Source organism: Leopardus geoffroyi, chromosome A2, assembly GCF_018350155.1.
Source record: "Leopardus geoffroyi isolate Oge1 chromosome A2, O.geoffroyi_Oge1_pat1.0, whole genome shotgun sequence".
NCBI lineage: Eukaryota > Metazoa > Chordata > Mammalia > Carnivora > Felidae > Leopardus > Leopardus geoffroyi.
The window spans coordinates 97,725,574-97,797,662 of record NC_059331.1 but is presented as its reverse complement, the minus strand read 5'-3'; the positions used below and the strand labels follow the sequence as shown (position 1 = coordinate 97,797,662).

General features: G+C 37.7%; 1 long non-coding RNA gene across 1 annotated transcript; it reads left to right on the top strand.

The window, feature by feature from the left end:
- Positions 1-52,712: 52,712 nt before the first annotated feature.
- On the top strand, positions 52,713-55,268 carry LOC123607644. The gene is made up of 2 exons (XR_006716830.1): positions 52,713-52,905; positions 54,996-55,268. It is a non-coding gene; the product is annotated as an uncharacterized LOC123607644 (long non-coding RNA).
- Positions 55,269-72,089: the final 16,821 nt, after the last annotated feature.

The window sequence follows — 72,089 nt, the reverse complement described above, 5'->3', positions numbered from 1 at the left end:
CTTTAAAATATACAGTGTTGGGGCACCTGGGTGGCTCAGTCAGTTAAGTGTCTGACTCTTGATCTCAGCTCAGGTCATGATCTCGCAGTTTGTGAGTTTGAGCCCCACTTTGGGCTCTGTGCTGATGGAGTGGAGCCTGCCTGGGATTCTCTCTCTCTTCCTCTCTCTCTGCCCCTCTCCCACTCTTTCTCTCAAAATAAATAAATAAAGTTTAAAAATAAAATAAAATAAAATAAAATAAAATAAAATAAAATAAAATAATATAGTGTTATGTAACAGTGGAGGTTACATAAGTGACATTATATGACGACTTTCATACTTTTTATTGCTTTTTAAAGTGAACATTAAGTTACTGAGATCTGTCCATGCTGCTATATATAAATCTAATTAATTACTTCTGACTGTCATATTGTAGTCCATTGAAGGTATATACCATATTTTACTTGTTCACTCCTTCAGTGAGGGTTTCCTAAGAAGCTCACCTTTACTATCTTAAACAATCTTGCAATAGTTTTTTTGTTTTTTCACACTTATTTCCTTGTAGACATGTGGGGGAGGGGGGAGTTTCTCTGAAATACATATCAAGAAATATAGCAGCTAAGTCACAAGGCATTGTGGTTAGTGGAATTATTGGCCCACTGGCCCCAATTCTTTGCTCCTCCCTGTATCCACACTCATTTTCTTACAACTTAACAGATACTCCCACTTAAAGTGGAGTGTACCTACTACTATATGCTTGTTTTGGCCAAGAGACTGTGGGCAGAAGTAACAATGTGCCAGTTCTAGTTCAAACCTAGGCATGAAGGCTCCTTCAAAGCTTCCACTTGCCTTTTTGTGCCTCTGCCACAGCTAGCCTCTGCTAGCCTGATGGTCCAAGAAGGATGAAAGAAATCTGGGAGAGAACTCAGCTCAACCCATATTGAGAATCCAGACTAGAGAACTTTCAGCTTCAAACAGACCCCCCACCCTGCCCAGTCTTGGTAAGTTGACTCCCAATGGCAGACTCACAAGAGCCCAGTGGAGATCATCAGAGCAGCTCCAGCAGACACTCCATCACATGAAGAATAAGTGCCTGCTCTTGTAGGTCCCCAGGTTTTGAAGTGGATTACAATGTAGCAATGGTTGATCAATGGAGATTAGTATATCTGGATTGCTTCCCAGAATGTTTGTGCCAGTTTATTCTTCCAACTTCAGATAAGGATCCTTGCTTCCCCATACCCTGGTCTAAAGCATTGCCTATGTTTTCAAACTCTCCAGGGTTTTTTTTTTTTTTTTAACATAATGGTCATGGAAGAGTAAATCACCACATTTTGAATTTCTGTTAAGAGTTAGGAAATTTCTTCATATATATGTATGTAAATATACATATACATACACACACATATACACACACACACACACACATATATATATATACACATGTATACACACACATTTTACACACACACACACGCATTAACCACCTGGATTTCCCCTTCTTTCATGTGCATATTTATGTCTTTTATCTCTTTATTTCTATTGGACTGACTGTCTTTTACTAGCAGATTTGAAGAAATCTCTCACATATTTTAAAAATGAAATCTTGTAAGTTTCAGACATTGAGAATATCTTCTGTTAGCCTGTCACCTCACCTGCTGCTAACTTTAACCAGGATGTCCATGTAACATTTAATTAATATTAATGTAATCCAACTTATCAATTCTCAACCTCCATATGCTTCTTTTTTCCAAATCTTTTTTGAAAGCACTGACTCTCTAAACCAAGACGTCAAAGGCTTTATTCTACTAGCTGTTACCTAGATTTTCTTCTTTTAGCTTTCAATTTTCACACTTAATGCATTTAGTTTACTTTTAAATATATTGTGTAGCTTTTCTTTGGTGTTTATAAATACAGTTTCTCTAAAAGTAATGCCAATAAGAAAATATTATTGATTTTTTAAACCAATACACTAGATGCAAACAAAAAACCCAGAACATTCGTCTTCAAGACTGTCACCTTGGGGGTGCCCGCATGTCTATAAATGCTCAGAACACCTTCAGAGCTGTTCCTTTGGAATTTCCTTTACTGGTTATGGGACTTCTTTCAGATTAGGCATAATTCTGGTAAATGGGACCTGGAGTTTTCAAACATCTGCAAATTACTCAAGACGAAGTGGCTGATCAAGCTCAAGAAAGAATACCATTTTTTTTATTTCTTTTTTTTTTAATATATGAAATTTATTGTCAAATTGGTTTCCATACAACACCCAGTGCTCATCCCAAAAGGTGCCCTCCTCAATACCCATCACCCACCCTCCCCTCCCTCCCACCCAAGAATACCATTTTTAATTAGAAAGAGAAGGCAACTGATGTGCCCATAGAGTTAAGAGGGTTTTCTTGGTTTTTGTTACTTCCTCTCAATTTCTTGCTATAGAAGCGGTATATCACAGCATTGAAAAATATGGACTTGCAAGTCAGACTGGCTATTTCAAATACTAGCTCCAGTGGCCTGGATTAATTCTATAGCTCCCAATTTCTGCATTGATTAAATAGAGATGAAAAAAAAAAAAAAACGGTGAATACTAACTTGCCAACAGAGTTATTTTCGAGATGACATGAGTTAGTAGGGCTTGGCATGGAATAAGCATCTAAAAAGCAGCTGCTGGCATCATCATGATCATCATTAGCTTTATCATCCCATATAACTGAATAGTTACAAGCCTCTGTGAGAAGGCCACTGCCTCAGTCCCACTTGTTTATTTTGTTTCTTAAGACTGTTACTAGCAGTCAGACCCACCTTTCCTTACAGCACAATGAGTGAGCCTGTGGAAATGGCATTTTCTACATACTTTTCTTCTGTTCCACCTTGTATTTTAATTCTTTCATCATACACCCGTCAATCAGAAAACAAAATTACTTGGAGACAGTATAATAACTCCACACATTTTTATTCCATATACTTTTGAGGCAAACAGGTAATTACTTCTCTGTCTCTCAGACTTAAGGGTTTATCCTCAGCTCGCTGCCCCCAGCAATCCCACAAGCAGGTAAACACAGTAAATATTTCTGTGACACTCAGTAACCACTGGGTTCAATTAGTATGTGTTTAAAATGTGCAACAGATGCAGAAGAATCCTATTTTTAATTTTTTTTCAGCCCCTAAAGGAATAAATTATAGCTTATATCTAATATACAGTTCACAGACCCCGGCATGCCACTAGGTAGCATTTTTTAACCTTTAACAAAAAGAAAACATTCCCTCAATTTGGAAATATTGTGTCAGAATTAATTATTTGAATACATATTTTATATTACCAAATTATTGGCAACAATAACTACCCTGTAAGTTTCTAGCTATCACAGATAGAATCCTTTTGCATATTTTCTGCAACTTTAATTTTGAAACTTATCGACTGCCTGCTCTTTCATTATTGGCAGGAACAATTCGGAGCTAAAAGAATTATGACTATTAAATCTGCGGAAACAACTGGACTAGAGGGAAAGGGGATCTCAAAAAATACTCTTTTTTTCCCCCATGGAAAATTTCTCTAAGTTCTATAGACTGAAGATAGAAAAGAGAAGACAGGAGAGCAGAGAGAAAACAGTTTGACAAAACTAAGATTTCCTGACACATTTGGTTAGAATTGGCATTATAATCTGAGGTCGCACTGTCTCAATCGTTCATTCCAATGTTAAACTATTGGAATATGACTGCTGGCCCTCTTATTCCCTTCAGTTCTGTGTTGTAGTAGTCCCCTTGTAGATAAAGGTGATCAAGACAGACCAAGACTCTGGTCAGATTTCTGGAGGGGGTGGTGGAGACAGTCTGAGGTGAGGCAGAGGTTGGAAGGAAGCTAACAACTAAGAAAGTAAAGGCACACTTGGAGCATTTTTAGGTCCCCAGGTAGGGGAGCAGGGCTGAAGGGCAGCAAAGGTGTATGGGTGATAAGAAGGTCGGAGCAGACGATGAGTGCCTCTGGCTTATTACAATCATCATTCTACATAGTAAATGTTAAAGATAACCATTTACCAACAGAGAAGAAAACTAATATTAAAGTTACAGATATTGAGTTCATTTTTATTGCATGCTAGAAATAAGGCAGCAGGTTCAGAATGTAATAACTTATCAACAGGATCTGGTCCCAGCAGTTTTGTGGAGTATTGGCAGTGATAAATGATTCAGGAGTAATGCCATCAAAGTAAATAGCTTCCATTTCCATCACTGACTTTATACATACTCAGGTGGCTCTGTTAAAGAGAATTAAATGCACAGCACCATATGGGAAGAATTATCGTGAGTTTTCTTCATGACAGATAGTAAGATAATGCATTTTAACGTGCAGTTTATGTTCAAAACAGTAAAGGTTGGGGTCACAAAAATTTTCTTTTAGATATCTGTCCTGATTTTAGAGTATGATGTCATATCACCAAGTAAATTAAAAATAGCCACTACCCAGCAATACCTCAAACTACCTCCTTCCTAATACACACATTGGCTTTATCTCTTCCTGATGATTACATCTGTCCCAGAAATAAGCACCAACATTTATGATGCTGTTTATTTGTTGCAAATCATTCAGCTCCTTAATAAAACTCATCCATATTCAATTCAGCCTATGAGTCATCACACTGCATTGCCAGTCAGAATATTAATATTTCAAGATATAATCCAATATACATCAGAAGGCACTATGAGGACAATTCACCAATTTACACTATTTCCTATTAATTCAATACAGGTTCATCCTACTAAGCAAATGATGCCTTATGATGTTTTCTTCACGTATCAGAAACTGTTAAAACCAACTGATCATAAGCATTCAAGTCTCATTAGCTGTATATAAAAATCTTGGTAATTCTGTATTATGAACCAAATCACCAGTTTTTTGAGTATATGGTTACTATACTTAACATTTAAGGTAGAACTATCTATCTGAGACTTTTCAAACCATTTATCTTTGTAGAAAAAAGCAGGAAAGAAAGAAGGAAAAGAGGAGGGAAGGAGGAAAGAAAGGCAGCAGGGTGAGACGGAAGGCAGGACAAGGGTAGGACAAGGGTTGAACTGTCTACTCCCTTTTGTCCCACCAGCCAGAGGTGGAGTTCAAATTTACATCAAGAGCCAAAAGGAGCCTGGGGTGTGGGTGCGATTGCTATTACACAGTTAAATGTGACAAAACTTACCCCTCCCCTCCTTTCTGCCTGCCTACAAAACTCACAGCACAAGACTCAGAGTGGCGTCTGCAGTGTGCTATTCCTAAGATTGGTCCTCTCTGCTCATCTATAGAAGCTTATGATCTGAAGTCCACCTGCAGTATCTGCAATGTGATTGTTCTTCCATTGTTGTCTTAGAGTCACAGTTATATATATGCATTCGTGCTGCATTTCCCTCTCCCTTCGTCCCTTCCTCTCTTCCGTTTCCTCACATATTAATTGAATTATCTATTGTACTTCAGGCAAATCCCTGTCCTCTGAGAGCATACAGTCTATGAGGGGCAGAAACACGGGAACAAATAATTCCAGGATGATGCAACAGTTAAGTGAGCTGAATGCATTTCTTGGTCTCCACATACTTTAGCCTATTTACAAGGCTGCTGTAAGGTCACAGTTCAAACATTTTAGGAACAGCTATTAGTGACATGATACTGATGCCATACAGAATTAAAATAATGAAATTATGTTGCTACCTCAACTCTTTCCTATATTCACAATCTTCAATTGTCACTCTAACTAGTTTATAGTAAAATAAAAAAGGGTAAAGTTACCAAACATTTACCTTTATCACTAATGTACCTTCAACACTAAAGATTTAATTGTGTTGGAAGTGAAATTAGGATCTTTGAGAGTTAGAACCATTTATCAATATTTTAGTGCCTATTATAACATTCATGCTATTAATGAATCATATATATGACAAATATCTCTGATTTATCAGAGAAAAAAAAGATCATTAGGAACTGCAACTATGAAGCTTCCAAGGCCTATGTCCAAATCTAAGCAGGAAAAACAAAATGAGAGAACAGTGTTTCAGAACAGTTTGTAATGGGAAATCTGTACAAAAGTATTTACATAACCGAGAGAAGCCTCTAGAGAAAGGAAGAATTTGCAGGTAAATTAATGCAATGGATTCACAGAAAAAAGGCAGAATTCTGGAAGGCCCAGAGGTGCACTTTACAATGAATAATTCCATCAGAATTATGTGTGCAAATTAGATCAATTAAAGTGGAAGATGCTCAGTCACATACTGGTCTAAGAGTTAAATGTTGTGGGAATACAACTAAAACCAATTCCAACTGAAATTGTGCAGAACATCCCAGGTGGAAAACAAAACAATCCCAGAAGGAAAAAGAGTAAGTAAACGGATTATTTATTTTCTTTTTGTTTTTTAAAGGTTGACACTTTTTTTAAGATATCATGCATATTTGGCCTGATTATTTGTACATTTATGCTCCCCTTGAACAACAATAACAAAAACACACGAGAAAAAGGCACAAACCTTTTCTCATGAACTCAAAAAAGCCAACCAAAAGTTAGTCCAAAGTGATGATGCTAGTTTTATCAAAATTTAGAGAATACCATTTAATCTACTTTGTTAGAATTTTAAGTGCTCACTTAAATCAAATATTTGTTGTTAATAAAAGAATTACAAGAGAGAAATGGGGAAATTGAACATATGTTTTCAAGAAAAAGCAAACATGTGAAAATATAGTACATATTATAGACAAGGTGAATTAATTTGTTATCACTGCATAGCTAAACTGTTAAGTATTGCTCAAGCACCTATGGCAGCAAGGTGATTCTTCTAGTCTCTAGACTCACTCATAAATCTTTGGTCAGTCAGCTGCATGTTGAGTGCACAGCTCTGCTTGTCTACATGGGACTCTCTTGCAAAATCAAGCATCAGTTGGCTAGGAACTGAAGTGCCTCAGCTCTTCTCCACATGGTCCCTCAGAGTAGGCTAGTCCAGGCTTGTTCTTAATGGTGGAAGCCAGGTTTTGAGAAAGTGGAAATACATGAGATCTCTTGAAAATGTAAGTTTGGAATTGCTACACTGTCACTTCTCCTACATTCTATTGGCCCAACAAGTCAGCCGGTCAACTCATATTCAAGGGGTAGGGAAACAGATTCTACTTCTTAGTGGGAGGAGTTTCAAATTCACATCATAAAGGTATGGATGTAGGGAGACCAGTATTTGAACCATCAGTGCAATCAATCTCTCTTGCAAGAGATTAAGTAGCCTTTGGGAAACCAGACTTTATTGTAGACAAATTACTACAGACTAGCAACATCATCACCCTTGCCCTATCAAATAGTAGAAGCTGGGAAAAAAAGAAGAGAAAAGTTTGCAATGAATCACAGAACAACCTGCTATTCATGACTCTGTCCTTAATACTAGCAATAATCGCCAGTGTTTTGGGGTGTTTTCGGCTTTATGTCATATTCCTAGCACTGTAACAAGTAACACTACATAACAATTACTAAACACTTGTTAATATACCAAGTACTAATCTTATTTAAACTTTAAAATGACCCTATGATGTACAACTTATTTGGGGGGAAAGAAAAGAAGAATTTGTCCAAGAAAACATCATTAGTAAGTGACAAGATTGAAATCTAAAGCTCAAACATGTGCTTTTTTTCCTTTTTTAAAAGATAAGAATTACATACGTAGAATTTGCAGCAGACTTCCTTATTATTTGCTTCTCTGGAAGATAGTATTAGCTTTTATACTTGCATTAACCATTTATATTTTCTCTTCTATAAATTGTACCTTCCTTTTGCTAGTTTGTATTGTACTTCATGTCTTTTTCTTATTGATTTGTAGAAATTCTTTGTATACATTTGATGAAAACCCTTTATTATTACATTGCAAATATTTTCTCCTCATGAATGTCCTCATCTTTCTATTCTATTAGTGATATATTTCATCAATGAAAGTCCTAACATTTGATACAGCCAATCTTATCAATTTTTGGTGTCTTGTCACAAGATCTTCTCTGTTTCAAGGATGTAAACATAATCATTTATACATTCTTCTATTATTTTCATTACTTTGGCCTTTGTTTTTAGTTATTTAATTCATCCATAGTTTGATATTACAATTGCCATAAGAACATAATTATTTTTTTAAATGATTATACAATTGTCTGAAAAGTACATATTGAATAATCTGTCTTTTCTCCATTGATATGAAATGCTGCATCTACCACAGCCTAATTTCCCAACTATGCATGGACCAGTCTCTTTAATTTCTATTTAATCTCTATTTATTTCATTTCACTGATGTATTTGTCTTTCTTTAGCCAATTCCATAGTTTTAATTACTATATTTTATGATATGTTTTAATATCACATAGGGAAAATCCATCTTTTATTTTTAAATATTATCTTGGCTACCAATTTACATTAACTCTTGCACATGAATTTTAGAATTAAATTTTCAACTACTGTGAAAAAGTGTACTGGGATTTTATTTGGGATTAATTGAAATTATAAAATTAGTATTGTAAGACTCTATAGTCAGAAATATTAAGCTAATGCATCTACAAATGTATCTTTCCATATACTAAAGCATTTTTTAGGTCCTTCAGTATTTCATATTTTCCCATGGATTTAAAAATATTAATTGGTTTTATTCCTAGCTATTTTGTTGTTTTTGTGCCTATGAAAGATGGCATCTTTTTTTATTGTTATCCTTTATAATGTGTTATGCAAGTCTCTAGAGAAGCTATCAATTTTTGTACATAAATGAGTGTCTTACAATTTGCTATAATTTGCTAACATTAGTCATATGTGATTCTAGTGTTTTATGTGAATCATCAAATATATTTAGTAGCTTTTCATCTTTTCTTATTCTCTGAAACAATTTGTATAAATTGGAAATTCCACATACCTTAAAACTTTGGTAGACATTACTTACAAAGGAATTAGGACTTAGTACCTTTTGAGGGTCAGGGCCCAAACTTACCACTCAGAGATCAAAAGCTGCATGCTCTACTGACTGAGCCAGCCAGGTGCCCCTAATTTTGATTTTAATATATTCAATGTATGATGGCCTAATCAGGTATTCTATTTATGTTGTGCCAGTTTTATAATTTAAATTTTCTTAGTAAATTATGCATTTCATTGCATACTTGTTGGTATAATATCACACATATAACTTTTACCTTTTAAACTTCTTTTGTGTAGTTATATCCTAGAATGTTACTATTATTCTAGTAGTTATTCTTAACTATTAAAAATACATAATTTAATTGGTACTTTACAATCAACATCAACATTTCACCAGCCCTCATACTGTCTTTCTGAAAATGAGACTTAACATGCTTTTATTTCCTTCTTATTTCCCTCATCTCTCCCTCCTACATCACATGCTGATAGTCTTTGGATTTTGTTTTCCCAAATAGTAACTGAAATTTACATTAATATTTCATGTATATTATACATCTCAGTTATTTAAAATTACACATGGAACAAGAAAAAACTGGTTACAAGTATTACAGGTAGTCATCTCAAGGACTGGCAAGAGTACTGATTAACTTTCCTTTTTATATTTTTATACCATAAAAAAACAAACATCAATATTCAATTGTTCTTCATAAATTACAGTGGCTCATATCTTTTCCTCTATCCACATGAGAGAGCCAAATTATATTGGATGAGACAGAGAATCTACTTATTAAATATACTGTTAGGCACACTGATTAAAACTCAACACTTATTTAAAACTAAAAATAAGTTCTATTAGTCTTTACATACCATTGCTTACTACATCTACTTCTTCTGGAGTTGTAGCATATTCTCCAGTAAATCTTTTAGAAAGAGACTTTCAGTTTTAACTTCGTGTGTCTTTGTATGTGTAATAAATTCTGTGACTCTCATCACTCTATCAACTGAATAATCCTTTGGCTGCATGAAGTTCTAGGTTCCATGTGATTTTCCGTCAGCACTCTGAAAACAACTCATAGTTGCTCAAAAAGGAAAGTACACTAATTCATGTATACACCTGATCTGAGATGACACAATAATTATTACCTTTATTATGATAACTTGAATGTATAAAACAGTTACTTAGAGACATTATAATAAATACATTACTTGGATTTTATTCTTTATGATTACATGAAGTAGGTTCTATTAGTCACCCTATTTTACAGGTGAAAAAACTAAAGCTTGGAGAAGTAAGGAAATATCAAAACTCACATAGGGATTAAATAGTAGAGTTGGGAAACACAGAAAGGTAATTGGACTAGTTGACCTCAAAACCTCTACTCCTCGGATGCCTGGCTGGTTTAGTCAGTTAAGGATCCGACTCTTGATTTTGGCTCAGGTCATAATCTCAATAGTTTGTGGGATCAAGCCCCACTGAAAGTGCAGAGCCTGCTTGGGATTCTCTCCCTCCCTCTCTCTCTGCCCTTCCCCTGCTCACTCTCTCTCTCAAAATAAATACATAAACTTAAAAAAATATTTAAAAAACACCTCTACTCCTAATCACTAAAAGAAACTATCTATCTGTAGTTCAATATCATACTTTCCAAACAAGACTATATCTTATGCTAGAATTGAGTAACATTATAGGTGTATGCACACTGTATCCAGAGTATATGCCTGATGTCTTTTTAAGATCTTATCTAATATAAAATGGCTGCTGAAATACTGACACTGGCCCCTCTGGCTGAATATGAAATTATACAAGGAAATCAGCCAGATCTTGCTGGTCAATCTCCATTATCCTTTCAGTTGACTATATGTATAAAGGTAATAAGGCATTCTCAAAGATAGTTTAAATTCCTCTAAGTAAGGGAAGATTTACTCTCTGGAATGGCAGACCATATGATTCAAAGTATCACTACAGAATTTTAATTTGCCACAGGGAGGGGACAACTTGAAAGAGTGTGTTAAGTGGCCTGGTAAGTAGTACATTCCTTTATGCCCTCAACAAACCAATTCTAAGACAATGGAAAGAAATTCTAGTCTAAGATCTCATATCAGGCATTTCTTAATGCTGTGAACTAGTTTCCTATTTAAGCTGATTCCTCTGGGATTACTTTAGGATTACATTGAAACTAAACGACACTAAATGACCTTAGAATTTCTGTAATAACCAATATCTCAAAACATCCTTGTTAATTTCAAACAATTTGGCTATCAACTTCGTGAGCAATCACCGTAATCTTTACCAATTACGTGCCATTTTTACAATGACTATTTTATTGTGTTGTGACCACTTATGAGCACTACTGCATTAACTTTCATATTTGATATGTCTGCCACTGGGCCTGGACCTGATTACTATGTTATAGCCTTTACGTTTCACATTTCTGAATAATAAAGTTTACATCATATCAAATGATATGAAATTAACATAATGGTTCTTTGGTTGCATCCAAGCATATTTTAAATACATTATCTTTCATGGTAACCTTTCTTCTTTCAAAGGTTAAACTCACATCCTTGAATCTGTAAGCAGAACACCAATGTCATTTGTATTGTTTATATATTGCTGTGTAACAAATTTCCCCAATACTTAGTGGCTTAAAACAACAAACAGTTATAAAAGACACTGATGAAAGAAGTTAATGACACAAATAAATGGAAAGATGTACCATGACCATAGATTGGAAGAATTAATATTGTTTGCTAAAATATCCATAGTACTCTAAACAATCTACAGATTCAATACAATCCCTATCAAAATACAAATAGTATTTTTCACAGAACTAGAAAAACAATCCTAAAATGTGTATGGAACCACAAAAGATGTTGATTAGCCAAAGCAATCTTGAGAAAGAACAAAACAGGGGGTATCACAACCTCATATTTTGAACTATGCTACAAAGCTATAATAATCAAAACAGTATGGTACTGACACAAAAATGGAGAGCCCAGAAATAAGCCCACACTTACACGGTCAATTAATCTATCACAAAGGAGGCAAGAATATACAATGGGAAAAAGATAGTCTCTTCAGTAAATGGTGCTGGGAAAACTGGACAGCTACATGCAAAAGAATGAAACTGAACCACTTTCTTATACCATACACAAATATAAACTCAAAATGGATTGAAGACCTAAACGTAAGACCTGAAAGCATATAACTCTTTAGAAAAAAACATAGACAGCAATCTCTTGGTCACTGGCTTTAGCAATATTTTTCTGGATCTTTGTAGGCAAGGAAAACAAAAGCAAAAATAAATAGTTGGGACTACATCAAACTAAAAAGCTTCTGCACAGTGAAGGAAACCATCAACCAAATGAAAAGGCCACCTACTGAATAGGGGAAAATATTTGCAAATGACATACCTATAAGGTGTTATTATCCAAAATATACAAAGAATTCACACAACTCAGAACCAAAAAAAAACCGCAAATAATCCAATTAGAAAATGGGCAGAGGACCTGAATAGACATTTTTCCAAAGACGACATACAAATGGCCAATAAAAAAATGAAAAGATGGTCAACATCACCAATAATCAGGGAAATGAAAATCAAAATCACCATGAGATATCATCTCATACCAGTCAGAAAGTATCAAAAAGTAACAAAAGACAAGAAATAACAGTTGTTGGTGAGGATGTGGAAAAGAGGGACCCCTCATGCACTGTGGATGGGGGAATGCAAATTGATGCAGCCACTATGGAAACCAGTATGGAGGTTCCTCAAAAAACTAAAAATAAAAATACCATATGACCCAATAATTCCACTTCTGAGTATTTACCTAAAGAAAACAAAACCATTAATTCAAAAAGATATATGTGCCCATGTTTATTGCAGCATTATTTACAATAGCCAAGATAGGAGACAACCAAAGTGTCCATCAACAGATGAATAGATAACAAAGATGGAGTATATATACCCAATGCAATATTACTCAACCATAATAATAAATGCAATCTTGTGACAACATAGTAGGACCTAGAGAATATTACACTAAATGAAATAAGTCAGACAAAAAAAAAACAAATACCATATGATTTCACTTAGATGTGGAATCTAAAAAACAGCTAATAAACAAACAAATAAAAACAGGAATAGACTCATAAACACAGAGAATAAATTGGTGGTTGCCAGAAGGCAGGGGGATGGAGAGGGATAGGTGAAAAATATTAAGAAATATAAACTTCCAGTTAGAAAATAAATAAGTTACAGGAGTGAAAAGTACAGCATACAAATATAGTCAATAATATTAACTTTGTATGGTGACAGTAACTATACTTGTTGTGATGACATTTTCATAATGTATATAATTGTCTAATCACTATGTCATACACCTGAAATTAATACATATTGTATGCCCATTATACTTCAATGAAAAGTTTGTAATTAATAAAATTACTATATGCAAGAAAACCCAACAACAACAAACATTTATTATCTCACAGTTTCTTTGGGTCAGGAATTCAAGCACAGCTTCACTGGATGCCTCTGGCTCAGGGTCTCTAATAAGGCTGCAATCAAGCGGTCAACCTGGACTGCAGTCATCTCAAAGCTTGACTGAGAGATGAGACACTTTCAAGCTGACTCAGGTGGCTATTGGCAGTACTCAAGCCCTCACTGCCTTTTGGCCAGATACATCATCAGTTCCTTGCCACATGGGCCTCTCCATAGGGCAGTTCACAACATGGGAGCTGCCTTTCATTAGAACAAATGAAGGAGGGAGGGCACTTGAGACAGAAGCCAAATCTTTTTGTAATCTCAGAAATCACTTCTGCTACATTGTATTCATTAGAAGTGAGTCCAGCTCACATTCAAGGGGAAGGGATAATAACAGACTGTGAACACAGGAATCATTAAGAACTGTTTTAGAAACTAGTTACTACTTCATACATACTTCCACAGTGTATGCTGAAGTTGAAGTACACAAACTGACTTGTAAATATGTCGGAGTATTTTCTATGGAGTGGTTGTGACACTTAATCTATTTGTTAGAGGGGCATAACTCTCTAGACCAAGATACGATATTAACTCTTTAATGTTTATGAAGAGTATCACTATTAATACTAGAATAACTGATATCTATAATATAATTATATATATATATATATATATATATATATATATATATATATATATATATCAGCTTTATCTATATATATATGTAGATATCTATTTTGCTTAAAGTTTACAGTTGTTTTGCATGCTTATTCTATTCCAGGCACTTTACCAGTTCACAGAAGTCATTGCAAAGTGGGCATCATTATTTCCATTTTACCAAAGAGGAAACTCAAAGAGCTTAAAGGAAGTACTCAGGACCACATAGCTAGAAAGCTAGACTATTGGGGTTTAAATATAAATAAAAGCCTGTACTATACCTAGCCCTACCACTATCCAGAAATTCAGTTTTGAATAGACTTTCATCTAGCTTCTGTCAAAAATGAATTTAGGCCAAATTATATTATAATAATAGACTATGGTGACAAATGTAATCCCCAGTTAATGAACAGAATCAACTTGGGGGCTTTAAAATACAAATAGCCGTGTGAGTCCTAATCCAAGATCAGAATTTCTGGGAATAACATCAATACCTATACGCTTTGTATTTTATATTTTGAAACATTCCGTGGATAATTCTGATGGTACAGTTTTGGGAAGTGCTAGTTTAAGGTTTACATTAATGATTCATTCCACTAAAATAATATTTCTAAAAATACGTCCTACTGAGCTGATGCCAACCAAATAATAATCTTTCAACAAGAAGTCCTAGAATTATACCTTAAACAAGTTCCCTGGATGAATCCTGTATACAATAATGTTTGAAAACTATCACTATATGCTTACCAAGTTCTACCCTTAAAATATCTTACTTTGGCTCTCTAGTATTCTCATAACTGACAGACTAATCTTGAGTTTTTTCCTTTGTGGAGGATCCAAAAACAATAACCAAAACTCAAAAAAAAAAAACAACAGATAAACAGAGAACACTTCAATATTCTTGGGAAAAATTATCATTTTCTATCAATATTCTATTGATGGTGACTTACGAGCCACATAGCTAAAAGACAGGTTTCATGTTTATTCATATTAATTATACATGATTTCTGGTTGAATTACAGTTCCTTTTTCTACATCATGGTTTCTCAATCTTGCCACTACTAACATTTTGGGGCAGAGAATTCTTTGTTGGGGAAGGAAGAGTAGTTGTCCTGTGCACTGCAGGACATTTAGCAGCATCCCCAGCCTCTACCTACTAAAGCACTAAGTAGTGCTTTCCTACTAAATACCAGCACCAATCCACCTGCCCAGCTCCCCCACTCCAACTGTGACAACCAAAAATGTCTTCAGACTTTGCCAAATGTCCCCTGCAGGACAAACTGCCCCCTGCACTACATGATTGCTTACCTCTTCTGACTGCCTTCATAGTTAACAGTCTCACATAAATATTTTAGTTATGAACCACTTTAATTGTTTTTGGAAGTAAGAGTTGTGAATTATAAACACATGTGAAGCAAAGAAGATTACAACTTTATTATAAATCCATTAATATATTAATATTCACAAATGTATTGAGTCTTCATGTAATTATCAATAGATTCCAAAATAGCTTAACAGGTCCTTCACTTCAGTATGACCTTTTTGAGATCTGTGAAATGACCTACCACACTGAGCTTGTTTTTCCCCTAACAATTTAGCTAGCATTATCAACAGTTCTTCAAAAACATATCATAGTTCTTTAGTGCATGATACCATCTATGGGCACTACGCCAGATAACAAATTATACAGAGCTGGGCAAGCGAAGGCGAGATGAACAGAACCACAGAGTTAACATTCGTCCTTCATTAGATTTGTCTCTTTATCCACTATTTAGAAAAATATCATAAGAAATTTTGTCCTAGCTCTGTGTTTAATGTTGGAGCCAGATAAGTACCGGTCCAGAAGAGTAAGTATTTATTTGCAGTATTTGATACCTAGTTAATCTTAGATTTCAGAGCTGGTTCTCATTAAAATCACTAGCATTTCTATTTACACTTTTTCCTGTCTGTTGACATTTTGTAAATAAATATTTAGACACCAAGTGGCTGTATCTACAGGCCTTTAAACATGGAGATAAAAAAATGAAAAATATCATCATCTAGCTGCTAAGTTTCCATGTTTTGTTCTATGTTAAGAATGCTAATTAAAGCCTAATAAAACAAATAAAAAAGTAACAGGAAACTCCATTTTTCTATAAATTCAGATTAAAAAGGCATGAGAAACTTAAGAGTAATTTAAGGATATCTCATGCTTATATAAATTAGAAAATATGTATTTGATTAAAAGTCATCTTTTAAAAATTTCTAACAGAGATATGCTGTTATGTTATATGTAGGATTCCGGTATTCATTATAGCTATACTGCTTTACATAATTAGAAGGCCACTGAAAATAAAAGTAGTTTACTTTCATTCAATTAACACTAATTGAGTATATATATTATGCAGATGTTGTACCAGGTGCTGGGAAAGACTAAGATGAATAATCATGGTTCCTGCCCTTGGGGAGCTCACAGTTCATCGGGGAAACAGATAGTTACGTGACTAATGGTAGTACAAAGTGATAAGTGATACATACTGTGCCAGGCAAACACAGGACATGGACTGAGGGACCAGTAAGCACTTCTGGAGTGTGGCTGAAGGTCACAGTGCACAGTGGGAGGATGTAAGAGAAGATGGGCTATCGTGGTGGTCTGCAGACTTTGCTCCACAGAAAAAAGTGAAGTAAAAGTATTTTCCTTCTAGGAGCATGTGGGTGGCTCAGTTGCTTAAACAACCGAACATTTTTTTTTTTAAGTGCTTTCCTTCTAGTTACATCCTGGAGTTACAACAAAAGCTAGGTTAGTACTTTTTTGCTGCTTTTTTTTTTTTAACTTAGCAGTCTGACCAGTGGTATATTTATCAATAAAATATTCCAACTCAAAAATAATTTCTCTAGTTATTTAGTACTTTTGGTTTCAAATGCAAATTCCTTTCTTCTACTGTAACTATGCAACTTTCACTAGTGTTACATAAAAACAAAAGCTTGAAGTGATAAAATATGTGGAAAAATAGTACATCATAAACTTCTTCAAGTTGGCTATATTCTATTTTATGGAAGATCTTGTCAATCACAGACTCAGTGCTCCATGTTTTAATCAATTGAAGCCAACTCCTGTCATTTCCCCTTCTCCCCCACTGGAACGGTAGCTAAGGGTTTCAGTCTATCTTTAGATAAGTATAATGAATATAATAAAACCCAAGCAGGGGCGCCTGGGTGGCGCAGTCGGTTAAGCGTCCGACTTCAGCCAGGTCACGATCTCGTGGTCCGTGAGTTCGAGCCCCGCGTCAGGCTCTGGGCTGATGGCTCGGAGCCTGGAACCTGTTTCCGATTCTGTGTCTCCCTCTCTCTCTGCCCCTCCCCCGTTCATGCTCTGTCTCTCTCTGTCCCAAAAATAAATAAACGTTGAAAAAAAAATTAAAAAATAAAATAAATAAATAAAACCCAGGCCTATTGGGATGTTCAGGATATATCTAAATGCATCAAGTCAAGGGCAGCAGCAGCAGCAACAGCCTTTGTTTCCCAGCTAGTTGTTCCTTTACTCAAATGTAAGGCCTCCAGGTCTAAGATGTTCTAGTCTCCTGATTTTTCTCCCCTTTCTCTTTGGCAAACCTTACTCCCAGGAAAGGATCTGATATTTACATCTTGGTATGAATTTAAGTCACTGCATTACTTCTCCCTGCATTACTTATGTATATCACAAATTTTAGATATTTGTTAATAGGAAAAGAAGATTCAATGGAATGAACTGTGTTCATCCTGCCCTGTCTCACTCTTCGGTACAATGTGGAAAATAAGAGATACTTAGTAAATACTTACTGGCTGATCACTGAATTGCTCATCGGATATTCAAATATTTGAAGCACAGGAAAGCAAAGCATATAATTTTTTATCTTCAAATAATGTAGGCGATGGAAGAGTATATTAAACACCTTCTACTTTAGCCTCTGCACTCTACAGGTTATAGGACATGCCAGCAAATAAAGAACCTAGGATAGCCTAAGGCAGTATACCTGGAGACAGAGCTCAGATCTCCTGACCAAAATCCCTTTTCCCTTCTGCAACATGCTATTTTCTGCTGAACAGGCAACACAGTCTTCAGACTGAAAGAGTGCAAAAAACTGAAGCAGAATTTATACTATGTACATCTTTGCTGTGCATTTTTATTCTTATAGTCTCTAGTTATTCTTTACCATAACACCAGTCCAGCCTTAGCCATTGAGACAGTCTACAGCATTGTTATCAGTTAGTAATTTACTCTTTGAACTTTGTTTTCAGAGACACTAATCATCCTAAATATCACATTCTGTCTGTATTTCATCAGACATGCCTCTTTGTATGTACAGTTGGGTGTATATGATGTTCCATCTTCATGGAGATCTTTAAGCCCCATTTTTTTTCATCAATTCTTGTCAATATATATTTTACTCACATTTGTAAACCAAATATTCCCTGGCCTTACCAGCCTATAACTACAAAATAAAATTATACTTCTTTAATAACCATGTAATGATGACTTATAATTCTATTCACCTGCAGGGAATTCAGTCTCTTACTTTGGGATGTTTATGTGCTCTACACATTCAGTCTGTCTTCTTGGGTCTCTTCACCCTTCTAATCTCTACTCTGTCCAGTGAGTGGTTACTTGCTCCATGCAGGTCACCTCTTGATAGTCTGAGACTGCAATGTCTCTCAAGCCATTATCCCTTCTCCATGCATTCCCTATGGGGGTGATATGTCCACAGGGGTGAAAATTGGTTCCTTGGGGGTGAAAATGTCTTACTCATCTTGCTTTTTTAATGTATAAAGCACAGATATGCATATAGTACATAAACAGATATACACTCTATTTCTGGTATTAAAATTTCATGGAGAGGGAGGCAATTAGGGAGAAAAATGGCTAACAAGGCTCCTTAGGGAGTTGATAATGAAAACAAAAACAAGGTTGAGAAACATCGTTCTAACCTTTCATCCCAAGTATGAGAACAGCCCCTGCCCTTAACTTTTCATAGCCCAACTGAGACCAACCTGCAAGTGTTTACCAAATTTACTAAACATTTAGGGGGTTATAAAAGATGAACATCTTGGAAAAGTGCTAAATATGGTCCCACTCAGAACACAAGCTCCCTTAGGAAACCTTACAAATGTGCCTCTCTGCCTTCTTCCTGGTCAGCTTTCTTCTCATCAGTGTTACCACCTTCTCTCCAGGAGTTCTGGACACATCTGCGATTTAGATTTCACATTTCTCCTCTCCAATTTCATTCATTTGTCCTGGAGCTGCCACTTTCCAGGGTGACTGACTGTGGAAATTCCCACTCCCTCCAGGGTGCTCAGTACCCATAATATGACCTTGCCTTGTGGCCTCCAGAAGGAAAATCCTACTGGAAAATCCTAGTCTGATGCAGTACAGTTTTCAAGTCTATGAGAGCTGGTCTTATATTACTAAAAGGGTGTCATAGCAACAATTTAATCTAATCAAGAATTTAGTCAAACCCAACCCAATACCCTTTCAGGTTCCCTTTGGGCTGATATGAAATAATACTGCTAAGTCTTCCCACTCACCTCAGAGGTCATGGTGCCTAAACTCTAGTACACACATTTAGAAAACAGTGACAAGATTCTTTAACTTTTTTGCCAAACGCAGCACTCAGGTAATCTTGGAAACACCGCTGTTAGCTTGTCTTTTCTTTCACTGCTGTCACAATGGTGATCCAGCAGGGCTGTCAGCTGTTGGGTATTTACATGGTTTCACATTAGTTCAGATCAAAGTGTGCACTGATGGTAAATGAAAAGCTTCCAGTAGGTTAACCAACTTGTCCCTGTTTGCTTAGAACTTTCTTTAACTTAGCACTGAAAGTCCCGAGTCCCAGGAAACCACGCAATCTTGGGCAAACTAATTTCCAGCCTAGTTCAGTGACTACCTAGAGACGATTCTAGAGAAGGTGACATAACAGCAGCGAGTATTACCATGATATTTTTTGTAGTGCAGTACTGAGTTTGTTTTCCTGATGCTACATTCTCCTTTACCCTGTTTCTCACTGTAAAAAGAAAATCTATATAGCAACATTTTCCCCATATATATAACAAGCTAAACATTTTATCTTACAATCAATGTGAATACACACATCTTTTAGAAACTGGACATTCAGATGGCCATTCTGTAACAAGCTTCTAATAGGAGATGCTATTATTTTTGACAGTTGGCAGTGGTGAATCATCCTATTTGGTAATCATAGTTTGCTGGTTGTCAAGAAAAAACATTTTAAATATTGCATGATACTGCTTAGCCCTCTGCTCCTCCTTGTCAATGCCACTGCTGTGTCTCCTGAGAGACCCAATATGTTAGGGCATGTCCATTGAAAATTGAAGCGGTATAATCTATTACAATGCAAAATAGAAATCAGCTTCACGCTGTGGGTAGCATTGAAACAGGCTTGTTACATTTACAAAGATTGTTCTGATAAGAGCATCCCCAGTTGACCAACATATGGGCACTGATGAGGCTATGTGTCTCTCATTTAATTTATAGTTGGAGCTTCCACCTTTGAGGTTTAACTAGCTTTTCAATGGTACATTTTGCACCTGTTCAGTGTTACTAATCCCAGAGACTATTTTCCTCTTTATCCTGTGGAATTATCCAGAGAGGCCAATTAAGGAAAAAAAGAAAGAAAGAAAGAAAGAAAGAAAGAAAGAAAGAAAGAAAGAAAGAAAGAAAGAAAGAAAGAAAGAAAAAGAAAAAAGCAATTCAGGGAAATAGAAATGTATTGTATCCCAGAGGTTACAAGATGGAGCACATGAGGGAAAATGGATTCTTCTTTGAATGTACTACTGTAATTTTTAAAATAAAGTCATATATATATATATATATATATATATATACACACATATATATATGTTTATATATATAAACTGTCACATACTGGAAGAAACTTTTCATGAGCTTTTAAAAATATCTATTGGGGCGCCTGGGTGGCGCAGTCGGTTAAGCGTCCGACTTCAGCCAGGTCACGATCTCGCGGTCCGTGAGTTCGAGCCCCGCGTCGGGCTCTGGGCTGATGGCTCAGAGCCTGGAGCCTGTTTCCGATTCTGTGTCTCCCTCTCTCTCTGCCCCTCCCCCGTTCATGCTCTGTCTCTCTCTGTCCCAAAAATAAATAAACGTTGAAAAAAAAATATCTATTAATTCCTAATGTATATAATTTTGATATTTGTGAAGTTCCTACTGTATAGATTAATGACTACAGAAAACTCTTCCTTTTCTCCTCTTTCTTCTCGAAAAAGAATAGAGTCAATGTCGCATAACTTCCATGTCAGCTACAGGGAAGGAGAAGTCGCTCTCATCTCTATTTCTCAAATGGAGAGACCATAGCACAAAGACATTGTTACATCTCCAGCAATTTCATAATTTGCCAGTATGCCTGAAATATGATCAAGTTGGAGCTCTTACATCCCTGTGAGATATCTGGCAGGAAAATGGTTACATTTTTTCTTTATTTTGTTTTGTTCTGAAAAGTATAGTTTATTAAGTTTTCAAAAGATTTATTTTCTGGTAGTTTTTTGTTTTTTTGTTTTGTTTTGTTTTGTTTTTTTAGGATAATGTTTAAGCACAGCTGGAAAGAAAACCAAAACATCAGGTATTAGAAGTTCTGTGCAACCTAAATAGGGAACAGACTGGATTTAAATATGTTGACTGGAATAAGTGTAATATTACTACACTTCAGTTTCAGTTAGAGCAGTTTTTCCTTTTGCTATCTCAAGACTGTGATCTTTTACATTCAGATTGTTTCAAATTACTTAAAAGGTAGTCACATCTATGTCCTGATTCAATTATAATAGTAAGTTTTGGTGCTATGGAATTAGATCTGATCAATTAAGGAAGATTTTATGTAAGTTTTCTACTTATATTAGAAAGATTCCATCATGCTCTAATTGCTTAATATGACTGCTCACATTTCATTAAGATAAAGTTATAGTAGATTATCTTAATATTTAATTATTAACAAGAGACTTGGCTATATAACAGTGTTCTGACCAAATATATAGGGTGAACTGTGTGATTCAACCTCATTCAGTTCCATCTCACACAGAACTGTAGCTGTATTATTTCAATAATCCAATCCTGATGCAGGTTCCTTCTCTTCATAAATTAATAAACTCTGCATTCAGAATTTTAGATGAACAAAGAATTAAGAAAATTAAGCAATTTTAAACACATCCAAACTTCCTGAAGTTTTGATATATACCTATTATTTTTAAAGAATATTCATCGCCTCTCCTCCTCCCTATCCCCCAGCCCATACCTCACCTGCTTCTTTTAGAAAAAAAAAAAAAAAACTGCAAAAGAGGTAAAGAAATACATTTTACAGTTAAATAAAATTTATTTTGAGAATTTTATATTTTCCTTAAGATTCCATAAAAACATCTTAGTATACTGGGTAGCATGGATTGGTGGTTATTGATTCATATTGATTGGTGATTGAAAGCTTCTTCTGCCTATTCCCAAAAGAATTTGAGTTGGCTCTCAAAATGCACACAATACAAAAAGATGATAAATAAATTAGAAAACTGGGGAGATAGGAAAATGACAAACATTAATAAAAACTCTAAATAAATGGCCAGAAAATGGGATTCAGAGATCGTACTATTAGTTCTTTAATCTCTACACCAGTGCTTCTTAATTCTGTTTGTGCATTTAGCTACTGGGAAGCTTCTAAAAAATACCAATGCCTGTTGGGGTGCCTGGGTGGCTCAGTCGGTTAAGTGTCCGACTCTTGATTCCAGCTCAGGTCATGATCTTACCGTTCGTGAGATCAAGCTCTACTTCAGGCTCTGCACTGATGGTGTAGAGCATGTTTGGGATTCTCTCTCTCCTTTCTCTGCCCCTCCCCTGCTCATGCTCTCTCTCTCAAAATAAATAAAACAAACATTAAAAAAAAAAAAACAACCCACCAATGTCTGCACTCCACCTCAGACCAGTTACATCAGAATTTGAGAGTGGGGCCCAGGCACTGCTATTTTCAGAATATTGTGTAGATTATTCTAACATGCAACCATGATTGAGAATCATTGTCCTATACCAAAAACATAAAAAACAAAACCAAACAAACAAACACCCCACCCTGGTTCTCTCCTTTTCAAAATAAAGTTACCAGACTTCCATTGCAATTCTCACATTATTACTTTGCTTAATTTAAATTGATTCAAATTCTTTTCAATAAAAATTTGTAAAGACTTTGCTTTCAAGGTGCTTAAGACCTTGTGGAAGCAGAAACAAAAAGTAAGCAGTCCAAGGTGCAGAAGGCATAAAGGCTCAATAGTGGTGTAAATACAGAGCCATGGGGGAGAGAAGTGATTCACTATAACTGAAGAGAAGGGTATGAAAATCACAAAGGACTGCGGGGAGGAGGCAGCTGGCATTTGTTCCAGCGCTTGAGAAGTAAGAAACAGTTATTACATCTAGAGAATAGATGAAGGCAAAAGCACTTGCATCTGAGGGATGAGTGATCAGAAGCACAGAAGTGTTCCTGTGAGTCGGGAGTCCATGGGTAAGAGAGCAGACCCACAGGCCCAAGGACAGGAGGTAACTAAATAATTACATTCACGAGTAGTTCTCATGCTACATTTCATGGAAGATAGTTTTTTCAAGGCTGGATGCAGCAGGAAGAAATTTCCTGTTTGACTACCCTGGAGTTAAAAAACCTGATGGTGGCCTGTATATGTGACAGGATAATTAATTGAAATATTATTTTGTCCTTCCCTCCCTAAGCTTTCCCTGTGTCCCTTTTTTGAAACAAGTTACCAAGCTTTGTGGTTCCTTGTAGTCCTTATAGTCAGAATCTGAGTAGAACACAATGCAGAAAACGCCTAAAGCAGTCTATATTTGAAAAACCTTCATCAATTGTTATTCTGCTAGAACACTAGAAGATGAGAGGAGAAGTGGAGAGGGCTCTGGGCTGTGGGCAGAGGGCTCTGGGACAGAGCTGTTACTGAGTGAGTGGGCATCTCAGGAAGGGGACCTGGACTCAGGGTTTCCAACATTAGCTAAGATTCTCTTACCTACTTGAGTAGGGTACAGTAAGTCAGGGGACATCAAGGGACTATAGCAGACAAAAACCATGAGAAGTCAGTAGCAACCAGGATATACTGGACATCAGCATCCCCCTCCTATTTCTAACTCCGCATAAACCTTTGAGAGCCTGGCCCAACCAAGGGAGGGGGAAAAACAACTGGAATAAAATTCTCTACTGCCCTGAAGGATAACATAAGGAAAATAGTTCCTGTACAGTCAAGTTTGTGGACCTAAATTTGCACATGCTACAGATATATGGATACTTGGGCTCAAGAGTGTGGAGGAGAGTTTGAATTAGCTAGGTTCCTACCTTTAGTTACTGGAAGAGCTTCTAGAATAGAACTAACATTTATTACACACTAATTAACTGCAAGGTATTTGCTTACATTACCTCATTTTCTCTTCATAGCAATCATATAAAATAAGAACTATTTTATTTCCATTATACAGATGAGATCAAGACCAGTCAACTTGGGGGCGCCTGGGTGGCTCAGTTGGTTGAGCATCCGACTTTGGCTCAGGTCATGATCTCATGGTTCTTGGAGATCCGTATCAGGCTCTCTGTTGTCAATACACAGCCTGCTTTGGATCCTCTGTCCATGGATCCTCTGTCCCCCTCTCCCTCCCCCTCCCCCCACTGGCTTGCATGCACATGAGCACTCTCTCTCTCTCTCTCTCTCTCTCTCTCAAAAATGAATACACATTAAAAAAAATTAAAGACCAGTCGACTAGGTAAGGTAATTAAACAAGAATATGGGGAACCTGAATTCAGCCCTAGGCTGATATCACAAAAACCTATTTCCTTAACTTAATTCCTTTTATCTCCTCCATGGAAGTTTTATTCTTTGCTGCTATTAGTAAAAATATATATGCTAAAAATAAATAAACCAAAGGATAGGAAAGCTGTCTGTGGAGGACTTATTTTATTTTCCTCCTTGACAATTTGAAAAACTGATAAAAAAGGCTGAACAAGTATACTACCCTCACTTTAAGAGATAACTAGAAGAGAAGAATTTCCAGTATCACCCAGTCTGCTCTTACAGTATATCTCTGTACATTTTCTTTCCTTTTCCTATGACTGCAAATTTTTCTCTGCCATGACTGCTTGTCATTTACATTCATTGTGCTCTGATAAAGGACTGTCATAGCTTTAAAGTAGGCAATTCCACCAAAGTAACCTTCAAAAAAAAAAAAAAAAAAAGACCATCCAAAATCAAATGCTTATAGATCTCTGTCTCACTACTCCTTATCTCACAATGAATATTTGATAAGGAAATTCTTCCACCATATATTCACTAGGAAGGAAAAATGGATTGCATTTCTATATGCGAGGCAGTATTTTTGATGAACTTTGAGATATTCTGGTACTTTATGCACCTGTCATTCTGTTCAGTCATAGTAGTTTTGTTTCCTGACAACTTGTTCACTTGTATTAAGAGGCCAGTGAGAAGCTGAACTAAATAGGTAAAGAAATTCCTAAATGGTAGTTGTGTTGAGCAGGTAGCTGTGGCTTCTTCATAAACCTGCTTCATAGGGGAGATCTCAGGAGTAAAAAGGCCCTAAAACCTTTATTGGTGCCCAAAAACTGTGTTCCTCTATCTCAATAAGGTACATTTTAGAAAATCCTAGAAGAGAAAGAGACTGGATAGGTTTGTCCATCTAGAAAATTCAGAGACAGGTGTGTGTGTGTGTGTGTGTGTGTGTGTGTGTGTGTGTGTGTGAAAGAAAACAGATGCTTCAAAGTATGATTACAGAAACATTAGTAGCTTCAGCTCTCCATTCTAGGTGGTGATATTTGGGGCAAATTTTATATTCCACTATACGCTATTATTCTTCAAGATTCATATTTACCTAGAATGAACATTTGTAAATTATAACAATAATTTATAAACAAAATAATAAATAAGAGGCATAGAAATAGTATTATAGAACATCTGAAAATAAAAGGAAAAGTATATAATGATAGTTTGAAAACATCATTTGGTACCAATTAAAATAGCAGGAAATGTTCCGTCAACTATAGGCAATGCCTCTGAGAGTCTTGGAACAGGGAAGGATAATAAATATATTGGTACTCAGTCATGGAAGAAACTGCTGGATGAGTCAGTGCCAGGGCAGAGCTGATTAAGTTCTTCAGGAAGCTGGAAATAACTGAAAACACAGCTTCTGGATCCCTTTAATCTAGGATCACCCTCCTCAGGGGAATAATATACCCTTAACAGGACTAAATGTGGTTAGTCTTCATGGCTCTGCTAGGCACAACAGCAGGCATGGAGGGAGGTCGAATTTCTTGCTATTCCCTCTCTCTCCACCCCTAAACCCAGAAATTCTTTTAAAATACACAGAATTATCTCTATCAGTTTGTGTTTTTCCTGATTTGAGAGAAGAGAATCTTGGAGGCCAAGGTGTAATCAGAAAAATATTGATGGGTAAACACTGCTCTCTGAGGTAACCTCAGGGATCTACTGACTGGCTGGTCTGGCTGTGCTCTTTATCCCCACTGGCCATTTCCGCCTACTCTCATTAAGAAGCAGTACAATGGCAGCTTGTGACAAATAGCTTGGTTGTTTTGTTATAAGGAGCTTCATATTCCAAGGATGAATTATTAAGCCTTTTTTCTCTCTCTTTTTTTGTTGTTTTAAAATAGGGCTGTCTCATCTGAAAATGTGTTAATTAAGTTATCATGTATTGCCCTGTTTCTAGTCCTACACATTTGATACTGGCAAATTACTCTTTAGAAGACAGTTTCCAATACTTGGAGTAGCAGCTGGAGTGATTCTACCAAGAGCCTGATCTGGAAGGGTTGGGCATGAGGAGTGGGCTCGGCAAGAAGAAGAGGAAAGGAATGGTCTGACCAAACTCAAAGGCAGGCAGGATCCCTATTGTGGCCCTTGGTTAAGTCCACTTTCCTTTCTGTATGCCTCCTAATCAGACTTTATGTTACCTGCCCACTGACCTGTTTCCCAAGACACACTCCCAACTGACCCTTTTACTAAATCTCTGCTTGCTGGGCATTGGCTTTCCTTAGCCAAAAGCTAGCCAGAAAAATATTTCCTCTCTCTTAATAGGCTGGAATGTGACACTTTAGGAATGGAAGTGACAGCCATAGGTCCTATACCCTGTCAGTTGGATATCCAACTCAATTAAATGACCATTTAGTAGGCATCGACTGTGTTCAACCGCCCTGAGGTAGTTTAGAGAGAGATGCAAGAATTGAAACATAGTCTCTCCCCTTAGGTTCTTTAGGACCTATCCTGGGGACAAAGCAACTATTTTCAAGAACAATAGTAAGCACAGCAAGAGAAATGCAGCAATGTGTTATGAAAAAGAAAGGATAATCAGAGAATTCCCCCCACTGACCCCCCACCCCCAGCACACACCCATGTGCTCCTAAAAAGGTAAGGTGTGACTTCATGCTCTCCGTATCCCAGTGCCTCCTGCAGGTCTGGCCCATAGTGTTTGCTAAGCCATTATTTAGAAGAAGGGATATGAAGTGGTGTGAATCTGAAAGGGCTCACTAGTCAGGTGAAGTGCTGCTAGGGAGAGAGATGAGGGTTGGAAGAACATTCTAGTCCAAAGAAAAGAATATGAGCAACAGCTCAGAGACATATAGTCCCTGCCCAACTTCCTGTGCTTATTGACTTCGACTTTATCCAGGAATTTTGAGGAGGGATTTCCACAGAGGTAGTTGAAAACAAGACCTTACCTGGTGAAAATAGCTTAGTTGATCTCCTAGCTCTAACGGTTGCTCAGGAATCCATGGGTGGTTGCTTCCCTCTCTTACTCCTATTCTTTCATATCTAACCTTTCCACTTTTCCTTTGGGTCCTGTGTCTCTTTTCTCTTGGTTTGAGCTCCCGACATCATCCTCATGTAGGGTAAGGGGATAAGGCACAGGTGCATTACCAGGTCACCAAGCTAATCCAAGCTTTCCCACACAACAAAGTGCTTTAGAGTTGGTCTTTTGTGTGGCTCTCCTAACTCCCTCCAGTATTCATCTTTTTTCTGTGACTGGCATCACAGAAGTTCTGAGAGTTGATATGGATGCAGCATGACAGAAGTGTGAGTCACAAATGCTCATTTTCCACTTCTTTATTTTGCCTTCTGAGTCATAGTGCTTCTGAAAAATTAAACACCTCCTCTCCCCACCACCTGAACTCCTGAAAATTTGCAACAAGTCCATATGCATCTCCAGCTTTCTACTCTTAAATGGCCTCAAATGGAACTTTTTACAATGGTTTGGCTCCCCATTGGATTGAGGATCCAGTGGGTGGCCTTGGTTTTATAATAAAAGGCTAGTAGAACGCCTTTTGTTTGTTTGTTTCCTTCCATTTTCACTGTATTGTTCAGTTTGGGCTGTCCTTTCTTTCCTCATATCTCTGTAAGATTTCTTTCCAGACATTTCTTCAAATGACTTGACAACAGCCCTGTTATCTTCTAAGAACCTAATAATATTACTCTGGCTGCTTTAGAAAAAAATGTGTCTGTTTTTCCATGTCATTAAGAAGCATCTGAAATCTCTCTGAAAACACATGAAAGGAATATACAGAGGGCCTCCCAGAATCTGAAAGTCCCATTAAAATTAAGGCCTATTAGCGTTTTTCATCAAAGAGGTCATCAGTGCATTTAAAAACTGTACTATTTTGTTTTGGCTATGGGTGGGGTAGGACTTATATGCAAATTTACTTGCTTCTGAGTTTATTAGGAATCAAAGAAAAGAAGTGGAGAGAAAAGGAATGAAGAGAAAAGACAGCTCTGATTCTTTTCTTCTCAGGTTATTTCTGAAATGACAAAATGATGATCCTACAAAATTTGCAAGAGCTCTCTGCCTGTCGCCACAGTTCCACTGCTCTCAAGGGGTGACCTGCCTAGGAAAGGATCCCTTGTTGTCTTTCTGGCCACTAAGCTGAGGCAGATGTAGCCACAAGGTGTCACTATTGCTAAAATAGATCTTTACCTATGCGCTCAATTGTGATTATGTACATAAACGTGGCTTTCATTTTGTTTTTAAGTAGGGTCTTTGGGAAAGGCATATTTTGATTGGCAATATTAGTTGTCTCCTTCCAACTGTGACCCTGAGTGAGGCTTAGATTTATAATCTGGAAATTGGATAGAAGAAAACAATGCCTGTTTTTTAGAATAGTTGTTTGCTTTAGAGAACCTTGGTATAGCTGAGTTTCACATTCAGCATTGAGTAAGTATTCAACAAAGGTTAGCTCCCTTAACTTAAAAGTGAGGAATTAAGTTAAGAGGCAGAAGTGGGGGAGAGGGTGGTAACTTTAAAGTCTCTTCCTTTCCTTTCCTTTCTTTTCTTTCTTCCTTTCTTTTGATTTTAGAGCTATAAGAATAGCATTTAGTACAGAGTTCTAGTTGTCGTAAATAGTTATGCCATTTAAAAAATGCTTGGGAAAGGCTAAATAGTATAGCTTCCTCCGACAGCATCACAATAAATTATAGTGTATAAATATTAAAGTCATATTAAAGTCTCATAAGGAAACCTCTCTAATTGACCTATTTTGTTGAATCCGGTTTCCCGTTTCTTTGAGCCAAGAACATGTTTTTTATTGTCTAGATTGGGAAACTTTGGTCTGGTTTATTGTACAGATATGAGAACAGAAACCTAGAGAGTAACTTGTGGTCCACAAAACACATCTTGGAAGTGACAGAGTTGGTCTAGAACTGCTACTACATTAGATTGGGTTTGTACCAATCCACAAGAAAAAGCGATGTTCATCTCTTTCTAATACCGTGGTTAACAATGTCAGGTTGAAATCTTGAAATAAGCCACAGTGGGAATATTTACACCACAGAAATTGGCAATCACTACAAGCCATTTTTCCCCAGACAGCAGGTTTTACCAGTATACCACTATTAGAACCCAAGATAAATGAAGAGTATTTGGTAACTGGCCAGTTATCTCTTCCAACCCAACCTTGATTTCTGGGATGGCTTCAGGGGCCAGAACAAGTTCAGTGACTCCATTTACCCTGCCACTGCTCCAAGATGGCTTATTTTATAGATCCGTGGGATGCAGGCTATGGGGATTTGGTGACTCCCTGGTGCTGTCCGCCTGCTCTAAAAAGTCCTTCTCATTAATAAGTAAAGATAACAATAATGAGGACACTGACAGCCATCGATACGAGTACTTGCTCTGTGCCATGCGCTGCATGAGATACTTCTCATACCCAGTCTTAGTCTCATAAAGGAGAAAACTGAAATGCAACCAAATTTATCAATGTGATCACAGTCATACAACCAATACCTACCCACCAGGCTTTAAATAGCATGATTTTCCCTCAAGCCACTTTAGGCTTCCTCTAGTATAGGGAAAGAGGAGCAGAAATGACCTGCCTGGCAGGGGCACTCCTGAACAAGAAAATATACCAGAACCAAGGAACAAATAGTCTTTTGAAGAAACTTCTGCCTATTCTATCTAAAACTCACACTTGCCTCAGTCATGAGGGTAGAAATGAAGTTGTTCCATGCCTGGTGGGGGAGATACTACATGAGTACACTGGGAGACACAGAGCAATTGCTGCCGTTGACTGTGGCTTCTGGGCAAAGAGGAAATATGGAGAGAACTAGGAGGTTAAAGTAGTTTTTACAAATAACAGCTTGGGTGTTAAACCAGGATGACAAGTTGCTTCATGCTTTTCAAAAATGGCTTCAAATCATTCATCAATTATTTCAGTCACAACAACATTAGCGTCATCAAAGGCTCTGAAATTTGAGGTGAAACTATGGTAGGAAACCAGAAAGAGTACAAAGCCATGTGAGCTCTGGCGTGAGCTCTGTGCCGTGCCATTACTGGGTTGTGCACAGATGCGACAGTGGCCCAGTGCCCAGGCTCCACTAGCAGTAGGTCCTGAGAACCCAGCATTGCAGAAGAGTAGCTAAGAATCCCTGGAAGTGATGAAAAGGACCTGGTCACTCCAGCTACATAATGACTTGCTTAATCCCATGTTTTTATTTGGGGGATGAAGCACTGGAGCTGTGGAGTCACTTTTACATTCAGGCTTGGATATTCAATTTGTGCTCTCTATGGTCTACTGGTTGAGCTTCACACAGATTTATCATCCTGGAGGTTTTATATATTTTGTTGATAAATTTGAATTTGATACTGCAAAATTTAAACCTGAAATCATTTCCTATACCACTATTTATGCTTCAAATCAGATAAGTGCCACTTCTCAGCAACAGATTAGAATTCAGTCACTCATGGTCAGGCTTCCAAAATCAAGCCCTCATTATTTGAGCACGGATGAATTGTCTCTCTTTTTAAGCATGTGGTATGCCATTTTTATACACTAGGTTGCCTGCGTCTAAAGATTCCTGTGCTGAATATCTAGCATCTGGTGGTGGAAAGGCCAGTAGTATAAGCTATCGTGACCACAACCCCCTTACAAAGCAGTCCAAGAGGAGCTTCAGGAGAGCCATGTTCTGTGCCAACATGGCCCTGTGTTATTCTTCCACACTCTCTCCGGGACCCATGCTCATGCTGGCATCTGAACAAAAACAACTAGTCTCAGTCTGGGTTAGCCTTGTATGGCATGACTAGTGGAGGCAGTGGGGAGCACTGCAGTGGGGACACCACTTGATGGAAAAAATACCTAATAAGGGAAAACCATCGAGTGTGGCTGTAGGATCCTTCCAGCATGGCAGTCACAGGGGCTTGCAGCCCTGTACTAGATTGCTCTCACGGGGGGACAGGCCTCCCACCATGCATGGCTGATTCAAAGTTTAACCCATGCACTCAATCACAGTAATCTGCAAACATTCCTGAATCTGGAGCTAAAGTAGTTTAAGAGTGAAAAAGCATGAAAAAGTAAAGTCTGATAGGATTAGAAGTCTACATTTTAAAAAATAAAATATTAAGTAGACTAGCAAGACCTACTCTTCATTGGTGCTGTTAAATGGAATTGATGATCAAACTTCCACTGCCTACCATTTTATTTTAGACCCTAAAAAGCACAACAAATTCAAAAGTTAATTATAAAAAGGGAGGGCAACTACATCACAGTCTTTGTGTGCTTATCTTCATCCACCACAGCGGCTGATTAGCAGAGCTTTATCAGAGGATGTTAGAATGCAGACACATCAACAAAGCTCATTTATTAATTCTGTGAACAAAATTAGATCATCAGAGCTTGTTCCTAAATTTTTAGATCAAAGCTGAATATTAATAAGTAAATAGACAATTTAAAACAAAGCAATGCATACACTACAGAAAACTCTCCTCTCCTCACTCCCCTCCCCGCTCCCCCACCCCCAAGCAGAATCTCTCTCTGTCTTTGAACCTATAAAGTTCGCTCTATTTGCCTACGTCAACTACACACAAGGGATCGTCTTGGTTATGGAAAGGGGATGTTTTCCAGTGAGACAACCAGTCACAGTCTGACTCCTGTGTGCTTTCTCATTTTTCTCTTTACTGCTCCTCTACATTATACCTTGTCTCCAATAAATATAATTCGTTTTTATGCCTCTGTGTGCCCACCCATGCCATTGTTTCCAACTAGAATATCCTTTCCTTTCCATTTTAACTTTAAAGTCATACCCATCTGTCAAAACCTGGCTGCAAATCATCTAACCTGGCCCTGAGAATAGGATATGATCTTGTCCATCTGTGGTCATTTGAAAAGGTTATTTTCAAAGTTTATGTGATAAGAATCATATGTAAATCATATTAAAACTGCAGATGTCTAGGCTTTATTCCTAATGATTCTGATTAAGCAAATCTGGGATGGGGCTCCATAACCTCCATTAAAAAAAAAAATACCAGTTAATTCTGATGCACCAAGTTGGTGGACCATTCCTGCTACAGACTGAATGTTTGTGTCTCCCACCACCACCAAAGTTATATGTTGAAACCTAATCTCCAATGTGACAGTGTTGGGAGGTGTGGCCTTTGGTAAGTGATTATTAGGTCACACAAGTGGATAAAAAAAAGAGACTCTAACCAAATACCATTTTGAGACAGTTCTTTTTTTGTTCTCATTATAAAAATATAAGACCTGGTCCCTATCTTCAGGATCGGAAAAAAAATTGTTAGTCTTTAGGGCATTGTTAACATTCGTTGCTTGTGGTTGAGACTTGATACCAGTTAACTTACCAATACATTCAGAAGGGACTGAGGAGTCTAAATGTACGGTCTGGATTGTTTGACAAACAACTATTGGCTCAGTTCCTCCACCTATGAAAAAAATTAAGGTTTTTCATCAAACATACATCTAGCTAAACGTAGTGAACTAGTGCTTTGCAAAGAAGCCTGGGCCGTATTTTACTTAATTTGCTTTGTATTAAAATTATTCAATTTAACCTGGGAAGAAATGTAAGGTGTTCCTCAAACTTTCATATGAAAGCCATTTTTCTAAAGGAGTTCCTGTATGAATACACATAGCATTCTTTCAAAAATTAATAGTCTCGACCTGAAAAATATCATAGCACTATATATTAATTATCCAAAGCAGTGGCTTTATTTATGACCTCTTTGACACAGTCTTCACCTCAGTACTCTCAACTCCAGAAGCCGTGAAGAAAACAGAAAAGGACCTGAATGTAGGTTTTCAACTGGAACTGTGTTTAATTACTTCTGTTCTACACTATTTGTGCTGTATGGTCAGTAACATGCTAATGAGTTTCAATTAAGTTACCTTCACAAAACTAAGTTACCTTTACAAAATTCGGCTGAGAAACAGAAATTGGGTCATAGAAGGTGGGATGCTAAATAAATACTGTCTTGTTATCAGTGAATATATATGCTTAACCCCTTTAATTTTCCATTATCTGTGATTCAGAATCACTGATGTGTGTTACAGGGTTAAGGTCATGATTACAAGTGGCTGAGAAGGAAGGAAGAGAATTAATAGGCTAAACAACTGTAACTCTAATATGTTCTATGAAACCTGAAAGGTGTGCTTTGGACTGTTGCACCCTGAGCCTTGTCAGCAGAATGCTAAGGTGACTGGCCTGAGAGAAAGGGCTGGAATTAGAACAGCATTTGTCAGCATGTTCTTCACAGAACACTAATCCTTTAAAAATAAGAGAGGAAAGAAAGTATTCCATGGTCAAAGAATTTAGGACACATTATATACTCTATCTCCCCATCCCACCTTGGAGATTTATACAACTTTCTGAAATTCCTGCAATTGAGGAAAGGCAAAAAAAAAAAAGTATTTAAAGTTTTTACTCAGTATCTCCTGATACTTTACTGAACTAAACCCTTATTTTGAGCACCATCCATGGAATCTGGGAATGTAAATTTGGGGACGATTCCTTCCATCCCAGAACTGATAAGAGTAGCTCACTGTCCACTATTTATACAAACCATGTGGTTTATACTGAACACCTGTTCTGTTTCTGGGGGGTCTGGGATTTGGGCATGTGCTAGACAGAGGTTGCCTATAATACCAGCCCCCAATAAAAACCCTGGACATTTGATATTTAATGAGTTTCTCTGGTTGTTAACATTTCACATGTACTGTATCAGTGCATTCCTAGGGAAATTAGGTGCGTCCGTGTGATTCACTGGGCAAGGAAGCTTGTGCTTGGTTTTCCCTCTGCTGATGATGCTTGGTAGCTTTTCACTCTAACAAGTCATAACTGTGAGTACTAATATCTTCTGAGTCCTGTGAGTCTTCCTAGCAAATTACTGAAACTCAGGGCAGTGTTAGGGACCCCAAATACACGTGGTGTGCAAGAAAATGATGTCTCTACCCTTGAAGAACTTACTATCTAATGATGTAGATGACAAACCAGCATTTAGAAAAATGATCACTTACACTTACAATTAAGGTAAATACATATTTTTTTTAAAAAGGAAAAGTGCAGGTTTCTATGGAAGAAGTAACAGCAAATTAAATCTACATTGGGAAAATAGGCAAAAGCTGTGCTGAAGAAGTGAGAATTAGGTTGAGTCCTGAAGGATGGGTAGGAGTTACTCAAGACAAAAGGAAGGTGATGGGCAATTTGAACAAAGGGAACACCTGTGAAGGTTCTGAGACTTACTGAAGATGGTACATCTAATAAGCAACAGACATTGACATTCTGTTGCTGTGTATATCAGAAGAAAGACCAGTTATGCTGAGATATTTATACGCTGAGATTCATTCCAAAGTCAAAAAATCTGGCTTCTTTTATACATACCTTATTAGCCAGCAATTGCACCCCAAATTATATACTCAACAGAAATGGTGTACATATATACGCCAAGTGGATATACAATAATGTCACAGCAACCAAAAACTATAAACGACACAAATGTTTTCTACAGAATCTGGATAAAATATTTATATAATGGAATATTACACAGCAGCAAATTTGGGGGGAAATACTGGTACATGCAACAAGATGGGTCAATCTCAAAAACATAATGATAAGCTAAAGAAATCAGACATAAAAGAGAACGTTTATACCAACTTATGAGACTGAGAATGAAGTGCTACCTACTGCACTAACAAGGCACCTTATACCAACTTACATACATTCTTAAAACATGTAAAACTAATTCGTGGTGATAGAAGTGAGGATTTGATTACCCTGAGGAATAGAGACTGGAAGTAGCACAAAAGATCTCCAGGGTGCTAGTAATACTTCATTTCTTGACCTGGGTAGTGGGTACATGATCTGATTGGTAGATGTGATCCCAACCTGTGATGTCATTAAAATAAAATCACATTCGTTTCAGTTGACTCTCAGTTATTCACTGCCTAATCATCTAGCCTATGAGTTTCCTAGACTTCATCTCTTCTCTTCCAAACTGTTTACCCATAGCAAAAGATATGGAGATAAAAGAAAAAAACAATTATTATTATTTTTTAATGTGGCACTGATAGTGATAGAAAAAAAGAACAGAATATGCCTTTATAATTTACGTCATAGTATAGTTTTTAAATTGTCAAAGATTGGGGCGCCTGGGTGGCTCAGTCGATTGAGCAACCGACTTCGGCTCAGGTCATGATCTCATAGCTCGTGGGTTCAAACCCCGCGTCGGGCTCTGTGCTGACAGCTCAGGGCCTGGAGCCTGCTTCAGATTCTGTGTCTCCCTCTCTGTCTGCTCCTACCTTGCTCACACTCTGTCTCTCCCTTTCTCAAAAATAAACAAAGATTAAAAAAAAATAAAATAAATTGTCAAAAGTATTGCCACTGTGTATACTAACTTCAGTCTCTAAAAATTTATTTTGATTACTAAAAATAATCCGTTTATTGGCTATATATCATGTAATAAAGTAGGCATTGTATAAATATGTTAATATATGTGCCTATATATGTAAAATATATTTTTGTAAGATATAAATATATGTAAAATTAAAAAATTCTTGCAGATAGAATCATCTTATTGAATCCTTATATCAAACTAATTGAGTAGATTTTGTTAAAATATTTTGTAGATAAGAAAACTGGCTCAGTGAGGTTATGCTATTTGTGTAATGTTATGCAAAATGAAGCTGAAATAGGTTTGGTACCTGGGACTTTTTGCCTCCAAGGCCCCTGCTTTTTATCTACATTATCCCCTCCAGTTGGTGGTGCCTTTAAAGCACAGGTTTTTCATCCATGCCTCCTAAATGGATCTGCTATGGTGCTGACCACTGCAACAGCTCCTTCATTAAACAAATACCTAGGCCAAATTGTCTTTCTTTTGCACATGACAAAGTCTACATCATAAAGAAAACATATGTAAGCTATTTATTTGATTATTCACTACATCTCACTATTTGCCCCATACAAAATGCCTGATAGAAAACTATTTTTCTGTGTGGTGAAATCACAGCTTCAAAGCATTTAAAATTTACAACATTAAAAAGATATGTATAAAAGGCCTTTCATGGTTCAATCTTTTTTCACAGAAGTCTCAGTGCTCCAGGGACCCATCAACCCCTCCCCCCACATTTTAGAAGAGATCCCAGTCTCCCACCCCTAGACCCCAGATCCTGGTCCAGGATTGTTAAAGATTTTTGTCTGAGACTTCCCTGAACTAAGAAATGAAACATGACCCTTGTCACTAATTAAAGAATATAGATGAGGTAGAGGAACAGAGGTAATAAGGTATTGGGATAGAGGCTAAAAGCTCAGGAAGCCTTAGGAAGGACAGAAAGTGTTACAGGACAGGTTGGAGTGGATAAACAAACACTTCACAGCGCTTGGATTTAGATAAGAAAACAATGATGGACCTTTTTCAGTTCTGCCTAAGAGAAGGAGGGCATTGGCTGTTGGGAGCCGCATATAAGGTGATTAACACAAAGAGGAGACACAATGAGCTCACTGCTTCCTATCATAGACCCAGCCAGCAACTGTGGGCTTTGCTCTCAACCATTTTATGTAAAAGAAGTTGATGCAAAAGACCATTAATAAATGTAACTACCCCAAGAGCTGTTCTAACTTAACACCTTAAGGCTTCACAGAGATGTAAGCTTGCTGAGAGAGGCGACAAGATTGAGGGCTTGCAGGGCAGGTGGGATTGGTGGTGGAAAGGTAGTACGCAAGGGAAGGAAATGGGGAAAATCACTGTATATGAGAATGCTCTCAATAAGTAGGCTGGTCACAACCTGTCTATGAACAAACTTAAGAACTCTGTGTATCTGACTTTATGTCTCTTTTCCTCTCCATTCTGCTATCACTTCCCTGGAGCCTTTTGTCTCATCTGTAAAAGAAAGGCATAGAAATAGATAATCTCCAAGGTCCTTGGCAGCTCTGACAGCCTATGACTAATCCTTACGTGTGAATGCAGTGCTTCATAGTGTATGTAATACCACATTGCCTATGGGGAGAAAACTAGGCTGCGGTGTAGAATTATGAATTTGACCTTTGAAATGTAAACTGTTTTGATTGTATTTTTACTGTGTTCCTAAGGGAGCCGTTCATGTTGTTTTAGTACTTGGAAACTAAACATAGTTCTTAAAGCGAATTGGTGAAAATGACGATTATCCATCATTCAGCACTGAGGTCTGTCTCAAGGGCTGGTTAGAGGGCATGTGGCTATCTGAGGCAGAGGAAATGAAGCAGGAGAGGAAGTTTATTATGCCAAATGCAGTGCCCACTAGAAATCCAAGAAAGCCCAGCCTCTTGAGCTCAATGGGATTTTGAACCACTTGGTGTTTGAAATAATTCACTCTTGCCTAAAGGTATAAAAAAATATCTTTCCAATTTTCCTCTTGAAATATCTCCAGCTGTCCCAGACATTTTAAAAAATAGCAGTATTTGGATGTATTGTATTTTAAGAAGAGCCAGCGAGGTTCAGCTTACATTTGCCTTAAGGCTTTGTGACTTTACGTTTGCAGTCAATTTGAAAAACAGTTTGAGATATCTGTTAAACTTTGAACACAGTGAGATTTACCCATCTCCCTTTTTGAGACTACAAAATAATCCTGTATATTTTGATAAAGAGCCAATAAATTGGCCCCTAGGAAAGAAGCAAACCATATCCATATTTCTAAATGCTTCTGGCAAGAGAGTTTGCTCTATTTTGGACACATAAATTGAACCCAGCAATAGCTCCAAAATCCATCTTTTGTACAACCTAAGAAAATTCTTAGTTCAGAATGGCCTAGAGGAAAACGCTGGAGTACTATATGAATCATGTGGGATCTACTTAGGGCATGACTACTACTACTACTATATTCTGCCTAATATGTGACATTTGCATCAAGAATTCTATGAATTACAGATATGAACAGAGCTGTTTTATTTATTACATCAATTTATTTGTTGAGGCAACCCAGACACTCATTCTTAAAGGGTCTGAGCCCCTGGTCACTGTGTCTTTTCATATTGTGACTGCTGCACTTATCCATTTGCCATAAAAAATCATACAGGGTAGTAATGAGATATGTTCCAGTGGATCACCCAGTTGTCAATGCATTCTTCCTTTCCTCCATGTAGGGCTTCTTGTCCCAGTAAGAGACCTGTCTATCCCTGATTACTAGGATCAATTATTTCTTACAGGTGACATCTTTCCTAGCCTTCTGGTCTTTTGGTACAAGGAGTCTGAAGTGACCAAAAGGCAGCCATGTTTAAAGTTTAATAGGAGTCTTTTAGCCTCCCTGAAAAATACATTACTCCTATAGGAACCAGGACTTCTAAACCAAAATTCCTTAAGTTTAAGAGACAGAAAGCACAGATTCTTGAGGTTGGTCCCTGAAAATAGCACCTGTCTCTGCACCCAGGCAGTCTATCTATTGGGAACATAGCACCATATAAAGATCATTGATTTAAGGTTGTACTGTCTTTGCAAAGTATCATCTTCCACCTGGTGCCTCATCTATTCATTCAAAAGGTCATCTATCACTCTATACGGCTAGCAGCTTCAGTGTGTATGTAGATCCTATGGTTATACATCCACTGCTACATTCTCTATGATGGTTAACTTTATGTATCAATATGACTGGGCACAGGATGCCCAGAGAGTTGGTCAAACATTGCTCTGGGTGTTTCTGTGTTCTGTTTGGAGGGTGTTTTAGGTGAGATTAACATTTGAATCAGTAGACTGAGTAAAGCAAATTATCTTTCCTAATGTGGGTGGGCCTCATCCAATCAGTTGAAGGGTGAAAGGACTAGAACAAAGGGGTGACTCTTCCCTAAGAGATAGTTCCCCTAACTGATTGTCTTCAAACTGAAACCTTGTTTCGTCTTGCCTGAAGTTGTTCCAACTGGGGCATTCAGCTCTTCCTGACTCTACAGCAGCCTGCTGGCTTTCATACTTGAACTGGGACATTAGCTCTGCAGACTTTGGACTACATAGCCTCCATAATCATGTGAGTCAATTCCTTATAATAAATAAACAAACAAATAAATAAATAAAACTCATACACACACCCTATTGGTTCCGTTTCTCAGGAGAACGCTAACTATACACTGTTTGCTACAAACTGAGTTCCTTGGTTCAATATAGTATTATTCAGAATTCTATAGGATAGCAGTACTACCTGAGGCTGTACAAGCAGGAAAGGCAATCTCATACCCAAAATATCCATCAACCACTGCCCCTTCCTGGGGGGAATGAATCCAAGATAATCACGTGCTATCAATGGCTACTAATTCTACCCAAAGAATGGTGCTATATTAGGAACTCACTATTGGTTTCTGTTGTTGGCAGGTTGGGCATTCAGTAATTGCTAGATAAGCTTTGGTTAATGTAGGCTCATGCTTCCACCTCTGCCAACATGGCTACTCTGTTCATGTGCCCATTGTGTCAGCACTAGGGCAGCCAATGGCAGAGGCTGGCCATGTCAACTTGCTGAGGTACCCTACATTTTTTTTAGTATTGCTCCCATGCAGAATGCCCTCTAGTAGGCATTATCATGCAGTACAAAGAAATTAATACTTTGTGCCCACCTCTATATGTATGCCTTCAGGCCTATTCTCCAACCTTCTGCTTTGTCCCCAATCTTCCCATTTCTCTCCTAGGCCCTGACCAACCAGCCAAGCCACTTGCCACTGCTTCTCAGTCTCTACATATTATCTTGTTCCATTTTTCTTTCCACATAAAATAGATAACCAGGTGCACCTCCCAAAGTTTTGCCTACTGGTAAAACTCTCACCACTGTTAAGAGTCATCTCCGAACAGAGCTATAGTATAACAGCAATTCATTATAATCTTTCACACATATCATATAATGAGCAGATTCATCTGTGAACAAAACTCAACCATTTTCCTCCTCCATCAACCGGTTATGTGGCTGCAGATGTGAACTGAGGGGGAAAGTATGGGGCAACGGTGGTGGATCTAGGGGCTCTGGGCTACCTTCCTGTGAAGTTTACTTGTGTCATCTGGCCCTTCTTTTGCCTAATTCAGGATGTACCACTTCTATCTTACAATGGTTTTCTGCTGGGCTTGCTTGATATTACGATTTGATGCATCTGATAATAGCCACCTCTAAGAGATTGTCACAACCCGTGGCTGATAGAATCAGCAAGAGTCAGCATCTGCTTTTTTTTTTTTTTTTTCACAGCAATATTCTCAACTTTTGACTTTTTATGAAAGGGGAAGGAGGTATTTTCTAATAAACCAATCACTGAGAGATTTTAGAGATATCCATTATATCCAGAAACATAGGACCTTATAAAAAGTGAAACAGAAATAAAGTAATAGAGAAGAAAAAGAAAAATGAAGAAAGAAGTAAAAAAGCAGCAGCCCTACAATTCAGGACATTGAGTGTATGACAGCTTCCCTTTAAAAGTTGTGGGCAATTCAAATGAATCCTCACAAAACCAAACTGAGTGGCTTCTGGATTGCAAAGTAAGTTTTGTCACTGGTGGTGGATGTGAGGGATGTTCATCCGTCTGTCTATGTATTTACCTATTTATCTACTATCTATATGTCTATCACATCAAGGAAGTTTAGAGGCCAGTATTCAAAGAAAAGAGACAAATTTGTAAGAGACTATGATTTGCTAATCATGACCTGCTTCAGGGTAAGGGTGTGTTTTTTTCTCATCAGAAGAGGTGATTTTAGGAAACATAATATGACACCTGTGGTTCTCTGTTAGTTGACTGATGTCCAGTCTCACATCTATAGGCTTTAGAACACACTGAAAACTGACCATTCTTCTGACTGACATATTGTTAGGGAAGACAAGATCCTGGCTAGCATCTTTGGGATCTCTCAAACTACATCAGGAGAAATTTGGATAATGGTTCTCAGACTTCAGTGGATATATGAATCCCTTAAGAGTATATTAAATTCCTAGAAACCATCTTCAGAGGTTCTAATCCAGTGAATTGAATTTTGGCATTTCAGCAGGAAAAGAACCCCATGTGATTCTGCTAAAGGTGCCTGGGAACAACATCTTGAGAAACATGAATCTACTGGACCCACTTGAGGAGGAACAGACCAACTATAGTTCCATTCCCTATAACATTTTGGCCATTGAGAAGATCACAGTCATAATAACTCTTGGTGAAATGCATTTTGTGGTATATTTTAGTATTGACACACTTTTCAGGCAGTAGGAAGTTTTCTCCTCCAATGGAAAATAAATGAAATGTAGATCCAATTGAGTTTACTTTTTCTCTGTTCACTGAATGACAGATATCAGCAGCCAGAGAATTGTTTGAGAACATTTGAAATGATTCAAATAATGCTTGAATGGCTTGATTTGAACTTTGGCTTCTCATTTAGGAATGCTGAGAATTCTAAAGGCATCTTGTCTCTCCATAGCTTAGACTGCCAAGCAACTGACCATGAAATATGAAGATAATTTTAAAGCAATATTTTGAAAAATGAAATGTGTACAATAAATTTATTTATTTTAAGTTTATTTTATTTATTTTGAGAGAGAGCATGCGCACACACGTGAGTGGAGGAGGGGCAGAGAGAGGGAGAGAGAGAGAATCCCAACCAGGCTCTATGCTATCAGCACGGAACCAGACTTGAGGCTTAATCCCATGAACCTTGAGGATCATGACCTGAGCTGAAATCAAGAGTCAGTTGCTCAACTGACTGAGCTGCCCAGAAACCCCTACAATAAATTTATTGATTCCATGTAGTCACTTTTTATTGACAAAGAAGCTCTCATTTGAATACCTGAATAAAATATTTATCAACTGATCATTTAAAGTACTACATATTGCTTTTATTTTTAGCTGGTTTTTTTATTAATCAAACTTCCCTTCCTTCTTCTCTCCCCTTCAAAGATTTCCTTCCCTAAAACATCTACAAAATGCCACAAAATTTAGAGTGCCATGAAATTTAAGCACACAATCACATATTCCTTTGCCCTCTCTATATGAAATAAGACAATGCATTGAAAGCACTTTGAAAATGTAAAATACTGTGTTGATATAAAATTACCATGATACCATTAGGAGGATTAAGTGATTTTCCCTCTGCTGTGGTATAGGTTACCAGAATATATGGATTTTTTCCTACTCTCTTTGTAGCTCTCATCTTTCCCAGCACAGGCTGGAGCAAACAGTAGGCACGTGTTGACTTGACAATATTTTATCACCAATTTTAAGTCCAGACTTATTCTTTAAAGTCTTCTCTCATTGAAATGTTATAAAATCAATTCCTACAATTATCATCTCTAGTTTAAACACAGCTGAAAATGACCATAAGAAAACGGGGTGCTCCTACATCAGAAATGTGTGGCATCTGGCCTTTCTTCCTTTTTTTCCTCCATGACAGAAATGGTATTTAACCTTGGGAGCTTTTTAATGATCAGCCTGAATATAGCTCCAAAATCCTGCTTAATGCAAACTCCAGGATTCCCTGTCACTCAGTCAGGGTTTCCTACCAATCTGTCAGGACTCAGGGTGACATCTTTACCATCTTTCTCCTAGGTACTAATTCCAGGTTATAGGTCCATCTGGACTTCCGGGAAAGAAACTAGTTATGGCATCATAAAATTTGGGCTTCTAGTGTTGACACTGCCATAAACAAGCTGTATGACCCTAGGCAAGTAATTTAATACATCAGAACCTCTGTTTTCTCATCTGCAATGTAAGTTATTTGAACCAGATGCTCTCAAGGTACCCAATGCCAGTTGTGAGATTTTGTGATTCAGTGAATGGAAGCCAGTCAATCACAGTCTGGTCAGGCTCTCAGCACTCATAAGAATCCAATAAAATATGCTTCTTTCTCATTCTTCTACCAGAAAACGAACATTTATGTTTGACATATTTGCTAGACATTTCCATGAGCTTATGTTTGCAAATTCTTGATGATTATTTAATTTTTATAGTCCTCTGAGGAGAGCCATCATACTGGTTATAACTGAGGTAACTAAGCCTTGACTGCATAGAGTATTTGGAACGGTTTACCACAACCATTTTCTGGGTCCCACAAGAATGGCTCTTTGAGACAATAAATGTATCTATTCCTCAACCCTACTACAAACAGCCATGCTGTAGCTCTAAAGCAAAAACTTATTACCACATTTGATTTTTGTGATGCTTTGGACACTGATGTTCTATGTATGAATCAGAAGATTCCCAATAGCAATCCAATCGGCCAAGGATGCTGTGGTTAGCAAAACCCCAGAGAATTAGCTACCCTGCTTTGTCCTCCTCCAGCCTTGAGCTCCCAGATGAGCACAACTGTTACCTTACATCTGGAGCCAAAAAGCTCCCATGCTTACTGGTGGCTTTATGACCAGCCCAAATAGACCTACCAGTAACTGTGAGGTAAGGATTGTATGCAACTGGGGATAGGAACACTGTGTAAACTGTAGAGCAAAAGAATGGTAGTCTCTGTGAGAAAAAGAAAAACACTGGATAAACATGGCTAAAAATTGTTTGTGTCATAAAGACACATCCTGAACAGGCACATGGAAAGAAATATACAGAGAATATTCAGAGCTGTTTTGTAACTTCTTGACTGAAATGCAATGGATATCACATAGTGTTTGGTATCCACGACTAGTGCCCCCACAGCCACTCAGGAAGTCAGGCTTATCTGTAGGAGACCTGCTGAAGTGTGCATGCTTTCTTTCTGCTTCTGTTTCTCTTTATCTCTCCATTCTCTCTCTCTCTCCTTCTCCCTCACCCCTGCCCCAAAGCACACACCTTTATGACAATGGGAAAGTTTTGATCACAATGTTACTTCTGAGGACTTGAGACAGTCCAGTTATTTTCTACAGCTTTCCAAACTCTTTCTTTTACTGGGATATTTCCAATCTTAAAGCAAAAAGAAAATCTATGACTCATTATAAGGTTGACAAACACACTCACTGTGACAAAGCTCTTCTTCTCTATGTGCAGGTTTTAATAAGTCATTCTTGCAACCCTGTTTGTTGATAGAAAGCCAATTTAATTTGTATTTTACTGGATATTCATTTAATCATACATTAACTAGGTGTGAACTGTATACAAATCTTATCAAGCAACTCAGAGACCTCACAATATACTTGGAATTTGTGTGGCATCTAAATTCACAAAGTGTCTGCCCAAGTGTGACAGAGTGTTAAGGAGTATTACTTTTGCAGAAATCTAACTCTATAAGAAAAATAGAGGGGAAAATATGAGGACAGGCAGGAAACTTATTAAATGTGTTTATCACTATACTTCTGGTTTTCTGAGGTTGAAAAGGATATGACTTGTTTTCTGAAGGAAGCAATTAATGTTGCATTGACCAGTTGATGCACAATGTCTATCTTTATGTTCCCCACAATTGCTTTGGAATATATGTGCTATATTCTACATTTTCCCAGGAAAACAGGGTTTTAAGATCCTGTCTCTTCACTTCTACATGATATGTAAATATTTAACTACCTGGACTTTTCAAAGCATAAATTTGCATGAAGTATGATTTCAGGGATGAAGAAGTTAAAGGTCCAAGAGAAGCTGTCTTCAAATGAGCTGACCTCACCTGTTAAAGGATGTGGTTTGTCATGGTGACAGGAGGTTATCATAATCAGTAGAAAATAGTAGATTTATAAATATCTGTAAAAGTTTTTCCCCCCTTTGGTTCAAGGTAGAATGAGCCAAAATCATTTCCTGTGATATCTATAAGATGCACATCTGAAAAATCACTAGTACCTGGAATAATGCCTAGGTCATGGTAAGCTCTTGATCAGTATTTATTCTTGAATGGAAGTTAAACATTTGCAAATAGAGAGCAATATATTCTCGACATTATCCTGAAAATTTCTGCATTATCATGAAAGCCAAAAGGGACACAGCTAGAAGAGGTATTTAAATCACCATTCACAATCTGGGCCCCCTGAGTGGCTCAGTTGGTTGAGTGTCTCTTTCAGGTCATGATCCCATGGTTCATGGGTTTGAGCTCCACATCAGTCTCTGGGCTGACAGCATGGAGCCTGCTTGGAATTCTCTCTCTCAACCTCTCTCTCCACCCCTCACCAACCCATGTGTGTGCACTCTCTCTCTCTCTCCCTCAAAATAAATAAATAAATAAATAACATTAGAAAAAATTAAAAAAAGAAAAAAGAAACAACAAATCACCATTCATAATCAGAAAAGGCCACCAGAAAGATCTGGAGACCTCCTACTGTGCCAGGCTGACCTTTTCATTGCTGGAGATGAAGGAGGGACTTGAGAAGTCTGCGACTGACACCTGGGCAATGTGAGTTATTCAGAGCCCTAGGCAACAATTATTTACAAACTATTACAGAAGAATGTCATTGTTTCAAAACCAATAAGGCCATATGCACTGTGTCCAGTCTGCCCTAAGACTGAGATAAGAGAGGAGTGGCCATAGCAGCAATAACAACATTCCTTATCCCTTGGAGAGATCAAGCAAAACATAGAGAATGTGCAGGACTGAAGTCCCTCATTCCCAGTCCTGATCATCTTGTGTTCTCCTTCCAGCCTCTGAGAGAAGAAGGCTTGGAAGGTGTTCTTGACTTGGTAGGTTTATGATAGGTTGCTGACTTTGGAGCTGCTCTCTGAGGGACCTGCTGATGCTCACCTATGAGTGCTCAATAACAGCAGCCAATGCTGATGAGAATGAATGATCACAGCACTCAGCTTTGGAAAAGAGACTAGGGTGACCAAACAGAAGTGCAGGTGTCTGAGCAGTTAGACTAATTTCAGTCACAACTGCTGCCACATTTGATCTGGAAAAGGAGCCAAGAAAATTATGGGCAAGCTAGAACCTGAATGTAAATGTTGATCTAGTCTACTCATTTATAAGAGGATCATCACACAGCTGAAGACCATTTCTCCATTATAACTAAGCCACGTGGACAACAACATCTAACATGGATTTTCCTGTTTACAAACGGATGGCCTCCTTACAACACAACAAGTTCAATATTATTTTACATTTAACCTATTAGGACACAGATGCTCTCTGATAAGCCTGTGGTCATGCAGTTAACCAAGTCTTCTCATCATTCTTTTTTTTTTTTTTTTTTTCACTTTATTTTGAGAAAGAGTGATCATGAGTGGGGGAGAGGCAAAGAGACAGGGAGAGAGAGAATCCCAAGCAGGCTCTGAGCTGTCAGCACAGAATCTGGCACGGGTTCAAACTCATTTCAGATCATGACCTGAGCTGAAATCAAGAGTCAGATGTTTACCCAACTGAACAAGCCAGGGGCCCCAAGACTTCTAGTCATTCTAACCTGTTTTGTTGCAATACACTAAAGCTGTCTTTTCAGAGATCACATTCAACCTTTTTTTCCCTTGATTTTATAGCTTGTCATATTCCAAAGTAAAAATAGCAGGGGTGCCTGGGTGGCTTCAGTCAGTTAAGCGTCTGACTTCAGCTCTGGTCAAGATTTCACAGTTCATGGGCTCGAGCCCTGCATCAGTCTCTGTGCTGACAGCTTGGAGCCTGGAGCCTGCCTTGGATTCTATGTCTCCCTCTGTCTCTGCCCCTCCTCTGTTCATGCTCTGTGTATCTCTCTCTCTCAAAAATAAATAAAATTTAAAAATTTTTTTTAAATAGTATTACCTTACCATTTGTAATTCTTGAAATTCTCTTGAAAGAATATTGAAAGTAAATTACTTACAATCTGAGAAATCTGGTTCTCTTTGGACTGGAGAAAAAAAATATATGATCACATCTTCACCCTTCAAGAAAAGATTAAGTACCATTTACATAGGAAAGGAATTTATATAGGAAAAGTTGCATGCTACATTTGACATTTGACAAGGAATCAAAAAGTTCAAACAGCACTAAGTTTTTACCATATGAATTGAGTTGCTGTGAATGAAGATGAATTTACTATAGGTGCTCTCTTTGAGAGGAGTGCAACTTGTGTTTCACAAAAAAAGTCAGCAGGAAGTTGGCAAATACAGCCATAGGGATTAATGTAGTCAATAAAGGTCTGGTTCTCAGTCCTTCCCACTAACTCCTCTCTGCAGCTGCCACCACCAGCAAGCTCTGTTCCGACCTGGGCCAGAAGTCACCTGTGAGGATGGAACCCAGTCACTCTGCTTAGGAAACCCGTCTCAGAAGTAGTCTCATCTCTCATCTCACAGTGGCTCAGTCCAATGTCCTTGACCAATACTAAGTCTTATTCCTGAATGGCCTGTCTGCTGAACTCCATGCTTCATGCATAACAATTTGTGATGCCCTCCGGGGCCACCATAAAGCTGCATTGTATGCCTAGATATCAACTGGAATCAGAAAACCAGACAAGACACACTGAAGAGTCCACTTCTAGCCCAGGAGTTCTTACACAGCATGAAAGGACACATTTATATTTATTTTCTGGCCACAGGCTTCTGGCTGTCATCCCTATTCACCAATGTTTTTTTCTGTACACAGGATGAGGGGATGCCTTTTTTAGTTGGTAAAGTCTGTAATATTGAAAAGTTGTCATAGAGAATGGATCCATCTGACAGTGAATCAATGGTGATTATGAAAGCACCCAGCCATCTTATCTGCCTGTGTGGTTGGGAGTAAGAACACTGATTCCTTGAATACAGCAGTCATGGTCAGATTACCTCTGACTCTAAAAATAGACACAAATAACAACAAAGTTTTAACATGTAAAACAAAGATCTCTTGATTCTTCTTCCTGATTTTTTATTCAGTTCCAAAGTGATTTTGTTTACTTCAGAGCACTGACCAAGATAGATGGCCAAATGCGTAGGAAAAAAAAAAATCATAAATGACAGGCCATGAGAAAAATTGTAAGATATTTTTGAGAGATGTAGCAAAAAAAAAAATCTAGGAAAAAGTCCCCGAAAGATCCAAGTAAAGTAATTATGTGCAAAATTAATGGAACAAAAGCAGAAGAAATTCTGTGTCATGGTGTCTGACTGAAGAATGGATACCCAGTTATCTACCTGTGCTGGGCTGAATAACGGCCCCTCACCAATACCCACATCCTAAAACCTGGAACCTGTGAATGTTATCTTATTGGCAAACAAGGGCTTTGAAGATGTGGTTAAGCAGAAGATCTTGAAATGGGGAGATAATCCTGCATTACCTAGGTGGGTCCTAAGGGCATTCACATATGTCCTAACAAGAGGGAGACAGAGAAGAGGAGAAAGCAGTATTACGCAGAGAAAGAGACTGGAGTGATTTAGCCACAAGCCAAGGAATAGTAAAAGTTACCAAAAGCTGGAAGTGTCAAGTACCCTATTCTCCCCGATAGTCAGTGGTGGGCACTGCCAGTATTTTGATTGTAGCCCGGCAATACTGACTTCAAATTTGTGGCCTCTACAACTATGAGAGAATAAATCTCTATTGTTTTAAGCCACCAAGTTTGTGATAATTTGCTATAGTGATCACAGGAAACTAATACACTATCCATGAATCAGACAAAATATGTATTAACCAATACAAGCCCAGCAGACATTTATTTTAGGTTAATGATATCTTTCAAAAAAAGCTACAAGACGTTACTTAAGAATTTTCAGAATGGCTTTCTATCTTGAGTTTCTCTGTTCCTTCTAAATCTTATTTTAAAAATGCAAAGTACCGGGGCAACTGGGTGGCTCTAACATTCTATGGCTAGGTCAGTTAAGCATCTGACTTCAGTTCAGGTCACGATACACAATTCATGAGTTTGAACCCCGTATTGAGCTCACAATGTGGAGCCTGCTTGGGATTCTCTTTCTCTCCCTCTCTCTCTGCCCTTGCTCCATGCCCCCGTGTTTGCTTGCTCTCTCTCTCTCTCTCTCTCTCTCTCTCAAAAATAAATAAATAAATGTTAAAAAAGTTTTTAATGAAAAGTAATAACTTCATTTAGCAGATGTGGCTGCTGACATGGAAGGTTTCATCATCATCATAGCAGACAGAGTAAGAGTTATGGATACTGAGTTTGTAGAAAGGTCAAGTTAGATAATGACAAGCAAATGCCAGCATTGTGAGTAAAAACAAAGTATCTCCAACATGTTGTACTAAGGATTAGGAGAGCTGATCTCTAATGTTGACTTCCAATGATTATCCTTGTCTTCTTGAGCAAATGACTTAGTTCCTCTAGGTCTCAGTTTCCTCTCCATAAAATGAGTCAATTAAATATACTCAGTAATTCCTTGAAGCTCTAACATTCTATGGCTTTATCCAGCCAAGAATTGGAATTAACATTTGTAATAAGCTCACTGTTATAGACAGAGTTTGTGGGTCCCTACATGAGTATCAACATATCACCAACTTTACTACATACACCTGGAATTTCACCCATAGCAGCAGTGTGTGTGTGTGTGTGTGTGTGTGTGTGTCTGTGTGTGTGTGTGTGTGTGAAAGAGAGAGAGAGAGAGAGAGAGAGAGAGAGAGAGAAGAAATATTCCTCTGTCCATTTAAAAACCTCTGGATGAAATGATATAACACTTTAAATGAATTTATCAATCTTCATTATAGTTCTTATTCAGTTACTGTCTTAGACACATTACACTATGACTATTATATCTGTCTCTACCATTAAATAAGAGAAGTTCCTAAGAGAAGGAACTAGGTCTTGTTCATCACTGAATCCTCATGACCTGGCACTTAAGTGCCTGGCACAAAACAGGTGCTCAATAATATTTGTTAGGTAGATGCATACCTAGTTAGCTGGCCTTTCCCCCACATAGGATATCAGAAGAGATGTGTACAGAATAGGAGAGAAGGTCCTGGCAAATAAAACAAACAAAATGAGTGCGCCTGGGTGGCTCAGTTGGCTGAGCGTCTGACTTCGGCTCAGGTCATGATCTCATAGCTCGTGAGTTCGAGCCCCGCGTCGGGCTCTGTGCTGACAGCTCAGAGCCTGGAGCCTGTTTCAGATTCTGTGTCTCCCTCTCTCTCTCTGCTCCTCCCCTGCTCATGCTCTGTCTCTCCCTCTCTCTCTAAAATAAATAAACATAAAACACACAAAATGAACATTATCTACATCTCCTAGCTGTGGTGGACAGTACATTCCACAAATCATCTATCCCAGGCTTTTTCTCATAGCTTGATGCTTTTGCCATGTTTTCTTTTGGGAGAAAATTGGGTTTGCTTTATCAGAGGTTTGGTTTCTTTTTAAAACATTCTTTATCTCTCTAAAGCACCATTAAATTGTTAATTGAAATAAAGAGACTTAATTTGTAACTGGGACTTGATGAAGTGGTAATTAGAAACAAATGCTGTATTGCATTTGAATGTTTACCTTATTATTAGTATGCCTATTGATTTGTTTTAAATTACTCTGTTCAGTTGAATTTCAGTAGATAAATTTTAGGTATTTTCCCACTGAAAAATGACAGTGAAGAAAATTGCTAAGCAATGAGACATTAGATAAAGGAATGAGTATTTGGGCTACTTTTCATGATTTTTCTTGCTATCGTTTTAAAGAATCAATCCAACTTGTGAGGAAGAAAATGGGAGTTTTATACCACTCTCTATGCAAAAATTAGTCTTATAACCACAAAGTTATCAAGAGCAGGACTGAGTTTGATTTGTAACAGTTTACTCTTTAATACCCATGGGTTAAAAAAACATTAGAGGGTCCTCAATTTATAGCATCTTTAGAAGAAGGCATTGATACTAAATTAACAATAAATTAACAATACTCCCCTCAGATGGGAGACCCTGTATTTACTTTGAATCCCTTCTATTAATGCAAACCAAAATTCAAGACATTTTATTTCTTTTTAGACTGACCTGGGGGCTGCCATCAAGAGACACAGGATCCTCTTCCACATCCTGCTCAGGCAAGTCATTCAAATCACAACTACAGTCTATAGTACAAGATCTTTTTTTACTACATGTGAATATGTTATCTATAAAATATATACTCAAGTAAATGAGTTACAAATAGCTCAGGTGCATAATTTAGCTGGATATACTTTAATAACTCAGACTTCTTTTCTACCACGCCAACTTTACTTCTTTTAAGTCTGGTCCCTGGGACAGTTGGGTCCTTGCTAATTAGTCTGTAGGTACAAACAGATGAAATCCAAACTATTTCTTCCTTTTTAGCCACTGGACCCTCTTTCCTTATTAGTAGATGTCTATAATCACTATCCAGGTCTTCCTCTAGGTCTCTAGTCCCAATGTCCCTCTTTTTTCTGAATAATCATCATCACTTCTCTGCTCTTCATTCTGCAACTGCTTTCTAAATCTCTCTTATTATCTGTTTCTTAGGAAATGACATCTCTCTCTGGCTTCACCAATCAGGGTCTAGAGTATGTTTCTATCAGTCCAGCTCTGGCTCATTATTAAAGGATTATTTCCCCAATCCCCATACCATATCATGAGGTACAAATAGTGAAAACAAATTCAAAACCCTTGTCATGGGGCTGGGGTTTCTTAAGTATCAACCACGTTTAGCAAAGTAAGAATACAGCTGCATCCAGAAGAGCATACGGAGTTGCGTGTACCTCTTGAGTTCTTTTATCCAAGTCACCATCTCTCAATGGTATCACAAAAGAATTGAGAAATCCTGGGCAAAGTTCCCTGGGGAATTCAGACCCCTTGAGAAGGTTTATCATAATCAGTTACAATCACAGGATAATTTATGACGTTACCATTCGTTCATTCACCCCCTTACCACCCATCTCAGACTTCCAAGCAAAACAATAAACAACCAACTACTAAACAAAGTCTCCCCAGATAGTGTGGCAATGTTCTGTCTCCCAAGTCTTTCTTTCATGGGATGGAAATTACCGTAATTTTTATGGTAATGTTGTAATGCTGACAAGGATACATTCCCCCCCCCCCCCCCCGGGACAGACTTAAGGGAAGAGATAGAAGAATACAGTCACATTGCTTTGGGAATTTAGAATTCTTCAAGATTCCTCATTTGCTTTCCTATTTACCTACCATTCTGAGGTGTCAGTAGCCTCTTACCTGGACTGTAAAGGAGATTAACAGCTATATCTATGTTATCCTTTCTTTAGTCTTAGGGAATGACTCACCAGAACTTTGGACCCAGGTCATTCGCCAGTATATATCAGTTTTGATCTTGAGATATTAGAACAAGACTAAAGGAAATATCCCTTATTCAATAGAACAAGACAAGAATGAAGAAGAGTGAATTATGGTGAGGAGACTATGCTGTTGGAAAGAAACAGGCTGAAAGCGGCAGGCAGGATGTATCTCTGACCTTTACAGATGGTATCTATATTGGGTCTAAAAAGAGTGGGAAAAACCAAAGAGTAAACCAAATCATTTGGTCTCCCTTTATTCTTTGCATATCTGAAGTCATTAGCTAGCCTTGCTTCCACAAATGTCCCAGACTGACCTGGATGACTTCCTGTTTGGTAGTTACCAAAGTTATCTTCCTAAATACAAATCGACAGTCTAAAAGTCATAAATATTGTCAAAAACAAAAACAAAAAGAACAGACATAACTAAAGATAGTGGGACTTGAGGAAATTTAATATCTAGGTCAAAACAAACTCACCAAACAAAAGGAACAATTATTTATTTTGTTGTACCCACTAACCTCTAAGTAGATTTTGATCATGTTAATTACCAAGAGCACATGGCAAAGAAAAACAGTACAGAACTTGCAATCCCAAGTCCTCGGTTCTTATTTTGGGTTGGCTACTAAAAAGCTTTGTGACCACAGACAAATCCTTTAACCTCTCTGGGTCTTTTCTGTTTTATTTGTAAAATACGGGTAATAATGCTTGTCCTACAGTGATTTGTACCACCAGCTTACAGACAGTTCTTATCATGGAATAAATAAAGTAATAAAAAATGAGATGTTCAATAGTACGTCATCTTAATTTAGCCCTTTTCCCATTTCTTTTATATCTAGAGTGAAATCACAGTATTTTTAGATAACTAACCTGATACCATGAAAATCTTTCTAAAAAGCGGTCTCATTTAGGAAGAAGCAGCCAAATTTTGAAAGACAAAAAACTCTTTCTCTCAGGCATCAGTTTCCTTGAGAACAAAATAAATCCAGGGCCCTGACACTGATGTGGCTGTGGGATTATCTGTGTGTGTGCGTGTGTGTGGGGGTGGTGGCTTGGAGGGTCATACAGGAAAAGAAGAGAATAACTATGATTCCAGCTATTTGCAGAGTCAGTTCCTCCTCTGGGGTTAGTCATGGGGGAAGCAGGGAATAAAGTCTTCTGAAACCGGTGCCTGGGACCTTGTTACTGGAAAGTGGTAACTGACTAGCCACATACGTTGCACATCCACTTTCACTAGAGAGACTGAAAAATATTTATGTCCTTTCTCTTTAGCTTGTGCCAGATTTGCTAAAGGAAATGCCTGAATGCTATCAACTTCTAAAAGGCTAAACAAAACTAAAGACAGAAAACTATGGCCAATAAAAGCTTCCAAAAGACAGGCTTGAAGTAGCACTCCTTTCATTTCCTCACTGAAAAATACATATGTACAAATGTGTTACCTGATTCCTAGATACTCCAACTTCTGAACACCCAAACTATATACAGTCTATTGCTGCTTAGCCAAGGATAAGTTATCATAACTTAGCCAAGGATAGTTATCATTTGCTGAATTATTGGGTTGCATATATATGTATATTTTAGAACTCAGCCAAAGTGCCCCTTTTAGATTAAGAAAGTTTAACTAAGCTGCCTATTATGTAGTTAGTAAGGACTGGGTCAGGATTTGAATGCAGTTCTGCCAGACTGACAAAGCCAGTAAGATTTTTACTTCTCCACCTTGAGGCAAAAACTATGATTCACACCCCCAGCACTTTATTATAGTCTGAAAGAGTTTGAAGTGATTTAGAAGTGGCATAAGAAGTGCCTCATTTCCGATTGCATTTGTGAGCTTTCTTCTCACAGATTGTGAAACCCTGTCGCCATTATTGACACTCGTTTGCAACATATGGGTTCACTGGCTTTCACAGGCCTGAGCTCTGTGGGCATTTGTTGAATGGTAAATGGAAATTCATCATGGGGACTCTTAGAAAGAAAGCATGGAAAATATCAAGCAGGAAAATGGCTAACCTTTGGAAAAATTTGTCAATTTACAGAGTGCAAATGAATGTGCTTTCTTGTGAACTCCACTCATGAAGTTTTTAATACCATTATTCAACAAATATGTAGCCCTTACTATGCGCTGATACTGCTCATGTTTTACATTTATTAACCCTTTCAATTCTTATGAGAAGTTGTGATAGATATTATTATTTTCTCTGTTTTGCAGATAAGGGAGTTGAGTGATAGTTGTCCAAAGTCACCAATCTAATTAATGGCAAATCTGGGATTCAAACCCAGGCATTCCTACTCCAGAATCCATGCTGTTGGGCCTTCTGTTTTGCTGCTTCTAGGAGACAGGTGACGTAGACGTGAACAAAGATGTGGTGAGGTGCCTGAGTATTATGAACCCGAATGTGTTATCCCCTTTAATCTTTAGCTTTGTATTAGCTATCATGTAAAAGTATCCCTAAATCATTAAAGTTAGAAGTTTGGCATTTAATATTTTGCCATTTAAAAAGAACTGAAACAATTTTCAATTAGTGAGGATACTCAAAAAGACTTGTGACCTCCCTGTGTATTTGAGTCAACCCTGCCTCGTTTTGTCCCCTGGGGAATGAAACAAAGTCCATGCTTGGGACACAGTGAGCCATTAGGATGGAATGAATAAGTGCTCCACCTTATCCTTCTGCCCCACAGTGGGGGCTTGGCTGGAGTGTTGGGGTATGACAACTTCATCCTGCCTCCAAGGGCCCCTGAGATTTGTACTTTAGTGTCCCTGTAGAAATTCCATCCTCTGTTCCCTTGGGCCTTTTCAATTTCAACCCTGTTTCATTTTGCCTTTTCTTTCTTACGGCTTTTACAAGTTTCACTGTCTGGTTTCACCACGCCACACCATGCCATGTCCCCTACTTTTTCTTTTTCTTTTCTTTTCTTTTTTCTTTTTTTTTGTTCCCTATTTTCTAATCATTTATTTCACATATATCTTGTTTAACTTACATTTTTTGGAGCAACTGCTATAAGCAAGCACTCCATTTACAGTTTTATTTTAACCCTCACAGACTTACAGAAAACTCCTAACTCGCTATAACTTATGTCACGTGCAATTAACTGTGTCAGCCAAATGTTTCATGAACTTCTGTAGAAACTGGCATTCATTTCCTAAGGCTGCCAAAATATATTACCAGCAACTCAGTGACTTAAAATAACACAAATTTATTCTCTTACAGTTCTAGAGGCCAGAAGTCTGAAGTCAGTTTCACTAGGTTAAAATCAGGGTGTAGGCAGGGCAGTTTCCTTCCAGAGGCTCTCAGGGAAAATCCCTTCCCTTGGCTTTTCCCTCTTTGAGGGGTTACTTGCAGCCCTTGGCTTGTGGCTTCTTCCTTGCATTCCTCCAACTTCCTGCTTCCATCATCACATCTCCTACACCTTCTTCTAGTCAAATCTCCCTCTGCCTCTTTCATGTACGGACACTTGTGATTATGCTTTAGGCCCATCTGAATAATCCAAGATAATTTCTCTATCTCAATATCCTAAATTGCATCTGCAAAGTTCCTTTGGCCATAGAAAGTATCATTTGCAGATTCCAGGACACTGACATCTTTGGGGCCATTATTAGGTCTATTACAGATGCCCAAATAAACTTATTTACAATTTCTAACAGTAAAATATCCATTTTTATGCTTAGTGGCCCAACCAAATCCACAAAATATCAACTGATTTTAAGTCTACACATTCAAAAGATAAGGAGGCCAATTATATGTGTCCTCTTTTTAGTAAAACAGCCCAAGTCTGCTTGCAATTAAGCACCATCATAGCTAAATTATGCAAGGAGACTTTTCTTTCTTAAGTACTATTCCAAAGAAAATTTAAAAAAATTACAGTATGATCACAATTCTCCATTTTCAACCAGTATTTTGAAATCACCTGAGCCATTATGAAATTTCAAATTTTCCTTCTAGAAAAACAAACAAAAAAAAGGATCTTGACCTTTTGTTTATTCCTCAGAAAGTATGGAGGTTTTAAACATGTCTATAAATTCTTTCTCCTCCCAGGAAGAGGCAAACATTTCCTTCCTTTCCCTCTCCTTATACCTGGGTGGACCTTTGTCACTACATCAACAAATAGCACATGGCAGAAGTGACACTGCATGAGTTCTGAGCCTAGGTTCAAAACAGCCAGGAAGATTCTCCCAGTTTTTCCTGGGACAGTCACCTTCAAGCCCTGAGCCTCCATTTTAAAGGTATAACGAATGCAGGGCACTTGGGTGGCTCAGTCAGTTAACTGTCCAACTTCAGCTCAGGTCCTGATCTCACAGCTTGTGAGTTTGAGCCCTGCTTTGGGCTCTGTGCTGACAGCTCAGAGCCTGGAGTCTGCTTCAGATTCTCTGTGCCCCTCTCTCTCTGCCGCTCCCCCTCTCACCCTGGGTCTCTCTCTCTTTCTCAAAAATAAATAAACATTACAAAAAATGTTTAAATAAATAAATAAAAGTGTAACTAACTCAACGCCACCATGCTTGAGTGATCACATAGATCACACCAAGGCAGAAAGAGACGCTTGAGGAGCTGCAGCATTCCACGCCAGCTGTCAAGTTCCCCCCCATTGAATCTTCATCTTCCAGATGAGGCCTCAGACATTCTGGGCCAGCAGTCAGCAAACTAGGACTTGCGGGCCGAATCCAGCCCACTACCTACCTATTTTTGTAAGGAAAGTCTTGATGGAACAATCACTTTCTTCATTTCATGTACTGTCTGTGGCTATTTTCCTGTTGTAATGACTAGGTTGCATAGTTGTGACGGTAACCGCTGGGCTTGCAAAGCTTAGAATATTTGCTATTTGGCCTTTCACAGAAAATGTTTGCCAATCCCTGTTGTAGAGTATAGACCAATCCAAAACCAACCCACAAAATATTGGCGCATAATAAATGCTTGTTTTACACCAGTTGGAGTAATTGGTTATGTAGCATGAAGTAACCGGTACCAGTTTATGGTGATAATCACTAAAATATTTCTTAAAGTACTTTTGTTTTTAAATTATACATAAGCTCATTTAATATTACTGATTTTTCTAAAATTCCCTTTAACTCATGTCTCCTTTAGCTATCACCTTGTTTCCTTACGCCCTTCACTGCAAACTCCTTTGAAGGGTGCATCTGCCATTCCAGCTTGGCTCAATACAACCAAGGTTTTTGTTTTTATATTTGTTTTTGTTTTTGTTTTATCCTCACCACTCTTCCACAATGACTTTCATCAAGGTCATAAAGTTATCCTGCCAAAGTGAATGGGTTCAGCTTTCTCAGTGTCTCAGAATTTTTGTTTTGTTTTGTTTTGTTTTGTTTTGTTTTGTTTTGTTTTGTTTAAATCTGGGTGGACCACTGTTTCTTTTCTTCCGTAAGTCTCAAAGATCCCTTCCACACCGCTCAGGGTTTTCCCTAACATGACGAGGCATGTTTTGCCTATCTTCCTTTGACTCTTCATCTTCAGTAAGCTTCTAGTTGTTTCACTCCAGGGCTTGTTCCTCATTCCTCATCCTTTCTTTATCTAGTTTCATTATCTATTCTTTCCCTCAGTAATTTCATCCAGTCTTGTGGCTCCAGACTTGAATATCCAAATGTCTACTTAAATTTTCAATGAGGTCTCTAATAAACATACAACTTAACATATCCCAAACATAACTATTAAGCTTTGCTATAAAATCTGCCTCTCTCAAATTCATCCTATTACATAGCATCACCATCTATTCAACTGCTTAGGTCAAAACTGTAGTCATCCGGGGCGCCTGGGTGGCACAGTCGGTTAAGCGTCCGACTTCAGCTCAGGTCACGATCTCACGGTCCGTGAGTTCGAGCCCCGCGTTGGGCTCTGGGCTGATGGCTCAGAGCCTGGAGCCTGATTCCGATTCTGTGTCTTCCTCTCTCTCTGCCCCTCCCCCGTTCATGCTCTGTCTGTCTCAAAAATAAATAAACATTAAAAAAAAATTAAAAAAAAAACTGTAGTCACCCTTGATTTCTCTCTTTCATGTACACTTCACATTTAATCCATCAGTAAGTCCAATGGCACTATTTAAAAAAATATATCCCAATTCTTACCATATCATCTTCAAGCCACCATCAGCTAGTACTGAATTTGTATTATTCCCTTATGTATGCATAATGTATCTTCATCACTAGCTCCTTGGGAGCCTAGTAAGGTGCTTGGAACACAAGAGAGCCTTAATATGTGTTTTTTGACAAGCTGACCAAATTACAAAGGAATTCAGTGAAAAGTAAAAAGATAAAACTACATTGATTCAGAACAATGTCCAAAGATATTATTAACTCTGGAAATGGCACAAGGGAAGATTTTGAGGCGTTGGTTATAATGTTCCACTTCTTGAATTAAATGGTGGTTATTATAGTAGTTCATTTAAAATTACTACTTAAACTTATGAATCTTATAGCCTTTTGTATGTATCATCTTTTTAGAAAATGCTGCATTAAAGGAGTAGGCAAACCAAGACTCTGGGTCAAATGAAGCTTGCAGCTTGCTTTTGTACAGCCATTCAACTAAGAATAGCTTTTAAATTTTTAAAAGGTTGCTAAGAAGAAGAGGTGACAGAGATAGTATGTTGCCTACAAAGCCTAAGATATTTACTATCTGGTCCTTTACAGAAAATCCTACATTAGGATATAGGAGTAAGAGTAGATGTTTTATGGTATTAAAAGCTATTTCAAAAATCCCATATTTTAAGATGAGGATTTGATGAACAAGGTGATAAATAAGCAAGTGACCTAAAGCTCTACAGACCTGATAAAGACAATTCATAAAAAATCCATAAATAATACAAGTACTTCTAATTGACACAACCAGGGTCAATTAAATTTAATGCCAAAGGATATTAAGAAGAGACATAATTGTTGAATATTAAAGATGTGAAAGAAGAAACATTTATGATTCAGTGTTCATTTAATATAAAATTTATGGCATACATTTTAGAATAGAGTAATTTTCCATTTCCTAAGGGGTTTACATATTTTTAACTTTTTCTTTAGCTTGTAGATACAATTTCATATCTTAAGCTTAAATTCCTATTCCATCTTTCCAAATTGAAGACCAATTAAAATATTAAGCATTAAAAATATTAAATTGATTATGTGAGAGACAAACTGTTAGGTAAAATATTAATGGAAAAGAGATTAAAATGTTTGGGGCTGTATTAAATATTTACTAGCTATAGCCTTTAATAAATTAACAGCATTGCCAAAGTTTTTATTGCTGCTGCTATTAGAAGTGAACACCAAAATAGCCATTGCATCGGGTATGAATAAATTAACCTTTCAAATGAACATTATTCCATTTAATGAGTTTTATCTTGCCATGTTGGATATTTACATTAAATATTAACTTTTAGATAATTCAATGTGCATAGTATGGTGGTTTATGAGTTTGGATAAGCTGAGGATTAAAGGTATATTTTTAAGATGCTTTTGGCTGTTACTCTAAGCCAATGGCATCTTTCCTTTGGTTAAATGAACATGCGATATAAGCAATGCAGACAAGTATATTTATGTGCTTTTTGTACAGCAACCTACACTTCTTTTTGCATTCATTCCTTTATGTATGGTTAAGAGTAGGCTATTTTGAGTCAGGGTGGAGGGTAGTCCCCCTCTCCACCAGAAATCATGCCACAGCATAGATGGAACCGTCAATCAAGGCTCCCTGCCCTCCCCTAACAATAGGTGAGTACCTGACCTGAGCTAGACAAGATAGGTGGACCCTTATCTCTCAAGCAGAATGACTCACAGAAGAAGAAGTTGTTGCTCAGGAGAGAGGCAGCCTGCTCATCAGGATGTCTGAGCTTTCCTGCTTTTTTGCTCCCTCCTGGCCTGGTCAAAAACCTTCTTTAATTTTGTGAGCTAGTCTATAGCCTGCTAATTGATTTTATCTTTGCTCTTTCTAACACACACATCTGACTTTGTCGTAAATTAACCAGCATCATTTTCTTTCATTTGCTATACCCTATCTGAACAGATTCATTTAGGACATGACATGGAATTAAATAAAGCCTGAGAAGTCAATATTATGAACTGCATTTAAAAGATAAAAGCTGATAAAAATTGGCACCAATGATTTCACTGTATTCTAATATATATAGTATATTTTTTCACTGTATTCATACATATATATGAATTCATTCATTCATTCATTCTATCCAAGTTTGTCTCATCTAAGCTACAAATACTTTTACACCATGAATATCCTATGTTGGTAGCAAGAGATATTATCCAAATATTTACATGTATATAGATGTTAACTCAGCATTCCAACATGATCTACTTGGCTAGAGAAAAGTCCTCTCCAGCCCTCTGATATTTATTTGAATTGTGTGAATTCTCTTAGCTAATGTTGATTCAGGCAACCACCACTGAAGACAGAGAAAACACTAAGCAAATACACTTATTCTATCATATCAAGTGAAAACCACGTGGTTTCATAATAGTACCTTCTCCTAATATCCAGTGTATGGGAATATCCTTTCCCTAATTTTCCACAGGGCTTTTTCTTTTTAAACTCTAAAATTTGGGGGTTGTAGAGGGGAGCTAAATGGTTTGAGAAAAGGATCATCTTTAAGAAATAATAGCTTCTATTTAGAATGCTTATTACTCACATCATCTAAATCAGCCCTCACAACAAGCCAAAGAGGAGGCATTATCTCTGTTACTTGATGAAAAAACTGAGGTTCAAAGAGGAAAAATTGACTTGCCTGAGGTCACCCTTATTTACGAAGGGACAGAAACTGAAATTCGAACTGAGGTATATCTGTCAGCAAAGCCCATGCTTTTACCCACTACACTATTTAATTTCTATAACAGATTTTATACTCTGTTCATCAGTCCATGAAAGAATATCTACAGGGTGCAAGAAAAAAATTGGATACAATTTTTCACACAAAATAGCTTTTTAAAACCAACTCAGATAAGAGTCTTGGGTAGGTTGTATTTGAAAAAAGTAAGATGATGGCTTTGTAAAAGTCATATATGTGTGTGTGTGTGTGTGTGTTTGTGTGTGTATCTTACAACTTCCAATCTCCGCTTTCTTGTCCTGTTCAGAACTTAGAACTCCCAAGTTCTACTAAAGAGACAAGTTCAGAGTTCCTGTTAACAGTAAAATAAAAAGCATTAAAAAGTGCCATAATTTTATCTAGTGCTGTCACAAACCCTGATGTGAAAAATGGGCATTAAAAATTTTAAAAACTCTGTAAACAAACTTGTAAAATTATGCTTAGTGGGGAACATGGCGGGTGGGTGTAAGGGACAGTGTTATGAAGCAAAATTGTAAATACACGCTAAATTCATCCTACATAAGAAAGGAATTTCCTCTAAAAATTAGGATGAATAAAAATTCAAACCCAGCCTCTGTCAGGTTTTCTTCCACACGTCTGGTTTTCAGAGTGGAGTCCCTGAACCGGCAGGATCAGCATCACCTAGGAACCTGTTATAAATGAAAATTCTCTGGCAACATTAGACTTACTAGATTAGAAACTGTGAGTGAAGCCCAGCAACCTTTGTTTTAACAAACCCTCCAGGTAATTCTGATGCACGCTCAAGTTTGAGAACCATTGTGCTAGAGGTACAGACTGGGTTCTACAACCTGGATTTCAGGCAGAAGCATATAGGTCTCCACTGTCAGATGAGACCCAATGGAGCTGTTCCTGAAGGCAGAAGGTAGAAGGAATAAATAGTTCAGCTTTTATTCTATCTTCAATATCTCCCTCTGATTTCAACATGGATCTCAACAACCGTCTGATTAACATATGTAGAAAACATGAATCTTACTCTACACTTGGGTGTGCAAGTAATATTATATATCTTTTGTTTATTCCACAAGTCTCCAAGCTGGCAGGGAATACCATCAGAGACCATCTTAGGGCCTCCTCTCCCCAATGTTTTAAGAGTGGTTATCACAGGAGGGGGTCAAGTCTACAAAGCCTGAAGGAGTCATCTTAGGTTTTCAGTCCACAAGGGTTAGCACTGAGAAATCCACCATATTAAGACAGGAAGCTCATTTGACAATTCTTCCATTTGATGACAGGCTTGGGGCCTGGCACTGCTGCTGAGTCTGGGAACCTTTGCTCAAGAGCCTAGTCCCCATAGGAATACCATGTAGGCATGCCGTTTGAGGTTCTGTCAACACCCCTAAGAGATTTCAAGAGTCTGAGAACAAGCTCCCACAACTTTTGGGACCACAGCTTCCATTCCCTTCCTATTCGGAAGGAATTTTTTTATGTAGGTACTCTCAAAACACTCTCTACCAAGACCCAGCAGTCTTGCATCAGCGATCCCAAGCTCTCAAAGAAAAATAGGAAAGGAGTTGTCTTTTTTTTTAATAGAAGATTTTTTAAATGTTTATTTATTTTTGAGAAAGGGGTATGGGGCAGAGACAGAGGAGAACAGAGGACCCAAAGCAGACTCCACGCTGATAGCAGAGGGCCCGATGCAGGAACCAAACTCACAAACCTTGAGATCATGGTGTAAGCCGAAGTTGGACGCTCAACTGACTGAGCCACCCAGGCACCCCAGGAAGGAGTTGTCTTTAGATACAACCCTTTGTTTCTAATTTCCAAAAGCCTCAACATTTATTGGTTCAATCAAAGAAAAAATAAATGAGTATGGCCTCTCAAAGTAATTGTTTCTGTATGCTATTTAGTCCTCTACCAGCTTGACTAGATTTTATAACTTTATAATCTCTATCTGTGCTGGCTGCTCAGTCATAAGACTGGCTATTTATCCAACCCAGTGTATCTAAAACATTATTGGTATTTATAATAAAAATAATCTTGATACTTCAGTGTAATTTATTGAGTACCTGCTATGTGACCAACAGCATACTAGGAGCCTTCTATAGCTTCTTTTGTTAATTTCTATGGGGTACTTCCAATTTAAGTACTTGATGTAGCTTGCCCAAGATCATACAACTCTTAGTTGGAAGGAAAGGCATCAGTTTCAGCTCCAGCTCTGTCTCCTCTCCCCAGTACCTGACAGAAATTTGGTTTCTTCCCTACGACACACTGCCTCTTACCCTGCCTTTCTGAGGGCAACAAAACAATGGAACTCACATTTGAATCAATTATCCAAAGTGCAGCATCAATCCAGCCAAAGCATCTACTAGGTGCCCCTTGGAAGTAATTAAAATGACTGATTAGTAATATTTTGGATAAAACCTCTCCTTGGTGGTGCATACTTTCTGGTCCTGCCCAGAGTAATGAGTCAGAATCACATACTGGGGAAATAAAGAGTATTATCTCCTGGAACCAACTTTAGAAACCCAATGGACTTGGGGTGCCTGGGTGGCTCAGCTGGTTAAGCGACTGACTTCAGCTCAGGTCATGATCTCGCAGTTCATGAGTTCCAGCCCTACATTGAGCTCTCTGTTGACGGCTCAGAGCCTGGAGCCTGCTTCAGATTCTGTGTCTCCTTCTCTCTCTGCCTCTCCCCTGCTTGTGCTCTCTCTGTCTCTCTGTCTCTCTCTCTCTCTCTCTCTCAAAAACAAATAAACATTAAAATAATTTAAAAGAAAAGAAATCCATTGGACTCTTCTTTTGAAGTATGAAGAGGAATGCACTATATATACATTCAGATAATACATCCTAATTAACTTGCTGGCCCAAGGGTCCAGATCAAAGAGGCTATGAATTTTCAAATAACTATTGGAGAAGGCTTAAAAAGAAAAAAAAAAAACAAATAAATGTGTAATAAATTTATATTAATGGTAGTCTTTATTTAGCATTTATGAGCATCAGGCCCTGTGCTAAGCATTCCAAATATTATCAATTAATGTTCTCCAAAACTCTATGAGGTTGTTTTCTATTCCCCAGTTACAGTTCTAACTTACAGTTCTCTGGAATATAGGGGTCATATTATCATCTCCATTACAGTCAGGCTTCAGTGAGTTAGTACATGTCAAATGCTCACTACATAACAAATATGCAATAAATGTTAGTTATTATTATTTCCTTCCTTACACAAATGAGAAAACTATGGCTTCACTACACTGAAAAAGTTGCCCAAGATAGCATGGTAAGATCAAGGGCAGGATTTGAGCCTCTCTGATTCTGGAAGCCATGTCTCAAGCCCCAGCACACTCCAGCTTTACTTTACTTTCTTTCCAAAGCCAGGGAACAAGGCCTCTGGATTCCCCCCTCCGTCCCCCAAAAGTGTGCTTTGTCCTCTTAGACTTGATTACCTTTGCCTACTTAAAAATTTAGAAAGATCATTTATCTAAGAAAGTGTGAAGTTTATTATCAAGAGTGTTAACAGGGATCAAGATAAACTTTTCTGTGAAAGCCACTGACACTTTCATTAAGCACTGACCAGCCCACTGAAAAGTTCTTTGATGGATGTCTCCAGTGTGGCTCCTACAGAAGCCACCCAACTCCCTGCTACCGTAATGTAATCAGGTGACCTTTGTCTGTGACAATCCCCAGGCTGGTGAATGTTAAAACACAAACAAAAGGAAATGACTTTTTGATTGACATGGCTGTTTTGTGGATTGGCCCCACTGATAAAATCAGTCAAAACAAATCAGTTTATGCACCAACACATACTTAGAAAGATTGTATTTGGAAATTTCATGGCAGATGCGATCTCTTCTGCTTTTGCTTTTAAAGTCCTTGGTGTCATCTATCTTACGATAAGGGAGAATGTTAAGAAAGAAAGTGGACTATATAGTTCTCAATTTTTAATTACAAAAGATCACACTGGGAGTCTGCTAAAAATCAGCTTCCTGGGCCTCAGGAGCAGAAATTCTGATTCAAAAGATTTAGAATCAAGCCAAGATTATATATATATAAACAATTTACATATATGTATATAATCAAGCCAATATTACATCTATATCATATATAGATATATGGATTTTATATATTAATTGTATGTAAGATTATGTATACATATATATAAACAATTTTTAAGTATTTTTTGTTTTTTAAAAATAGTGCCAGACAGCAAAGGAAACAACCAACAAAACTAAAAGGCAACCAACGGAATGGGAAAAGATATTTGCAAATGACATATCGGACAAAGGGCTAGTATCCAGAATCTATAAAGAGCTCACCAAACTCCACACCCGAAAAACAAATAACCCAGTGAAGAAATGGGCAGAAAACATGAATAGACACTTCTCTAAAGAAGACATCCGGATGGCCAACAGGCACATGAAAAGATGTTCAGCGTCGCTCCTTATCAGGGAAATACAAATCAAAACCACACTCAGGTATCACCTCACGCCAGTCAGAGTGGCCAAAATGAACAAATCAGGAGACTATAGATGCTGGTGAGGATGTGGAGAAACGGGAACCCTCTTGCACTGTTGGTGGGAATGCAAATTGGTGCAGCCGCTCTGGAAAGCAGTGTGGAGGTTCCTCAGAAAATTAAAAATAGACCTACCCTATGACCCAGCAAAAGCACTGCTAGGAATTTATCCAAGGGATACAGGAGTACTGATGCATAGGGGCACTTGTACCCCAATGTTCATAGCAGCACTCTCAACAATAGTCAAATTATGGAAAGAGCCTAAACGTCCATCAACTGATGAATGGATAAAGAAATTGTGGTTTATATACACAATGGAATACTACGTGGCAATGAGAAAAAATGAAATATGGCCTTTTGTAGCAACGTGGATGGAACTGGAGAGTGTGATGCTAAGTGAAATAAGCCATACAGAGAAAGACAGATACCATATGGTTTCACTCTTATGTGGATCCTGAGAAACTTAACAGGAACCCATGGGGGAGGGGGAGGAAAAAAGAAAAAAAAAAAAAAGAGGTTAGAGTGGGAGAGAGCCAAAGCATAAGAGACTGTTAAAAACTGAGAACAAACTGAGGGTTGATGGGGGGTGGGAGGGAGGGGAGGGTGGGTGATGGGTATTGAGGAGGGCACCTTTTGGGATGAGCACTGGGTGTTCTTTGGAAACCAATTTGACAATAAATTTCATATATTATAAAAAAAAAAAAAATAGTGCCAGAGGTGTCCCTAGGCCTTTAAGAAATCAGGAGATGAAAAAAACATGGTTGACATATGCTTTTACATTAATAAAAATGAATACTTAGAATATGCATTTCACTTAGACTTTTTTGAAGTGAATGACTATGATATACACTGCCTTAGGTAGAATGTATATCCTGAGGGGCAAACACAGGACTTTTCATTTTATATTCCCAATGCCTGGTATGTGGTGGGTGCTAAATATTGCTAAATGAATGAAGTTAATAGTAGGGTCTTGCCTCATTTTGCTGTCCTTGGTGTGCTTTGCATTCAGTAAATAATCATTAATAGAAAGATTCCATATTTATACAATTAGCATAAATGGAGGTTCCATAGAACATACTAACTTTGAAATAGTCCCCAAATTACAAACTCCCAGCTTGTAAACACCCGTATATGAATCCCCCGGGTGGAAGACAGCCCATCATCATTGCTTAGAGATGGCTTCCCTATTACCACTATTTAGTTCCACCACTCTCCCACACTGAAGCTACCCTCAGAGACCAGTGAGCCCTAGAACAAAAGCTAATCCCTCTGACCCCAAATTCTCCCCCATACATTTCCAGAGAGTCTCCTGCAGTCCTTCTACTTGTCCCCTAACCTCCTGCCCTTTATTCCACCAGAACTGGGAGTCCCTGGCTGGCTCCCTCATGCACCCTCTTGTCCTACTCCTTGTGGAGTTACTTAAGTTAGCACTTCAGGATAGCCTTCCAATTTAACATTGTTTTTACTCAGCTTCACTGTTGAGAAAGCGGAAGCAACCAAAGACTCTCTCCAGGCCTGATTCCCTAGGCAGGAGCCATATATGGGACAAATATTGTGTTCTCAGGGTAGACTCTTTCCCAGCTTTTATGACAGCATCGTGACAAGAGAAGTGGTGAAGGAATTAACCCTTGAGATGCAAACTTGAATGCAAGTCTGTGATAAAACACGGTGATCTCCCATTCTTCCTCCATTTCAACTTATGCCTAAATGATTTCACATAATTTTAGGGGGCCGGAGTAGAGAGGAGAGGGTATCATCCAGCCAGGTATGTACAAGGTTCTCACTACTCCCTCTCTAATTTGTGGCAACTCTTGAGGTAAATATTAGTGTCTTCTTTTTAAATATGAGAAAATAAATCTCAGAGCATTTATACAACTTCCCCAAAATAACACTTTAGTGAGGGGCTGAGGTAAATTTGAATCCCAGCCTGACAGGACAGGATGTACTCTCCATTTTCATACATTTCCTTCCTAGAATAAACACTGATCACTGTAGAATGTCAAGGATATGCACCAAAGAAGCTCCCTTTCTTAAGTCTTGTGTTTTAAGTTCATGTCTATTTTGCATTTTCACAATATGTCTGTGTGAGATTGAAGTGTAAAACAAATCATTATTTCCTCAAAATTCCAACTTAAGTGACACTCCAGGAAGATGAACCTCTTTTACTCCTTGGTTTTAATGCCTCTAGCAAATTAGGGGTGTGTGTCACTCAAGAATGAAGCCTGCCTCTAGGGCTGCTGCTTTAGCTTTGCTACCCTAAATTATTCCACCTCAGCAAGTCAACATAAACCCCTCACTTTAGTAGACATGCTCAACATCCAATTCAAGAGGCCAATGCATTCAGCTATCTCTGGATGTGCTTTGTCTACTGTTACACAGATGTTGTCTACTAAGTTACTCCTTGACTCAAAGTTCAATGGAATAAATTCTTAGAGGCTGAAATTAAGAAAACAGTTGATTTTATTAGATAATGAGAGGTATACACTACAATGTTTCCACCCACTCATCAGCTCTAGACTTCCTGAAGTCAAAGGTGGAAAGGAGAAACAGAAAAAATTAGTTTATGAAATGCTTGTAAGATAGAATACCACAACAGAGAAACCAAATGTCTCCATTTGCTTGTGAGCTGTCTGTTCTAAGTAGAACATTATTTTTAAATAAAGGACATTTTTTTTTGTATTTTTTTTCCTGCAATGAACATGAGGATGCAGATATCTTTTTGAGTTAGTATTTTTATTTCCTTCAGATAAATACCCAGAAGTGGAATTGTTGGATCATTTGGTAATTTTATTTTTCATTTTTTGAGGCAACTTCCATACTGTTTTCCATATGGGCCACAACAATTTACATTCCCACCAACAGTGTGTTTGGGTTCCCTTTTCTCCATATCCTCACCAAACACTTGTTATTTCCAGTCTTTTTGGTAATAGCCATTCTAACAGGTATGATGGAATATTTCACTGGGGTTTTGATTTACATTTCCCTGATGATTAATGCTGTTGAGCATATTGTCATGTACCTGTTGGCCATCTGTATGTCATCTTTGAAAAAATAATACTCCGTTTTTAAATCATATATATATCTTTAATATTTAGCTGTAAAAGTTGAAGGACATATATTTTTATAAAATATGTTTTAAAAGTGCTTGGCCTTTTATATAATATTTTAGAAGTGTTCTCTGGCTTTACAGTCATTTAAAATGGGAGGATAGGTCAAATACCAGCTACTCATTGTGGCTGAAACCATAAATTTGTTTATATGATCTTGGACCAACACAAGTAAAAACTTGAGTTATTTTTAAATTACCATTTATTGCTAGACTTTGACAAAGTAAAACTTAAGGGGTAAGTTTATAAATATTTCATAGATTCTTCTGAGGACTTATCAGTTTAATTAAAATCTTATTAGAGAACAAGCAAATGACTTCAATCACTACAGTGAATAATTGTTATAAAATAAAGACTAATAGGGATGCATGGATGGCTCAGTTGCTTAAGCATCCAACTGTTGATTTCAACTCAGGTCATGATTTCACAGGCATGGGATTGAGCTCCAGGCTCAGCATGGGGTCTGCTTAGGATTCTCTCTCTCCCTTTCTCTCTGCCCCTCTCCAACTTGCACTCATTCTCACTATCTCTCTCTCTCAAAAGTAAATAAACATTAAAAAAAAAAAGACTAATAGAGCAAAATAAGCCTAAGTGATCATTATTCCCAAAGGCTTCCATATAATTGAGTTTTTAAAAATTCAGAGTCTATTGTCCTACATAAACGATGTTGAGCTTGGCAAGTTTATTTTACCAAAAGTTAATTTAGATTTAATAGGCCACTGTTAGGATAGATTATAATAATTTCTTTGAGACACTAATGTCCAATGTGCCAACCAGAAGTTAAAAACTTCATAAAACACCGGGGCTTCCATAGGGGCACCGGGGTGGCTCAGCTGGTTAAATGCCTGACTCTTGATTTCGACTCAGGTCATGATCTCCAGGTTCATGAGTTCAAGCCCCACATCAGCTTCTGTGCTGACAGCACGGAGCCTGCTTGAGATTCTCTCTCCTTCTCTCTCTGCCTCTCCCCCATTTGCACTCTCCCTCTCTCACTCTCTCAAAATAAATAAATAAACTTAAAATTTTTCCATTCACTACCCTCCAATTAGATTCTATTTGTGGGACAGAATCCTCCCAATGCCTAATTCATATACTTTCTCATCCACCCAATAACAGAGAAATTATCCCCTTTACCCTGGTGATTTATAGAGAAATCCTCCCTTGTATATCTTGCTTACTTCCTAAAACAATCTTAGGCCTCTTGAAATAAAGTCAAAAATGCAAGATAATCATTTAGATATGAATCAAACAATAATTACTTTTAAGAAACATCACCAATAGAATATATTTGTAAAAAATACAAGCATCTTTTTAGCAAATGACCCTGGCTTGCACTGTTGAAGCATTTAGATGAGGAAATTGCTCAGAAATATGGTAATAGGTAGCACTTCCATTATACTGATATTGACCCAAACTTAGATGTTTCAAGAGCCATAAGCTTCAGCCCCTATCTATTCCTTAATTTTAAATCCTCCCCAGTTGGGTGTGTGCTTGTGATCTGAAAGAATCCATTAACTTTCCTGTCCCTTTCAGGAAGCTTTTTGTGTATGTCTATATATAGGCAAATAGCACATCTTTATGGGTGGGTAGAAGGTCATATGGAGTGGGGCAGAAAATGATAGTTATTACGATATTTTTCCCTTGTGGTGTCCCAGCCTTGGAGTACCTAAACGGGTTGGAAATACTATGTGGACACATGTTACATTAGCATGTCCAGTGCAGAAGCAATATCTATAGCCAGAGTTCTATGATCTCATTGATAACCAAGATAGAAAACCAATTTTCTGTTTCAATATGAATCCCAAATTGCCATTTTGAGGGTCAGATCAAAACAGCTTATAGGCTATATCTAAAATATATTCAAAACAATAGTTTTTTTTAATCTTGTTTTTACAGGGTTTTTGTTTGTTTGTTTTTGTTGTTTTTTTTTTTTTACATTTTCCCTGAAGCATCTATCTATCTATAAGGCAGCTCCAGCTAGGACCCTGTAAGTAGAATGAGTGTTGAGTTGTTAGAAGAGGGGAAATTTCTGAGACATTTTCCAAAGTGGAAGTGAGTTCTCTCTCTGTGTTGGCCAGCAAGAGTTCTGGTTCTCAATGTTTGCTACAGAGAAAACAATCATAATAGGACACTTGGGTTGAATATTTTGGATAGTAAATACTAAGCAAGTATGTGAACCACAAATCAGTGTGTGACCTTGGGCCACTCACTCAAAGAAAACGGCTTGGTTTCTTCACCTCAAATGAGGTCTCTGAGGTCCCTTCCACTGTAACTTTTCACATTCAAAACTTGAATCTATGTAGTCAATATACATATTCTGAGGTGAATTCATTTTTCAGATATTATGTGAAAGACTAAGAATAATGGCTTGCTTTTTTTTTTAGCATAAATATGTAAAGTTATCTCATTTCATACTTGGCCAGATCAGTCCCATCTCTATACCCAAAACACATGTGTGCATGCACGTACACACACTCACTCAAATATGCACATGTACACAATAAGATGTAACATCTGTATCAGTAATAATCATGACTAGATTATAACACACTAATATTAAGGTGTCCCAATGTATAAGCAGTTTAAAAACGTGACTAACAAGAAAATCAGAACACAATAACACAATGAGCATTCTTCAGATTAGGTACCTACACTTCTAAGGGAAAGCTAAAATTATTGGGGGTTTTTAGCCAAATTGTGGAAAAAGCCTAAATGTCCATCAACTGATGAATGGATAAAGAAATTGTGGTTTATATACACAATGGAGTACTACGTGGCAATGAGAAAGAATGAACTATGGCCCTTTCTAGCAACGTGGATGGAACTGGAGAGTGTGATGCTAAGTGAAATAAGCCATACCGAGAAAGACAGATACCATATGGTTTCACTCTTATGTGGATCCTGAGAAACTTATCAGAAGACCATGGGA